The 72,089-nt window shown below is 40.3% G+C and overlaps 2 protein-coding genes and 1 pseudogene across 3 annotated transcripts; 1 reads left to right on the forward strand and 2 right to left on the reverse strand.

Moving 5' to 3' along the window:
- Nucleotides 1-4,148: 4,148 nt before the first annotated feature.
- On the reverse strand, nucleotides 4,149-30,292 carry ZNF182 (zinc finger protein 182). Of its 2 annotated transcripts, none has more exons than XM_068532892.1 (5): nucleotides 29,951-30,292; nucleotides 29,004-29,062; nucleotides 11,486-11,612; nucleotides 11,079-11,171; nucleotides 4,149-7,021 (listed from the first exon to the last, which is right to left on the reverse strand). In XM_068532892.1, the coding sequence occupies exons 2-5, from the start codon at nucleotides 29,016-29,018 to the stop codon at nucleotides 5,394-5,396; spliced, it is 1,863 nt and encodes a 620-aa protein (XP_068388993.1). In that variant the 5' UTR covers nucleotides 29,019-29,062; nucleotides 29,951-30,292; the 3' UTR covers nucleotides 4,149-5,393. The 2 variants fall into 2 exon arrangements, with proteins under 2 accessions (XP_068388993.1, XP_068388992.1); XM_068532891.1 differs by having other exon boundaries at nucleotides 4,149-7,024; nucleotides 11,079-11,174; nucleotides 29,951-30,289.
- A 5,030-nt stretch (nucleotides 30,293-35,322) lies between these two features.
- On the forward strand, nucleotides 35,323-38,836 carry LOC137756303 (sperm acrosome-associated protein 5-like). Its single transcript, XM_068532611.1, has 4 exons — nucleotides 35,323-35,467; nucleotides 35,892-36,050; nucleotides 38,554-38,632; nucleotides 38,737-38,836. Exons 1-4 carry the CDS (start codon nucleotides 35,323-35,325, stop codon nucleotides 38,834-38,836), a joined length of 483 nt encoding a protein of 160 aa, XP_068388712.1.
- Nucleotides 38,837-41,148: 2,312 nt separating this feature from the next.
- On the reverse strand, nucleotides 41,149-43,182 carry LOC137756304 (zinc finger protein 182-like; annotated as a pseudogene).
- Between the last annotated feature and the right edge of the window lie 28,907 nt (nucleotides 43,183-72,089).

Genomic DNA, 72,089 nt, shown 5'->3' on the forward strand with positions numbered 1-72,089 from the left:
ACTGTTGGTCACATAGTAAGTATATGCTTTATAAGAAACTGTTGAACTGTTTTCCAAGGTAGTTATACCATTTCACGCTTCCACCAGGAATTTATGGGAGTTCCAATTGCTCCACATCTTCACCAGCACTAGGTAGACCAATATGTATTGTGGTAGTCTGCTTCACAATATGTATTGTGGTAGTCTGCTTCTACCCCAACGATAGCCCCAACGATAGCCACTTTCTATTCACTCCCTTGTGTAATTCCTTCCCCCTGAGTGAGGCTAGATGTATTGATTCACTTCTAATGAGAATACAGCAAAAGTGATGGGATATCACTTCCAATACGAAAAGACTGTGGCTTCTATGTTGGGCACTCTATCTTGGATAACTTACACTGGCAATAAAAAAAATTCCATGTTTTGAGCAGCCCTTATTGAGAGGCCCACGTGGTGTGGCAGACTGAGGTCCATAGTCCATCAGCCCACAAGGAACTGAGGCCCTCAGTCCAGCAGCCATGTGAATTAGCTTAAAAGTGGATCCTTCAGATGACTGTATCCCAAGGTGACATCCTGACTGCACCCTCTTGAGAGATCTTGAGTCAGAAGCACCCAGCTGTGCCACTCCCAGATTCATGGCCCACAGAAACTGTGATATAATAACTATTTGCTGTTTTAAGCCACTAAATTGTGAATAATTTGTTACTCAGCTATAGATAACTCAAACATATTTAAACCACATCGAGTTACTATCCTTTACCTATGACAATGGCAAAAAAAAAAAAGGTTGATGAGGGAGTGGGGACACAGTCACTCTCATACCGTGATGTTATAAGTGCAAAATAAAAATAGTACACATCTGAGGAGGGGCAATATAGGGGTAGGGGATTAAGAGGTACAAACTATTAGGTATAAAATAAGCTACAAGGATATATTGTACAACACAGGGAATATAGCCAATATTTAATAATAATTATAAATGGAGCATAACCTTTAAAAATGTGAATCACTATATTTTAAAAGAAATTTTTTTTTTTTTTTTACAGGCTTGGGGACAAGGACGTTTTACTTTTTTTTTTTTTTTTAAAGGTTTCACATTATTTATTTATTTATTTATTTATGGCTGTGTTGGGTCTTCGTTTCTGTGCGAGGGCTTTCTCTAGTTGTGGCAAGCGGGGGCCACTCTTCATCGCGGAAAATAAATTTTTTTAAAGATAGCATTGTTTCCAGAATATTTTCTCCCAGTCCATAGGTTGTCTTTTCATTTTGTTTATGGTTTCCTTTGATGTGCAAAATCTTATAAGTTTGATTAGGTCCCATTTGTTTATTTTTGCTTTGATTTCTTTTGCCTTGGGAGACTAACCTAAGAAAATATTGCTATGATTTATGTCAGAGAATGTTTCGCCTATTTTCTCTTCTAGGAGTTTTATGGTGTCATGTCTTATATTTAAGTGTTTAAGCCATTTTGAGTTTATTTTTGTATATGGCGTGAGGGAGCGTTCTGACTTCACTGACTTATATGCAGCTGCCCAGCTTTCCCAACACTACTTGCTGAAGAGACTGTTTTTTCTCCACTGTATATTCTTGTCTCCTTTGTCGAAGATTGACTGTAGGTGTGTGGGTTTATTTCTGGGTTCTCTATTATGTTCCATTGATCCATATGTCCTAGCCACAGCAATGAGGCTGTCTTACATATACACAACTTACCAAAAAGCATATTATATAGGTGCAGCCCCAGTTCTTTTGACTTAGATCTACTCAATAGTCTCTATTACTAAAATTGTCAATGCTTGGCATGGGACCACTCTTGTGAAATGCTGCAAAACATTACAATACCTTTTGACAACCCCATAGGGGTTATCTTGACCAAAGACAGATCAGTTGGTGGCCCCTGATGGAACTGTATTGGATTTGTGACATAAATGCTTATTGACTATTAACTGCAATTTGCACAGCATCTGTTATCTTGGTAAATTAATGCCTGCCTTCAGAAGAGCCCCTAATATCACCCAGGATTTCTTTTGCTTCAATAAGTTTCCTTTTCAGAGAAAGAAGTCTTGAGATAATTTGATTCCAGAAGGAGAGAGACTGGACCTTGATTTGAGTCCAAAGACTTTACTCAAGAGGAATTTTGGACTGCCTTTTTCTGTCACCAAGTCTCTTCTTTCCACACTTGGTAAGAGGCCAGAAAAGTGGGTGAAATTCTACATACTATTGTTCAGAGAACAGCAGGAAAACTAGACAAGGTCACTAAGGCTATAGAACTCCTTGCAGGAGAGGTTCATGAAATCAAGACAAGCAGTGGTTGAGCATACAGCCACTCTAGATATAATACTGGCCTCTCAAGGTGGAAGAATGTTGTACCTATATTCCAATAGGTTCTCTGGGATCTTTAACATTACTAAAAATATCAGAGAAACAAACAAGCAAATCAATGTATCTGATATTTTTGCTAGTGCACCAATATCTGCTTCTGCATATTCTTCAGATTAGGAATGGGATCTGCTCTTTTCCTTTACTTGGGTAAACTTGGCTCTTGACTTAGGAGTGTACTACACATTCTTAGTATAATCATTCCCCTAGTATCTGTGTTACAGTGTTTAAATGTGGGACCTCCAGAGTCCTAAATGCTACTGTGCAGCCACTGTCCTTTCTGATGATGCAACACTAAGGTGCTTTTGAAGGAATGTGAAGAATGGACATTTGTCCAACTACAGATTATGTTCTCCAAACCATCTTTAGATCAATGTAACCCAGACAATGGTGAAGATGTGAATTTTCCAGAATAATATTCTATAGCTGACCTCACCTGCCCTTGGTCAAAAGGGGTAGTGAAGAGTAAAAACTTCTCTGGGACAGAAAGAGTGAAAAATCAGCTCAGAGTGAGAAAGAAAAAGGCAGCATTGCATAACAGGTACAGATAAAGACAATTGCTAGTTAACAGGAAATACTATTTCTCCTAAATTCATACAGCAGCTGTAAAATGCCACAAAGACACATTTTTTCTCTACTACTTTCTTATCAGTGATGACCCCCAGATCCACTTTGCTATTCCCATCTATTGCCGGAGATTTCCACCCCTTCCCCTCTGGGTCCCTGCCTCACTCACCTCTGCTTACACACATGGCCCATCACATCAGACTGCCATCTGGGCCCCAGGAAGCAGGAGTCCAAGATCAACCTGAAATGGCAGATCTGACCGCCCATCCCCATCCCACTTAAGGGTGATCTTTGATGGGCCTGAAACCCCAGGAATATTCTCTATCAGCAGGAGGACGAAATGTTTCTTTTGTTTTTTAATTTTATTAAAGTATAGTTGATGTACAATGTCGTGTTAATTTCTGCTATACAGCAAAGTGATTCAGTTATACATATATACATTCTTTTTCATATTCTTTTCCATTATGGTGTATCACAGGATATTGAATATAGTTCCCTGTGCTATACATTAAGACCTTGTTGTTTATCCATTCTCAATGTAATAGTTTGCATCTACTAAGCTTGATTCCACCACAGAGATGGCCTCAGTGAAAAACCACAATAGGGTGAGGGCCACAAATATGGTCATTCATACAGTGGGACCTCTCCTTCTGGAGCAAAAGTGCTATTAGATGGACTTTGGCTGTGTCCATTAAGATCATGGCTTTCAATCTGTCTCTCACCTTGGAAAATGTTGTCACCAGCAGAGGTGTGATTTGGGGGGCAAGTTATTCAACCTCTCTGTGGATTTATGCTTTATATCTCTTGTAAAAAGAATACACACACATGCATGAATGAAGTAATTTAAATCGTTTTAAGATACAGAAAGGCATTGGCAGGCTTTAGTACAGGAAATTTTCACAGATGCCTCTGTGCATACTAAATAAGAAATGTGTTCCAGTCTCAATTATTGTAGATTTACATAATGTAGTCCCAGCTGACCTTAGAATCACTTTATTTGGCAACCTCAAGAAAGCAATGCTTGTGTGCCTTTGGAACTGGCTGGATATCTGTTTTGTTTGTTTGACTGATAATTCAATTTACTCACTCTAAAAAAATTAAACTCCACATTGAGCATATCTATACTAAATGTTATGAAAGCCTACATCTAGAATCTGACTTCATTAGAACAGTAATAGAAAATATGCTTTTTAAAAAGTTTTATTTTTTGAAAAGGTAGTACATCCACATAGTACAATTTTCAAAAGTTCTGAAAGGATATACAGTTGTCTCCCTCCCAATTCCTTCCCTCCAGCCACCCACTTCCCCTTCCCTTTCCCAGAGGTAATCAGGGTTCCCAGCTTCTCGTGTATCTTTCCAGAGATAGTTTATGCATATATACTCAATTATGTATTCACCATTTGTTCTCCTTTTTACTTACAAATGGTAGCATATTATCCTCAGTATCCTGCACCTTGCTTTTCTAATAATGTATATTGGAGGTCATCCCACATCACTACACAAATGGTGTCCAAGTTCTCTTTATCCATTTTTTTTTTTTTTTGTCTACCTAAAAGGTTGCTGTGCGAACATTCCAGGATTTCAGGAGCCATGTGGAAAGCTTCCAATCTTTTGTTTTCACAAACAGTGCATCACTGAATACCTCTGTGTGTTCATCATTTTGTACATGCATGAGTATATACATTCCTAGAAGTGGAACTGCTGGCTCAAAAGCCATGTACATTTATGGGTTTGATTGCCTTGGAATCACTCCTCATTGAGTAAGAGTTTTTCCTGGACTTGTTGTTTGTTGGAAGTTCATGTAAGGGAAGAAATGGGGCCACATTCTAGGCAGATCAGAGTTTTTCTAACTGGAATTACTTTTGCATTTGGTAGGTTTTTCAGATTTGACTTTCCAGAGTCAGTAAATAGGGGCAGCTGTTGGGTTCTTCACAAGAACACTCCCTTCTCTTTCCCCAGCCCCTGCCAACTGCTCCGCTCATGAGTATAGACTACTTTCTGCAAATATGGCTTGTCTGAGCAATTCCTTGTTGAGGCCCCTGCCTGTCTCTCCTGAGACTCCAAATGGGTCTAGGAAACGTCCCACCCGCCCACGCTCTCTGTTACCATTGTTATGTATCTATTTGGTCTTGCACTCCGCCTAAAACTCGGCAAAGAGTCCTTACCAGTGCTATCTCACATCTGCAGCCTTGACCACTCCTCTCTAGCCTTTGAAATCTCCTTGCACTGGTGCTTGATTTCCTCTGCCTCTGGCAGCCCTCTCATCAGGGCTTCAGCGATCTCCTAATTTTGTCAGATACAGAGATTACACGTCCACTTCTTTTTCTCCTAGTAGCTTTTGGGTGAAGACTGAGGTGGAAAGGATAAAAGGCTGACTTTACTCCCCATATTTAAACCAGAAGTCAGAACATACTTTTAAAATGTTTAAACTGACAAAACTTTCCTTCAGTGAAGATAACTGCACTGTTGACTCTCTAATGTGAAATGAGCTTAGACTTCCGGGTATGGCCTTTCCCATGGGCTTTCTTTCCTGTATGTGTTCTCTGATGTACAATAAGATTTGACTTTTGAGTAAAGGCTTTCCCACATTCTGTACACTTATAGGGTTTCTCTCCAGTATGAGTTCTCTGATGTACAGTGAATGTTGATTTTTCTCTGAAGGCTTTGCCACACTCAGTGCACGCATAGGGTTTCTCTCCTGTGTGTGTTCGCTGATGTATTATGAGCTGTGACTTCTGGCTGAAAGCCTTCCAACATACAGGACATTCATAGGGCTTCTCTCCTGTATGGATTCTCTGATGTATAATGAGCTTCGACTTTTCTCTGAAGGCTTTGCCACATTCATTACATTTATAGGGTTTTTCTTCTGTATGCGTTCTTTGATGTATAATGAGATATGATTTCTGGGAAAATGCTTTTTCACATTCATTGCATTCATAGGGCTTCTCTCCTGTATGACCTCTCTGGTGTAGCATGAGATAGGATTTCTGAGAGAATGCTTTCTCACATTCATTACATTCAAAGGGTTTCTCTCCTGAATGAGTTCTTTGATGTACACCAAGGTTTGACTTTTGGGTGAAGGTTTTCCCACACACATCACATTCATAGGGTTTCTCTCCTGTATGAGTTCGCTGATGCACAATGAGGGTTGACTTCTCGTTGAAAGACTTCCCACATTCCGTACATTTATGAGGTTTCTCTCCCGTATGAGTTCTTTGATGTATAATGAGAGTTGACTTATCACTGAAAGTTTTCTTACACTCATTACATTCATGGGGTTTCTTTCCTGTATGAGTACTATGATGTATAATTAGATCAAGCTTCTGTATGAAAGATTCCCCACATTTGGTGCATTCGTAAGTTTTTTCTCCTGTGTGGGTTTTCTGATGGACAATGAGGTTTGACTTCTGAGTGAAGGCTTTACCACATTCGTTACATTCATAAGGTTTCTCTCCCGTATGAGTCCTGTAATGTATAATGACAGTTGACTTTTCTCTGAAGGCTTTTCCACATTCTGGACACTCAAAGGGTCGCTCTCCTGTATGAGTTCTCAGGTGTATAATGAGCTGAGATTTTTGGCTAAAGGCTTTTCCACATTCTGTACATCCAAAGGGTTTCTCTCCTGTATGAGTTCTCCAATGTACAATGAGGTGTGACTTCTTGCTGAAGGTTTTCCTACATGCAGTACATTCAAAGGGTTTCTCTCCATTTTTAATTCTCTGATGTAGACTAAGACCTTTCTTTTGCCTGAGGGTCTTCCCACACTCTTTATATCCATAGGGTTTTACTCCAGGAGTTGTTTTCTCATACTCAGTATGGAAGAATAATTTTGCACATTCATTATCATGTTTCTTTCCTGCAGAGCTTCTACTAAATAAGTCTAAATTATCTACCATATTATATCCAAATGACTCATATTTATGGGGCCTTTGTATTGAAGCAACAAGGTTTGTACTCAGATGAAGTATATTTCCAAATTCATTATAGTCGAGGCCACTCTTGGTGGTAATTGTTTTCCTGTCAGGGAATCCAACTTGCATCAGATATTTATCTTGGTCATCCTGATGCTGTCTCTCAAACTGTTCATCAACCTGGCAGGCTTCTTCTAGAAAGAAGTACAATAAACCATCTTTATACTTTCACATTATGGAATGGACCTTCTTTAGAAATGCCCTGCCATATGAAAGCTGATACTGATATTTCATTTTATGAGTTCCTGGAGAGAGAATCACAGCCATCAAATCCTGTTCTTTTACTAAACTCCCACCTGCTAGCCTTTTTGTTACCAAAAACAATCTTACCCTAACATCTCAGTCTTTCTTACCTCTACTTTTACATCACTCTGGGGATCTTATCACCCTTTATTTATCATATGAACTCTTAACTGTTCCTGACTTACACTATTTCCACCTAGACAGAAATACAACACTGTGACTCGTGGACTCAAATCTTACAACAATCCTGAAACCCACATTCTCAGTAAATGAGAGAAATATCTAGAATAATTAGCCTTACAAAAACAAAGAAACCTAAATATCTTTGCCCAATTTGGATTCACCTTTGTATTCATCCAAGTTTGCATTCACAGTTCTTCAACACCACCTTCTGCTTCTGTCTACACTAATTCCACTAAAATCTCCATCTATTATTAACTCCAAACCCTTCCTCATGTTCCATCACCCACATAGCCCAGTCCTCCATATTTTGCTATATTCAGAATCCAGATAACTTTCAAGAAGCAGTTCAGTCTTTTCAAAAAAGCTTAATCTGATCTTCCTCAATGACTTTAACTTTCATTAACTTCTAAAGTAGTCAGTTATCTGTACCACTCATTTAGACAGTTAAAATTGCAAGGCCTTGCCTTTAATATACCATACTTCATCAATTATAAGATGCATATTATTCCACATTTTAAAACCTCTGAATCCAGATTCACCTTACAATCAATGACATGTCATAAATTAATTGGTGGCAAATTTTATTTCTCAGTGGTGTGTCTTAAAACCAATGGTATCCTGGACAGTAAATACTTTTTGCACATACACTGAATTATTATTTTTTGTAGTTTAGTTTCCTTCTCACCTTTTCCTAAAATTTTATATGAAAAATTTCAAACATACAGAAAAGTTGAAAGAAGAGTACAATAACTACTCATATTACCACTTAGACTTAATAACAACATTTGAGAGTAATACTGAATTTTAAAAGGGATCATGCAGCTGTGGCTTCTCTTCCTATGACTTCCTTTCTTTCCATAGTAAAGCACTAGTTCTTAACTGAGAGTGAATATCATAATCATAAGAAAAGCTTTTACAAAGTACATTTGATGGGACCCAAGCTCCACCAAGGATCTACTGAATCTGGACCTCCTTAGGTGGTTAAGAAGCAACATAGCACATGTGGCTAGGGTCGTAAGTTCTCTAGGCCAGGATCAAATCCTGGATCAGACTTTTACATGTTCTGTGACCTTAGGCATATTAGCTAATCTATTTGCATCTTACTTTCACACCTGGAAAACAGGAATTATAACAGTGCCCACTGAAATGTAATGTTTATGTACAGCACTTCAAATGTTTACTAGAACAACAACTACCACTAATGCAATACAGCTACTACTATTATGATTGAGTCACTACATTACTATAAAAAGAAGTAAGGACTATCTCAGTATATTTAACATGTTCTTGAATTAACTGAAAAAAGAAGGTGTATAAAAATAAGCACAGTAGGCTACCATTTTTCTAAGGAGGAAACAAATATATAAGTATATATTTAAAATAATATAGGCTCATACTATAAAAAACAATGGAAGGATAAATCTTTAAATTTTAATAAATGGTTACCTATGGGGGAAGGAAGAGAGAGAATAGGATGGAGAGGGAAAGAGGCTGGACTTCTTTGAATATACCTTGTTTTCTAGATTTGATTTTATTTTCTAGGTTTGATTTTGGAACCAAGTTAATATTTTGCAAATATTTTATATACTCATAAAGCAAAATTGAAAATAAAAGGATTCCCTAATAGTAATAAATATCCCCTCATCTGTATTTCCTAACAACCATGCTAAAAAGTCTTGATTCTCAATGGCACCAACATGATTACCTCAATTGATTCAACCCACTATACATATTCAGCAGTCTCAGAATAATACTAACAATATTACCATCAGATGTAAGATTAATAAATTAAAAACCTTTAAGTCCAGAATTTGACTTGGAAATATACATTTGAATACGTGATATATCTTTCTCTTAAAAATCTTTTTTTACATAGTTCCTAGCTATGTCAATGAAAAGGCCTAGAAACAATTCCCTAACATCCAAATTGTGGTCACAAAACATTATTTACCACTAAAAAGAACCAAGGCTCCTTGGAGAAATGGCTGATTCCAGGGCAGAGAAAGGAACTATATAATATAAGCCTGGAACATCTTGTAACAACAGAAAGCAAGGAAGCTACCAAAGACTAGGGACCCAACTTGAAGGGGTTTCCACTGGCCAGAGATAGAGCAGTTTGATTTATAATAAGGATAAGGCAATGGATCAAAACATAAAAGTGTTTAAATCTATAAGTCCATAAATGATACTCCAAAAAGACATACTAGGCTTTGAATGATGCTACAAAACCAACTCATTTTGAAAACTGATAAATAAATGGAAAAATACATGTAACTCATATATAACCAAATACAGTTGACCCTTGAACAATGCAGGGGTTAGGGGCACTGACCCTCTGCACAGTTGAAAATCCAACTGTAACTTATAGTTGGCCCTCCATATAGGTAGTTTCTCCTCCTAGTCTGCGGTCCCACATCCGTGGATTTAACCAACTGCAGATCATCTAGCACTGTACCATTACCATTGAAAAATGCATATAAGTGACTTGCACAGTTCAAACCTGTGTTGTTCAAGGGTCAACTGTAATAGATGGAGGGCAATCCCTCTTTATTGAAGTATTCCAACTAATCAACAAAGAAGGAAAGTTCTTTACAGAAAAATGCCAACTTACGAATGTAGAAGGAATGATAGAAAGTGCACCATTTTTCCAACCATCTTAGTAATAACTGATTCAGGCAAGAATCATCAGTGAACGTTAAAACCACCGGGTAAAAATTTTGGAGGAACAGGATATACACACAGTTTGGCAGTTCCACAAAACGTTAACACAAACAGCTATCACATGGTCTAACAACTCCACTCCTATGTATGTTCTCAAAAGAAACGAAAATGTACATTTCAAAACTTCTACATGAATGTTCATAGCAGCATTATCTATAATACCCAAAAAGTGGAAATAACCTAAATGTCCATCAACAAATGAATGGATAAACAAAATGTGGAATATCCATACAATGAAATATCATTCCACCATAAAAAGGGATGACACATGCTACAATATGGACAAACCTTGAAAACATGCCAAGTGAAAGAAACCAGACATAAAATTCCACATTTTATATGGTTCCATTTATATGAAATGTCAAGAATAGGCAGAACTATAGAGATAGAAAGTAGATTAGTGCTGGCCGGGGGATGGGTGTTGGGGAATGGAGAGTGACTGATAAGGGATAGGAGTTTCTTTGGAGGGTGATGATAATGTTCTAGAATTAGATAGTGGTGATGGTTAGATAGTATATTCTGTGAATATACTAAACATACTGAGTTTTTGAGTTTCACTTCAAAAGAGTGAATTTTATTGTATGTTAATTATATCTTAATAAAGCTATTGTTAAAGAGAGAATCAAGATGCTTTAGGAGAACAAATCTGATAGGAATGTCTAAACTGGATGGAATCAGGTAACCCAATCTGGAATTAGAGCATTAGTGCCTAGGTCTGTGACTCATGTGGGCCTGGCTTCAGATGAGCAGTGGGAGGTAAGAACGATAGAAGTGGCAGGGCGTGGGGCCGGGGGATTGGCATTTACAAGACAACTTTATACAGGGAAATGGAGCTGTGCAGAAACTTATCGGTCAGCACCAACTTAAGGAGAGTGGTCTGGTGGGTGTAGGATAGGGGAGCGGGTGTCAGTCTTAGGTGTTCATGTCCCTGTCCTCCAACAACCATTCCTGAGATATTCCTCAAAGTCCTTTCACAGGTCCTCACCCCTGACTGACAAGCTGGGACCTCCTGTCCCCACAGCCTGAGTCAATCCCACTTACCTGGAAAGCTCCAAATTGGGATTTTTCCTTCTGGCAGGCATGGCTCTTCTACCTCCAATTTGAGGATGAGATCTGGTTTGGTAACCTGCTGCCCTGCTAATGAGAAATGACAGCGATACCTCCTTGGTCTTCAGAGCCTCTGAGAAAAAGGAAGGTGGAGTTTGGGGCAGTACAAGCGATATATCACTTGACACAATGGTCGTCAAACCAATTCATCTGAGTTTTGAGTTCACAAACACCTTGTCAGGAAAGCAAAGGGGGAAAAGGAACTCTGATCCATGGAATTTAATGACAGACTCTTCAATCAGTTCAGAGGCCTTGCAAGTTTCCATACTTGAGAAAGGAAAGGCGTTCTATCGGACAGAATAATCATAAACAGCAAAATTACCTGAGGAAGCCATTCTTACCCACAGAGACCAGGTTGCTGTAGGTCTCCAGCATCACATCTCTGTACAGGTTCCTCTGTGGAGGGTTCAGGTACTGCCACTCCTCCTGGGTGAAATCCACAGCCACATCCTCAAATGTCATGAGTCCCTATAATTGCACATTCTTTTATTCTAATATGCTTACAACTGGGTGATAAGGATGGAATGAATGTAGGGGAACTTCTGACTGGGTTCCCAGTTCATGATGATAACTTAATACAGGATGCCTATCAAGTTAGTGACCTACTGTGTGGGAAAAAAAATCACAAGTCATGGTAGAGAAACTATTACATTAAATAACAGAATATTTAAGACAATGTGGTATTAGCACAAGGATAGACGGATAGACATATAGTCCAGTAGAACTAAAAAGATAATCCAAATATGTACGGACACCTGAGTTATGATAAAGTTGAAACTGCAAAACAGTGGGGACAGGATGATATTTTCAAGTAAATGTGGATGGGTTACCAGATATCTATATGGGGACAAAAATGACATCTAACCCCCTAACTCTCTCTATATACAAAAATCTGCTACAGGTAACTTGTAAATCTAATGTGAAAGGTAACACAATGAAGTGTCTGGAAAATAATATACGAAAATGTTTTCATAAGCTTGGGGTAGGGAAAACATTCAAAAACAAGACATGAAAAGCACTACTCATAAAGGAAAAGACATACATGTTACAAGATTAAAAATACAGCAGCAAAGGCAAGCTATAGATGGGGAGATTATCGGCAGCTTTCATAAGTGATAAAGGGTTCTGATCTGGAACATATAAAATAACCCCTACAAATCAAAAGAAACATACCAACAACGCAGAAAAATAGACAAGAGATGTGAATAGATACTTCATTAAAAAGAAAAAATAAACATATGGACATATGTTCTATGAACATAAGAAAATATACCCAACCCTGTTAGCACTCAGGTAAATGAAAATTTAAGCCACATTGAGACACCACTTGGCACCCACCAGAAACATTATAATTATATGACTAAAATGCCATAAGATTGTGTTGAAATGGGAACTCGCACACGCTGTTAGTAGGAATGTTAAAAACTGGTATAACTGCTTGGGAAAACAGTTTGGCATTATTTACTAAAGTTAATGATTTGCAAACACTATGACCCAGAAATTCTACTCTTAGGTGCACACTTTAGAGAAAATCATGCACATGTGCTCTAGAAAACAAGTACAAGGATGTTCACAGAAGCACTATTTCTAATACTAAGTTGTGGGAAAAATCCAAATGTCCCTCAACAATACAGTAGGTAAATTGTGGCACAATCTTTCAAAGGAATACTATGTGGTAATGAAAAGGAATGAACTACAGCTGCATATCCAACAGAGATGAATGTCACAATTGTACTAATGAGCAAAAGAATCCAGCCCCAAAAGAGCACATACTGCATGATTCTATTTATATACAGTAAGAGAACAGGCAAGCCTAATCCATGATGTCAGAAGTTAGGAGAGTGATTACCTTTGAGGCTGGTATTGATTGAAAGAAGGCATGAAGGGGGATTTAGGTCGTGATTTATGTTATAATCTTCACCTTGACCTGGGGGTGTCTCCACAGTGTGTTCACTTCGTGATAATTCATCAAGCTGTACACTTATAAACTGTACTTCATGTATGTTATAATTAAAGGTACTTTATATCTTTACACTTAAAATTATTTTTGACAAATGCAAAGGCACTTGATGGAAAATGGGAGTTCCCATTTCAACAAATGGTGTTGGAACAATTGGATATCCATATGCCAAAAAATAAAAATAAAAAAAGAACTTCAATCCATACCTCCAACATATATAAAAATTAACTCAAAATGGATCACAAACCTAAATGTAAAATCTAAACCTATAAAATTTTTAGAAGAAAATATAAGAGAAAATCTTTTTAACCTTAGGTTTGCCAAGTATTTCTTTGATGCGATACCAAAACTCAAAAGATACTGTTAAAAGAATAAAAAGCCATGGAATGGGAGAAAATATTTACAAATCATATACCTGACAAAGAAGTTGTGTTGAGAATACATAAGAACTAGAACTCTCAAAATTGAAAAAAAAAAAAAAAGGCAAAAGAGACATACTTTACCAAAGATATATAAATGGGAAATAAGCACATACAAAGATGCTCAACATCATTAGCCATGAGGAAACTACAAATCAAAACCACAATGAGCTACCACTACATACGTATTAGAATGGGAAAAGAAACTGACAATGCCAAGTGTCGGTGATGTGGAACAACTGGAAGTCTCATTTATCATAGATAGGGATGCAAATGGAACAGCCACTTTGGAACAGTTTTCTAGTTTCTTATGAAGTTAAGCATATACTCCCATAGGACCTGCAATCCCACTCACAGGTATATTTACCCAAGTGGAAAGAAAACTTATGTAAACCCAAAAACCTGTACATGAACATTTATATAGCAGGTATATTCGTAATCACCAAAATATGGAAACAACCCAAATGTTTTTCAACCAGTGAGTGAAAAACAAACTGTAATCTATACAATGTAATACTAAACAATAAAACTGAAAGAACTAATGATACATGCAACAACATGGGTGAATCTCAAATGTATTATGCTAAGTGAAAGAAGCCAGACTCAACAAGCTACATACTGTATTATTCCATTTATATAACATGGGAAAGGCAAAACTGTAGAGACCAAAAATATATCAGTGATTACGAGGGGCCAGGGTGCGGCAAGGGGTTGACTACAAAGGGTAAATACAGTTGACCCTTGACAACACAGATTGACAATCTGACAACACAGATTTGAACTACATGGGTCCACTTATATGCAGATTTCTTTCAATAAATATATTGGAAAAATTTTTGGAGATTTGCAACAATTTGAAAAAACTCACAGATGAGTTGCATAGCCTAGAAATATTGAAAATATTAAGAAAAATTTAGGAATGTCATGAAAGCATAAAATATACGTAGATACTATTCTATCCTTACATAGGCATATGGTGATATTTATATAAAATTAATAATGTGTTAGTTTTCCTACTATTTTATAACTTTGCTTTCAAAGAATTTTATTACCGTACAGTATGCCGTTCTCTCTCATAATTGGAGAAACTGCTTATCAGCCTATCATCACAGGTAACTGGGTTTTTAAAAAATGTAACAATGTTCCCAATACTGTATTATGAATATGACTGTAATATTGTATGCCATAAAATTATATAACGATTCATTCATTAGTGTATAGGCTAAGCTACCATGAAGCAATCATATCGACTACACTATGCTACCATAAAGCAATCATATTGCTGCTTCTTCGTTATCAATGTATGAATCATTATAACTGTAAATAAATATGAATTTCTTTTTCACATTATCTTTTCATTGTTGATGTCCTGTTAATCTGTATAACATCTACAGTATTTTGTATCATATAAAACAATATTAATGTAGGTACTGACAGACGTGATTCATCTTGTAAACAGACGACACAAACTTAAGTATCGACAAATACAGTGCAGTACTGAACATGTATTTTCTCTTCCTTATGATTTTCTTAATGACATTTCCTTTTCTCTAGCTTACTTCATTGTAAGAATACAGTATTTAATACATATAACATACAAAATATGTGTTAATAGACTGTTTATGTTATTGGTAAAGCTTTTGGTCAACACTAGGCTATTAGCAGTTAAATTTTGGCGGAGTCCAAAGTTATATGTAAATTTTCAACTGTGCAGGGAGCTGGAACCACTAACCCCCGAGTTGTCCAAGCGTCAACTGTATTGGGAGGTGATAGAACTGTTCTACATCTTCATTGTGGCAGTGTCAAAACTTGCAGCGTTTGCCAAAAGATGCAGAACTGTACACTGAAGGCCTATTTTACTGTATACAGATTATACCTTAATTTTTTATTAAAAAAATTAAGGATCCTCCAGGTAATTTAGAATAACTTCACCTGTTAAAGGTGAAGTAGTTAAATCCAAATCTCTTCACATATCCTCCAAAAAACTATACAGATCAATATGAAGAACAAATAAAACTATACATAACCTATACCTTCAGTATAACTTATAATAGAAAATAGAGAGTACTATACACATTTCTAATTACCTATAATTGAAAAACAAATACCAAATTCTAGCTCAGCTGGCTTCCAAATTACTGCCACAAACCTTTCTGGAGTGTGAGAAGGGTATGAAGAAAACAGTCAAGAGAACAGAGAGGGGAGCAGAGAACCTAAGAATGAGCTGAAATCAAAGCTTAGAAAGAGAAAATCTACCATAAGTATAAAAACACTGAAAAATGGGCTAGATCAATCACAGCACCAGCTATAAGAAAGGTATATGGGACCCAAGGTGGCAGTCACAAAAAAGCATCGCCTCCAAGGGAGCAGATGATAAAAAGGAATGAGGAAGAACCATGTGGAGATTGGGTTGTAAAGGGGAAAAGCTAGAGGGGGAAATTGAAGGTCATGTGAGACAAAAAATGACCTAAACAAACTAAAACAAGTCAGAGCACACACAAGTGGCCCCTCCACAGTGCCAAAAGAAAAGTCTCCATTAAGGGAACTGCAGTTTGCCTCACTGACAAAAGAGGAGGCTCTTGAGCCAAGAATCGTGCAAGTCACCACAACCTCCAACACTGTCCTTAAATAGATGAAAACAGTGTGCATCCATTCAAAGCTTCTTTGAGAACAATAGAAAATGAGAAAATATTTCAGGTGATAAGAAATTCACCCCACAATGGCATTAGCAAAATGACAGAGTAGGCAGCTCCCAGCCCTTAGCTTCTCTCCCACTACCACCCCAAAAATAAAAATTAAAAAACAAGCAGAAAAGTGTCACAACCAACTTTGTCAAAACTCTGGAAAACAAAGGTTTGCAGTAACCACATGGAATCAAGAAAAAGGCAACTTAAAAGACATCAGGAAAACTTCATGGCATCTTTACTTGCCCCTCTCCTAAGGGACAGCAGTCTTGAAGCAGCAGCAGCCAATGTTCCCCATGTGGGACCCCCAACCCCTAATTCTGAAGGAAGCAGAGCAGACCTTATTCACAATTAGTGTGTGTCTGTTCTAACCTGTCTGGGGCTACCAGAAAGACTGATGCAAGGTGCTCCTCTCTGTTTCACCTAACTCTGAACTCAGGCCAGAAAGCAGTAGGCGTTGCTCTTAAAGGCTGCAAGGCAAACTAACAACCCAGAAATGCCTGGGGCAAAAGATTACAGTCCAGATAGACAACAGACTGCCTAAGGCCTGAAAGGAAATACTGGGGGGGATTCTTTGGGAAATTAGGACATTCAAAAGCACCCATGTACAAGGGAATGTAGAAAGCCACACATATGCCCAGGATAAGACTCATGCTCACAAGAGACCTTAGAAGACTCTAACTGCTCTAATTCTTCCTAAGCATAGAAAAATGAAAAGCTTCCAAATTTGTACAAGATCTGAGTATAAATTTGACACATAAACTCATTTAAGGTTGTACAAAATAGGAAAATGCAGACTAATCTCACTTATGAACAACAGTGCAAAAAATCCTAAATAAAATACAGTTAACCCTTGAACAACATGGGGGTTAATCTATGTATAACTTATAGTCAGCCCTCCATATCAGTGGTTTTCCACATCTGTGGATTCACCAAACATGGACTGTGTAGTACTGCAGTATTTACTATTGAAAAACATCCACATATAAGTGGACCCAAACAGTTCAAACCCATGTTGTCCAAGGGTCAACTGTATAAGCAAAAAGAATAGATCCACATTAAGACAATAATACATCATGACCAATTAAAATTTATTCCAGGCATACAATGATAGTTCAATATTAGAAGGTTCATTAACATAAATCACCATTAAACAGACCTAAAGAGAAAACTTACATGATTAAGATAATTAATATAAGAAATGCTGATACAAAAATATTGAAACAGAATTCAATACCCAATCCCGATTTAAAAAAAAAAAACAGTAAAGATTAGAATAAATGGTAATTTCCTTAAAATGACCAGATAGGAAGGAAGGAAGGGAGGGAAGGAGGGAGGGAGGGAGGGAGGGAGGGAGGGAGGAAGGGAGGAAGGAAGGAAGGAAGGAAGGAAGGAAGGAAGGAAGGAAGGAAGGAAGGAAGGAAGAGCAGAAGTATGTTTTGCACAGGGGCTTTGAGTCACCATGAATAGCGTAACGATGTAATTTTAGGTGGGGACTGGCCACACCAGAAAGATCGACCACATGATTTAGGGTGGGGGCTTTGGGTCACTCCCAGAGGGGCTGGAGACAGACAGCAGCCACATGGACAATCATGCTTATAAAATGAAGCCCTAATTAAAAACTCTGGGGGACTTCCCAGATGGTCCAATGGCTAAGACTCCGTGCTCCCAAAGCAGGGGACCCAGGTTCGATCCCTGGTCTGGGAACTAGATCCCACATGCCACAACTAAAGATCCTGCAGGCTGCAACTAAAAGATCCTGCATGCGGCAGTGAAGATCCCAAGTGCCACAACTAAGACCCGGCTCGGCCAAAATAAATAAATATTTACAAAAAAAGAAAAAAAAAAAAAACTCTGAACACCGAGGCTCACAAGAGCTTCCCTGGTTGACAGAACTCCATGTGTACTATCACACATCAATGCCAACCACACAAAGTCATGCACCCTGACTCCATGGGGAGAGAAAAATGGAAGCTCCATGTTTGGTACTTTCTAGGGCTCTGCTCTATGTACTTCTTCCCTTGGCAGGTTCCAATCTGTATCCTTTCCCTGTAACAAGCCATAACCATGAGTATAACAGCTTTCAGTGAGTTCTGTGAGTCCCTCCAGTGAATTGTCAAACCTAAGGGTGACCTTGGGGACCCCCAAACTTGTAATTGGTGTCAGAAGTGAGGGTGGTCTCTTATCGGGACAGTTCCCTCTAACTTCAGAGTTGTCCAACTCTTCATAGATAGAATGATAGAAAGTCACAAACATGTAGTTATCCCTAAGTTAATTTATAAATTTAATCTGATCCTAATTTAAAAAACAAGCTTTTTAATGGTACTAAACAAGGTAGTACTAAAGATCATATCAAAAAATAAATGTGCAACAATCGCTAGAAAAAGTCTGGAAAAGAGAAACTGTGAGGAAGGGAGTAGCCCTACCAGATACCAGAACATACTCTGATACAGGCATTCTCTCAAAGCACAGGGTGAAAGACCCACTTTTTAATAAATGGTGCTGGGTCAACTGGAGAGCAATTTGGGAAAGGCTAAATTGGATCCATACCTCATTACATACACAAGTATAAACATCAAATGGATCGGGAGCTAAATGTAAAAAACTGAAACCAAACAAAGTACTAGAAGAAGGCATGGGTGAATGTCCATATAACCTGAATGGAGGGAAAGACTTTCTAACTATGAATAAAAATTCAGATGTAATAAAAGATTAATAAATACAACCACAAAAATATAAAAACACTTTGGCAAGTCCAAACACATAAGTCCAAAGACAAATGACAAACCAGGGGGGAAATCTGTTGCAACATATATCACAAGTAAAGATTGCTGTAACATATATCACAGATAAAGATTAATATCCTTAATATATAAAGAACTCTTAAAAATCAAAGGGAAACGAAGAACAAATACATGATAGAAAATTAGACAAAAAACATAAGACAATTAACAAGAGATATAAAAATGGCTCTTATAGATATTTTATTTATTTTTTGGCTGCACTGCGAGCTTGCAGGATCTTAGTTCCCCAACTAGGAGCTGAACCTGGGGCCATGGCAGTGAAAGCGCCGAGTCCTAACCACTGGATCGCCAGGGAACTCCCATAAATGGCTCTTAAATATATGAAATTACATTCAACTTTACTCATAATAATAGTAATGCTAATTAAAACTATACAGAGATATCATTTCTTCCCTAGCAGATTGGAAAAACTTAAAAGCCAGACAATATTCTGTTGGTACAGCCATAGAGAAACAGGTACTATCATACATTGTTGGTGGGAATGTTAAACAGTACAACCCTTATGGAAGGGAATTTAGCAATATCTAATAAATTGTGTTTACCCTTTGACCCATCAATGCCACTTGTAGGAATTTACATAGAAGATATACTTGCACAAAAAGGAAACAACTTATGCACAGTATATTTCATTTCAGCATTATTCTTAATTGCAAAATACTGAAACAACCAAAATTCACATGTATATAGGAGAATGGTTGAACAAACTGGTACATCCACTAATAGAATACTATGCAGCTATAAAAATGAACAAGTCACAGAAACAGAACAATCCAAAGTTCGTATGAAATCACAAAAGACCCTGAATAGACAAAGCAATCTTGAGAAAGGACAACAAAGCTGGCGGCATCACATGCCCTAATTTCAAACTATATTACAAAGCTGTAGTAATCAAAATAGTATGGTACTTGCATAAAAACAGAACATAGATCAATGGAACAGAACAGAAGGCCCAGAAATAATCCCATGCATAAATGGTCAATTAATTTATGACAAAGGAGCCAAGACTATACAATAGGGAAAAGACAGCCTCTTTAATAAATTCTAAAATAAACTGTGTTGGGAAAACTGGACAGCCACATGCAAAAGAATGAAACTGGAGCACTATCTTATACTACGTGCAAAAATTAACTCAAAATGGATTAAAGACTTGAACATAAGACCCAAAACCATAAAATTCCTAGAATAAAACATAGGTAGTAAGCTCCTTGACACTGGTCTCGGTAATGATTTTTTTGGATATGACACCAAAAGCAAGGCAACGAAAGCAAAACTCAACAAATAGGACTACATAAAAAATAAAGAGCTTCAGTACAGCAAAGGAATCCATCAACAAAATGAAAAGGCAACCTACCAGACAGGAGAAAACATCTGCAAATCATATAACTGAAAAGGGGTTAATATCCAAAATATATAAAGAACTCACACAACTCAGTATCAAAAAAACAAACAACCCAATTAAAAAATAAGCAGAGGAACTGAGTAGACATTTTTCCAAAGAATACATACAGATGGCCAACAGGCACATTAAAAGATGCACTAATCATCAGAGAAATGCAAATCAAAACTACAATGAGCTATCATCTCACACCTGTCAGAATGGCCATTATAAGAGACAAGCAATAGCAAGTGTCAGCAAGGATGTGGAGAAAAGGGAATCCTTGTGCACTGTTAGTGAGAACGTAAATTGGTGCAGCCATTAGGGAAAACAGTATAGAGGTTCTTCAAAAAATTAAAAATAGAATTACCATATGATCCAGCAATTCCACTTCTGGGTATTTATTCAAAAGGAAACAAAAACACTGACTGGAAAAGATATATGCACCTCCATGTTCACTGCAGCATTATTTACAATAGCCAAGACATGGACTCAACCTAAGTGTCCATGGATGGATCAATGTATTAAGAAAATGTGATACATACAAACACACATACACACACACACACACACACACACACACACACAATGGAATATTATTCAGTCATAAAAAAGAAGGAAATCTTTACATTTGTGACAACATGGATGGATCTTTAGGGCATTATGCTAAGTGAAATAAGTCAGAGAAAGATAAACACCATATGATCTCACTTATATGTGGAATCTAAAAACAAACAAACAAACAAACAAAAGAACCTTCATAGATACAAAGAACAGATTGGTGGTTGCCAGAGCCAGGTGGTGGGGAGGGGGGTAGACAAAATAGGTAAAGGGGGTCAAAAGGTACAAACTTCCAGTTATAAAATAAATAAGTCCTGGGGATGTAATGCACAGCATGGTGACTACAGTTAATAATACTGTATCGTATATATAAAAGTTGCTAACAGAATAAATCTTAAAAGTTCTCATCATAAGAAAAAAACGTGTAACTGTGTGATGATGGATGTTAACTAGACTTATTGTGGTGATCATTTTGCAATATACACAAATATCAAATCATTGTGTTGTACACCTGAAGCTAATATAATGTCATATGTCAATTATATCTCAATTAAAATAAAATGAATGAGGACAATATTTGTAAACATACATGGAGCAATTTCTAGGTTATATTGCTAAGGGAAAAAAGCAAAGTGCAAAAGACTATAAATAAAGTATACTACCTCTTTGAGTAAGAAGGAAGGGGAAATTTTTAAAATATACCTTTATCTGCTTCTTTTAAAAAGAAACACTATAAGCATAAATCAGAAGCTAACAAGATTGGTTATCTCCAAGGTAGAGTGAGAATAGGGTAGAAGGTACAGGGGAGAGGTGACAACTATGTGTATATATTTCTGTATAGTTTTGTCTCTTCAAATCATATTAACATTTTACATATAAAGAATAAAATTAAATCAACAAAAATGGAAAGAAAGAAAATCTAAAATGGAATACCAACAGAAAAAAATGAACCTAACTGTATACCAAATAAATAACATAAGCACACTAGTTAGGAAAAAAAAAAAAACCAAAAGGAAAAATTAATTCAAGTAACTTCTAAACAGAGTACTTTGATTACATATCCTCAGTACAAAAGGCATGCAAACAAATCATGTAATGTACTCAATAGGTTGATTTTTCACAGATGTGGGTGCAGGAATTCTGATTCTACTTTCTGTATATTGTAAGACTGAGCAAATGAGTCAATATATTGATGCTAGGATCCAGTGCTCTCACTGTTGGTGAAGGCAGATGCAAATATGGAATGAGAGAAGTCTAAGAAGATTCCTGGGATATTGTATGAATTCAAGGTATGTGTGTGTGTATATACAGACACACACATACATACACAGACATATAAATAGAGACACACACACAGAGTTCACTGAAAGGGCCTAGAAGTAATGACGCCCAGCAGCAATGAGCACACCCAGCACCCAGATTTTGATTTCTATAAATAATTATTTACTAACAGGAACCAGTGCTCCTTGAAGAAATGGCTGATTCTAGGCCTGGGGTAGGGAAAGTAAAAGATGGAGGCTGGAACATCTTATTATGTCGAAACTAAGGAAGTGCTCAGAAAATTATCAGGATGTGACAAAAGGACACAAAAGCCAGCTTAAAGGGGCTCCCACTGGATAACTCAGGGACAAGTGAGCAGCAAAATAAACAGTGACAGTAATGGATTATAAACCACTGAAAAAAATTAAAATCCATAAAAATAAAAATTCTGTATTACTGATATAAATAAATAAATAAGAAGAGGAAGCCCCACCTGCTAACACCATCACTTACCTTGGGCATTAGGATACCAACATGTGAATTTTGGGGGCACACAAACATCCAGACCATAGCAAAGGTCAACAAACAAAAATCAATCATATTTCTATATACTGGCAATGAATACTCGCAATTGAAATTTTAATAACAAAACCATTTACAATGGCTTAAAAAATGAAACATGCCATGTTGTTATGGAGTGAATTGTGTCCCCCCCTAAAATTCTTAAGTTGATGCCCAAACCCCCAATGTGACTGTATTTGGAGATGGGGCCTTTAAGAAGGTAATTAAGGTTAAATGAAGCCATAAGAGTGGGGCCTAATCCAACAGGACTAGTGTCCTTCTAAAAATAGGAAGAAACACCAGAGCTCCCTCTCACTCTGCAGATGCACAAAGGAAAGACTGTGTGAGGACAGTGAGAAGGCAGCCGTCTACAAGGAAGAAAGTTCTCACCAGAAACCAACCCTGATCTGGGACTTCCAGCCTCCAGAACTGTGAGAAAATAAATTTCTGTTGTTTAAGCTAGTCAGTCTGTGGCGTTTTATGGCAGCCTGAGCAGACTAATACACAATGTATATGCTCTGTATGTTGAAAATTACAAAATGTTGATGAAATCAATAAAAGATCTAAATAAATGGAGAGACATACTGTGTTCATGGACTGGAAGACACAACATAATAAAGATGTCAATTCTCCCCAAACTGATCTATAGGTTTAACTCAATTCCTATCAAAGTCCTAGCAAGGGGACTTCCCTGATGGCGCAGAGGTTAAGAATCCGCCTGCCAATGCAGGGGACACGGGTTCAAGCCCTAGTCCAGGAAGATCTCACATGCCGCGGAGCAACTAAGCCTGTGTGCCACAACTACTGAGCCCACGTGCCACAACTACTGAAGCCAGCACACCCTAGAGCCCATGCACTGCAACTACTGAGCCCACGTGCTGCAACTACTGAAGCCCACACGCCTAGAGCCTGTGCTCCACAACAAGAGAAGCCACCGCAATGAGAAGCCCGCACACCACAACAGAGAGTAGCCCCTGCTCGCCACAACTAGAGAAAGCCCGTGCAACGAAGACCCAACGCAGCCAAAAAAAAGTAATTAAATTATTCTAAAATTGATATATAATGACAAAGGCAAAGAAACAAGAATAGCCAAAAATTTTTGAAAAAGTAGAATAAAGTTGGAGAAGTCATACTACCTGATTTCAAGACTTACCATAAAGCTGCAGTAATGAAGACAGTGTGGTAATGGCAGAGGGTTAGATACACAGATCAACAGAACAGAAGAGAGTCGAGAAATAGACCCCACAAATATGGCCAACTGATTTTTGACAAACCATAAAATCAATTCAATGGAGAAAAGATGGTCCTTTCAACAAATGGGGTTAGAACAAATAGAAATCCATTTGCAAAATTATGAACCACGACCTAATCCTTACACCTTACATAAAAATTAATGGAAAATGGATCTTAGGTCTAAATGTAAACCTAAAACTGTAAAACTTATAGAATAGGAGAAAATCTTCATGACCTAGGGTGATATTGTGATTTATAATAAGAAATATATTTTTGGTCTTAGCTCCCAATTTCTGGCAGAAAGAGCTCCTGAAACCCTTGGAGTTTCTTAAGTGAGGAAAGCAATAAAGGTGTCTTTTGTTATGTTAATGAGATGACTTTGGGACCCCCCCACCTAAGGAGGGGGAGCTGGTTGACAGGAGAACCAACCACGTGATTAGAAGGTTGGAACTTTTAGTCCCGCCCCCCAACCTCGGGGAAGGGGAGAGGGGCCGGAAGTTGAATCAAAAGCCAATTGCCAAATAAATAAATAAATAACAACAACGCCAATGAGTTAATCATGCCTATGTAATGAAGTCTCCATAAAAACCCAAAAGGACTGGGTTCAGAGAGCTTCTGAATTGGTAGACACATGGAGGTGCTAGGAGAGTGACACACCTGGACCTAGAGAGGGTATGGAAGCTCCACACTTCTTCCCATTTACTTTGCCCTTACACATCTCTTCCATCTGCATGTTCATCTGTCTCCTTTACCATATCCTTTAATAAACTGGGGAATGTGTTTCCCTGAGTTCTGTGAGACACTCTAGCAAATTAGTCGAACTCAAAGAGGGGGTCGTTGGAAGCTCCAATCAACAGCTGGTTGGTCAGAAGCACAAGTGATAAGCACTGGGTTTCTGAGTGGCATCTTAAGTTGGGAGGTGGGGGCAGTCTTGTGGAACTGAGCTCTTAACCTGTGGGATCTGACACAATCTCCAGGTAGATAGTATCAGAATTAAGTTGTAGAACACCCAGCTGGTGTCACAGAGAATTGCTTGTTCTGGGGGGAAACCTCCACACATTTGGTGACCAGAAGTATCAGAAGTGAAGCGTTCTGTGTGAGAGTAAAGAAAGATTCACAGGAGTGACACAGTATGAAAGAACTGGGTTTTTCTCTACATAGGAGGTAGAAGACTAGAGGTTTTCCATTTCACCTAGTGTTAGGCAAAGAGTTCTTAGACCTGACACCAAAAGCACAACCCATAAAGGAAATGGTTTATAAATTGGACATTTTCAAAGTTAAAAATTCTTGCTCTGTGAACAACACTATTAAATGAAAAGACAAGCTACACACTTGGAGAAAATATTTACAAACCATGGATCTGACACAGGACTTGTACACAGAATATATAAAGAACTCTCAAAACTCAGTAGTGATTGGGCTTCCCTGGTGGCGCAGAGGTTAAGAATCCACCTGCCAGGGGGCTTCCCTGGTGGCGCAGTGGTTGAGAATCTGCCTGCCAATGCAGGGGACACGGGTTCGAGCCCTGGTCTGGGAAGATCCCACATGCCGCGGAGCGACTAGGCCCGTGAGCCACAACTACTGAGCCTGCGTGTCTGGAGCCTGTGCTCCGCAACAAGAAAGGCCGCGATAGTGAGAGGCCCGTGCACCACGATGAAGAGTGGCCCCCACTTGCCGCAACTAGAGAAAGCCCTTGCACAGAAACGAAGACCCAACACAGCCAAAAATTAAATAATTAATTAATTTAAAAAAAAAAAGAATCCGCCTGCCAATGCAGGGGACACGGGTTCGAGCCCTGGTCCGGGAAGATCCCACATGCCTCAGAGCAACTAAGCCCGTGTGCCACAACTACTGAGCCTGTGCTCTAGAGCCCTCGAGCCACAACTACTGAGCCCACGTGCCACAACTACTAAAGCCCGCGCACCTAGAGCCTGTGCTCTGCAACAAGAGAACCACTGCAATGAGAAGCCCGCACACTGCAACAAAGAGTAGCCCCCGCTCACCACAACTAGAGAAAGCCTGCCCACAGCAACGAAGACCCAACACAGCCAAAAATAAATAAATTAAATAATTTTAAAAAAACCTCAATAGTGATAAAACAAACAATCCAATTTAAAAATGGGCAGAAGACCTGATTGGACACTTCACCAAAGAGGATATGTAAAAAGTAAATAAGCATATATAAAGATATTCAACATCATTAATCATTAGAGAAATGCAAATCAAAACTACAATGAGGTATCATCTCACACCGGTCAGAATGGCCATCATCAAAAAATCTAGAAACAATAAATGCTGGAGAGGGTGTGGAGAAAAGGGAACACTCTTGCACTGTTGGTGGGAATGTAAATTCATACAGCCACTATGGAGAACAGTATGGAGGTTCCTTAAAAAACTAAAAATAGAACTACCATATGACCCAGCAATCCCACTACTGGGCATATACCCTGAGAAAACCATAACTCAAAAAGAGTCATGTACCAAAATGTTCATTGCAGCTCTATTTACAATAGCCAGGACATGGAAGCAACCCAAGTGTCCATCATCGGATGACTGGATAAAGAAGATGTGGCACATATATACAATGGAATATTACTCAGCCATAAAAAGAAATGAAATGGAGGTATTTGTAATGAGGTGGATGGAGTTAGAGTCTGTCATACAGAGTGAAGTAAGTCAGAAAGAGAAAAACAAATACAGTATGCTAACACATATATATGGAATCCAAGGAAAAAAAAAAAGGTCATGAAGAACCTAGTGGCAAGACGGGAATAAAGACACAGACCTACTAGAGAACGGACTTGAGGATATGGGGAGGGGGAGGGGTGAGATGTGACAGGGTGAGAGAGTGTCATGGACATATATACACTACCAAATGTAAAATAGATAGCTAGTGGGAAGCAGCCGCATAGCACAGGGAGATCAGCTCAGTGCTTTGTGACCACCTAGAGGGGTGGGATGGGGAGGGTGGGAGGGAGGGAGATGCAAGAGGGAAGAGATATGGGAACATATGTATATGTATAACTGATTCACTTTGTTATCAAGCAGAAACTAACACACCATTGTAAAGCAATTATACTCCAATAAAGATGTTTAAAAAAAAAAAGATATTCAACATCATTGGCCATTAGGGCAATGCAAATTAAAGCCATCATGAGATAACACTACACACTAGAATGACTAAAATTAAAAACGCAGTTGACCCTTGGACAACATGGGTTTGAGCTGCATGGGTCCACTTATACGTGGATTTTTTTCAATAAATGCATACTACAGTACTACACGATCTGCAAGTTAGTTGGAAACACACATACAGAAGGCCGATTGTAGGTAGATTTTCAACTACTGGGGGAGTCAGTGCCCCTAACCCCAGCGTTGTTCAAGTGTCAACTGTACTGACAATACCAAGTGCTGGCAGAAATGTGAAGCAATTGGAATTCTTATACATTACTGGTGGAAATGAAAAATAATTCAACCATCCTAGAAAACAATTTGGCAGATTCCCAAAAAGTTAAGCCATACACTTACCATATGACCCAGCAATCCAATATTTACTCTAGAGAAATGAAAACATATGTTCACACAAAAACCTGTGCATGAATGTTTAAAGTAGCTCTACTCACAACTGCCAAAAACTGAAAATAATTCAAATGTCTTTCAACAGGAGAATGGATAAATAAGCTGTGGTACATCTACATCATGGAATGCCACTCAGCAATAAAAAGGAAAGAACTATGGACACACACAACTTGGCTGAATCTCCAGGGAATCATACTGAGTGAAAAAAAAATCCAATCTCAAAAGGTTACAGACTATGTGATTTGAATTATATCACATTCTTGAAATGACAAAATTCTAGAAATGGAGAACAGATCAGTAATTGCTAGAAGTCTAGGCATAGGGTGAGGGGGGGAAATGGATGGATGTGGCTATAAAAGGGTAACATAAGGGATCCTTGTGGTGATGGAACTGTGTCTTAACCATATCAATGTGAATATCCTGGTTGTGACATTGTGCTATAACTTTGCAAGATGCTACCATTGATGCAAACTGGGCAACGGATACATGAGATCTCTCCGTATTATTTTTACAACTGCATGTCAATCAACTGTTGCAAAAGAAAGTTTAATTTGAAAAAAGGAAAGCTATATACTGTATGATACCATTTATATGACATTCTTGAAGAGATAAAACTCTAGTGACACAGAACAGGTCTGTGGTTGCCTGAGGTTACAGGGAGGGGAGGATATGACTGAAAGGGGTTGCATGAGGCAGTTTTTTGGCGGGATGAAACTATTCTCTATCCCATAGATTAGTTATAAGAATCTACATAGGTGTTAACATTTATCGACCTGGACAACAAAATCAATTTTACTGTACACTAATTTTAAAAATAAAAAAAATTTAAGTGAAAGAAAAAAGATGGTGGGCTGTGGGTGCCTACAGGACTTTGTCTCTGGCCAAATGAGAATCAGAAGTCCAACTGAGAAAATTACTTCAGCAAAATCATTTGGAAGACAAACAAATTCCCTAAGATATTTCATTCCCAAATTACATCTAGATATTATGTCTCCAGCTCACTGAAGAATGCTATAAGGAATATCTGCAGGAAACCAGAGGCTGCATTTATCATTAGGCTGTGACTGAAGACAATTCCACCATCCACACGAAGATTCAGCAAAGAAATGCCTTGAAAGGCAATTGCAGGAAACCTTTACTTCCCTGAGGGCTTGATGTGTTCTCTCCTTGATGAGTAAAGAGAGCCAGATTACCTCTGGCTGCCAGAGGCTCAAAGAGAAATTTGCAACTCAACTAATATTGTACTGCGTAACTGTCTGTTGCCCTAAGTCATTTGTCTACATTCTAATCTGGCCTTGCTGCTGTCTCATTTTCCCTGATTCTAATGCTTATTTATAAATAATTTTCTCTTTTATGTCTGAGATTCCTACATCGCTCATCACATTCATGGTAAAATAAAAGAAGGAACAGACAATATACTTACCTGGGGTTTGGCCATTTCCTGCTCTTCTTGGGAAAAGACAGAGATGTGTGAAGCCTGAGCTAAAAGAGTGGAGAAGTGGAGAGCATATGAGAGACCCCATCAGGCTTCCAGTGCCCAGAATTATCTGCCTAGAAATCCCCTCACATGAAGCTGCTCTGTGGAAGTTTGGGTGACCATGTGGTTTTAACAACCACTTGTGTATTCTTGAGTCTTTTCCTCATGTGAACATCTAACACAAAAGGTTTTCTTCTATATATACTTGTGTACTGACTCAGAAATTGTATTTCTAGGTATTTTCCTTAATGAAATAATGTATCATAATTTCTCTGTAAGTACCTTCAACTCAGCATTGACTTTAACAATGCCAAACTTAAACAATCCTCTATGACCCATGATATGGGATTAATAAGGAAATAAAGGGGATTAAATTCTATGTAGCTACTGAAAATAATGTTGTATGGTACTGTACACTTATTATCTGTGTATTTTCTGTACATATATCTAAATTACAAGTTTTTTTAATGTTACAGAATAAATCTTTAAGCTGAATGGCAGTAACTTCTAAATGAAAGAAAAGGCAGGTTATCAAACTTCAGGAACGCATTTTAAAACCATACGTTAAATGTTTAAAAATGCATATCCCTTATACACACTAAAAAGTGTCTAAAGAATGAACATTTAAACAGAGGGGGCTAAAATTAGTTCTTTTTTATTTTCTTCTCTATTTTCTAATCAATCTATAATGCAAATGTGTTACGTGTTAAATGCCAAAAAAAAAAAACCCACTGAACTTTAACACTATTATTCCCAGGCGTTTTAAGCCCGACCCCCCCGCCCCGCCAGACCCCACAACACCAGACCCTGCCCACGCCTCCCAAGCCCCAGGCTCTGCGCGAGGCCCCTAATCAGGTGAGTTCTCTCAGGTGCCTCTTCTTGCTTCTCCTCACCTCACTGGGGACGTCTTGCCCAGGAGCCAGAAGGAAGCCTTCGGGTGCAGATTCACTTCAGCTGGAGCATTCACACAAGGCCCCTACCTCGGGGCTCGGGCAAGGGGAGAGGAACAGAGGGAGAGGCGGGGGCGCCTAAGGAGGAGCTTGAGGGGTGCGTATGAACCCTTAGCGCAGGTCACTGTGCTGGAAAATGTGTAAAAGTCAACGTTTAATATGCCCCATTCAACCCCAACTAGCCCCATAACTTTGTCTACCACTGAGCCCACAAACCCTCATTCGCTGACCTCTCGGTCCACCCCACAACCTCCCACATCAGTGACGCCCCAAAACCCGCTTCATTCGTCCCCCAGAACTCCCCATCACTCAGCCCATCACCCCTACCACTCGCCCCCTCAACCTCTCTCTCGACACAGATTTTGTGCTCGCTGCAGAGGAGACCGTTACGAAAACCGGCCCCGAGAAGCACTTCCGCTTTGGGACCAACTCCGGCTCCGCAGCCCAGAGGGCTGTAGCGGCCGGGTGTGCGCACGCTCAGTGGGGGCTTTGAGCCCGCGTACACCAATAGTCAACACGGGGCCCCCTCCCGCCTGCCGGACGCGAATGCGACGGGGCTGCGGCGCAGGCGCAGAGGGGAGATGGCCGCTCCGGTGACGTCACTGCTCTGAAACGATGGCCGCGCCCACTGCGTCTTTTCCCTTCGAGGGTGGCAGTGTAGAACAGGTGCTTACGTTGATCTGCGGAGGCCGTCATTCCTAAGACTCCAAAGATCGGTTTCCTTATGGAGGGAGGGGAAGGGCCCAATTAAGGAGAATGCTAGCAGGCGGGAATTTCATGTCTTGAGCCTGGAGGGCAGTATCGGGTTTGCAGGTGTAATTGAATAGGAAGTCGGGATGCGTGGCAGAATTGCTCAGCATGCACAAAGGCTAGGAGGTAGGGAGAGGTCACTGGCTCCATCCAGTGGCTAAGGCTGGGAGTGTACAGTCTAGCGTTTGAAGGACGGTGTGCAGACAAACAAGAAGCTGAAGAATAAATAAATGGCCACCTAGTACACACACGCACCGGGATGAAGGGGATGTGTTAAGTAGTGGCTGACAATGTTGTTGTCTCAGGATGGGCAGGGACGATCTCCTTTTGTCGGGGGTGACAGTTAACGCTGATCAAAAGGAGCCGGCCACACAAATATTTGAAGCAAAGAGCTTCGTGGTGGAGGGCGCGGCTGTTACAAAGGCCCTGAAGTAGGACCTGGTTTGGCACGTTGGAGGAACAGAAACAGTGTCAGTGTGTTGGGAATATAGAAGGTGTGGGCAAGGGAGAAGTGAGTGGGTGCCAGATGCTGTAGGGCCTCCTCTGCCAGGGACAGAGCTCATGTCTCATTCTGACATAATGGGATGCCATTAAGGGGGATCAGATTTTTAAAACACCAGTCTGAAGCAATCTAGCATTATATATTAACTTTAAAAATACACGTATACTAGACTCTTGTTTATTGCCTGTCTTGAACCGCTAGGACATGAGCTCCACAGGAATTTGCTTAAGCACCTCCCGTATGCCAGGTAGTGTTCTAGATATTGGGAATACAGCAGGAGAGAAAACAGAACCAACCAAACAAACAAACATGATGGAGACAGCCTGGTTGCAAACTCCCACCTACCAGCCGTGTAATCTAGGTCAGGACTCAACTCCTCTGTGCTAAATTTCCTCATCTATAAAATGGGGGATAATGACAGCACCTACCTCATTAGGGCTGTGGTGACAAATGAGCTGATAATTGTAAATGGTTTAGAACAATGCCTGGAACACAGCAAGTGCTGTGTAAGTGATGATGATGATTAAAATAAAATTAGATGTGTGTATGTATAAAACTTTTTTTAATAAGAAGAAAAAAAATAAAAAGATGACCTGCAGGCTGCTTTGTGAATGACAGATTGCAGAGGGCAAGGGCGAAAACAGGAAGAACAATAAGGAGGATCCTGCCAACAGGCCCAGCAAGTGATAATGGAGGCTGAGACCTAGCTCAGTATCTCCTGTGTGCCAGGCACTGTGTGAAGCACATGACATGACCTGCCTCAGATAGTCCCCACTTTCTGTGAACAATCCTGTGGTCCCACCCGTCTTGTTAGGTGAGGAAACTGAGTCCCAGAGAGACTAAGTAACTTGCCCAAAGTCACACAGTTTCCCAAGATCGGATCCTTAACTTCTACCCAATAATACTCTTCTTTTGTTTATTCAGTATCCCACAGAACTTCCAGAAAATATCTGAGGGTCCTCATTCCAGAACCATTAAAACTAGGCAAGGAATTTGGGGGGGGGGCCAGGAATATAGATGGAGCTTCCTAGCAGACAAAGCAAAGAGAGAAAGCAGGGAAGTAACTCAGGTCTCTTGCTCTCTTAAGGATCTCTGCCTTCTGGGTACAAAACTTGTCAACTCTCTTAATGCATTAGGAGGTGGAAAATAGGAGGGGCTGGACCTTTAGGGCCCCTGTCAGTCTGGCTTCTTCCATCCTGTAAACATAACTTCTCTGCCACCTTGTACACACATATATATACACACACCCCTGTGTGTAGGGGGAAATCCTATAGGGTTGGTGGGTGTTGGGGTACAGTGATTTCCAGCTCCAAAAATATTCTGAGCCAGTGATACAGCCCTGCAGAAACTGTCCCAGGGTTCACAGTGCATATCCACAAGCTATGTGAAACCAGATTTTCTGCTATGGAGCTAGGATGCCCACTCTCTGTCCTGGGCATCCTCTACCATCAGTCCCTACAGGTACAAACTCATTCAGTGGCCTAAGCAGCAGGTAGCTAGGTGAAGGGGTGTGGAAAGCTGACAGGTAGCTGGTCCCACCACAGAATCTGCACGATGTGACACTCCAACCCAAAGGCCACCCCCACCTCGCTGGTGAGTCATTACAACTGCTCTTAAGATACATTTTCTCAAAACTGTGGAAGTGTTGCCAATTGTAAGCAATCATTTTGGACCATAGGTAGCAGGTGAGTTTGGCAGAGCTACAGCATAGGAGCAGCCAGCTCTCTGGTGAGCTTGGAGCTGCCACTCTAGCCCTGCCTCCAAGAGAGGAATCCCCTTCCATCCTCTTGAAGCCATTGGTATTTAGGGTGGTATTGGTATGTGCAGCCAAACTGAATCCTGAACAATACATCAGACTTTTCTGTCTTGGCAGATGTGTCACTAAACAGAGACACGTGGGACCAGTGAGGGCAGGGGGGGTGAATAATGGTGAATGAAGGACAAATTGGGAATGAATGGGGGCAAGGAGAGACAAAGGGGGATGGCAGGGAGGTGAATGAGCAGTGGAGTGGAGTGAATGTGGGTAGTGTGGGGCAGAGTGAGGGAATGACTACGCATTCAATTTTGAATCAATTTAAGATTATGGATGAGATTGAGTAAGTGATGGGAAAATGAGGCACCGTCTAAGTGGCAAAAAGTGAAAGAGGGAGTGGACTGTGAGTGAATGGGACGCTGTGAAAGGTGGTGAATGTGAATGGGGTTGATAAAGCATGAGAGTGCAAGTCGATATGAGTACTAAGGATTGAAGTGTAAATGAATGATGGTTTATGGGGCACAGTATGAGTAAGGAGAGGTGAATTTAGGGAGAAAGTAGCAGTGAATGGAAGTCATGTGAGGCACAGAGGGAAGAATGGGGGGCACAAGGGGCAGAATAAGAGGAAACAGAAATGAATACATGGTAGAATGTGAATAAGTGAATCGGGTCAAGTTTGTTTGAGTGGGGATACTACGAGGGAGGAGAACGACCAGAGGTGAATGAGAGGCAGACTGGGATTAGATGGGGCAGGTAATGCGGGGCAGCGTTCCAGTAATGTGCAGAGATCCCAGTGGGAATCAGCCCAGGTGAATGAGCCAAAGCATGTGCATGGATGGAGGTAATGTTGGGCAGAGTGAGAGGGGATGGAAGTAAAGAGCAGAAGAAGGTGAGGAATTGGGTATTGTGAGGCAAAGGGAGAGGGGATGAAGGTCACATGGCCCAAGGTGAGTAAAGTGGGGGAAATGGAGCCCGATGTGAGCAAAAAGTGGTAAATCCGAGGCAGAGTGTGACTGAACGAGGGTACCGCGAGGCAGAGTGGGAGCAACTCAACATGAATCGGGAGCAGAACAAGATTGATGAGTGGAAACAGGGGTTACATCGGGAGTGACTTTAAATGAATGAGATAATGGGAGGCAGTGAAGATTGAGAAAGAATGGAGGTGACCAAGTGTAGAGTGAGTATGTGTGGATAACTTGGGCTAGTGTTTGGGAGTAATACAATTTCAGGAAATGCAGGTAATATGGGAGGAGCGCTTGAGAGAATAGAAGTGAAGAAGGGGCAGAAATAGAGTGAATGAGGGAGGGAATGAGGCCCAGAGTCAATGAACAAAGGTGAAGGATGGGCCACGTGAGAGCGTATGGGAGTCATTTGATGCGGTGTCAGGCAGTGAAGGTGAAAGTAGGAAAAGAGAGTCTGGGAGTGAATGGAGGTGAAGAAGGAATAGGATGTGAGAGAGCTTGGGTAAGAGTAAGTAGAGGGTTAGGGAATTGCAGTAACACGAGGCCCAGTGTGAGTGAATATAGGTGGATAAGAGGCAGTGTAAGTGGACGAGGGAATAAAATGTAGAATGAGAACGGGGGTGTAAAAGCAGTAGAGTGAACATGTATATGTAATATGTAATGTGTAATATGTAATGTGGGGCAGAGTCTGATTAAATGGGTGTAACATGGGGCAGATTCCAGTAAATGAGGGTGGAACAGAGCACACTAAGTGAAGAGAGGTGAAGGAGGTGCTGAGAATGAGTAAATAGAAGTAATGTGGAGCAAAGGGGAGAGCACAGTGGTCATATTTTATAAAGCATGAGGAATCCGAGGTGGTAGTAGGCATGGTGTAGTGACCAGAGCTGACTACTCAGCAGAGTGGGGGAAATGGAGGTGATGAGGGGCAGAATGAGTGGAAATGGAGGTAACCAAGTGGTAGAGCATGATTAATGGGAGTAGAGTGGGACAGTGTTAAGGAACGTAGGGGAATGTGGGCTGAGTGTGAAGTCTACTACCTGGGTCCTGTCTGTCCTTTTTGTGTCCCCAGCCCCTCTCTCCCTGCATCCCTTTCTGATATCTCTGGGTTTCTCCCTGTCCTTGTCTCCTTCCACCTCTGTGTATACATCAGTATCTTTCTTTTTCTTTGTGTCTTTAACAGAGCTAGCACAGGGGAAGATGGTGAGATGCCCAACCCTTTGGCTTCTCTGTTCCAGAATCTGTCACTTAGATCTTCACAGAGCCCAAAATTCCAGCATATCCTTAGTTCTGAGCACTGGAGGGTGAGTCTGAAGCAATGGGTCAGTTAGGAGGGCTTGTGGGTGTCATAATGCAGGCCTGGGACACTATGGTGGTGACCCTGGCCATACTGATGCCTGCCACTGTGGATGCCAAGATCTTCGAACGCTGCGACCTGGCAATGAAGCTGGAGGAGGCGGGCCTCAACGGCTTCAAGGGCTACACCATTGGAGACTGTGAGACTCGTCACCCCAAGTCCCACCCATGCCACGGGCCGCCCACCACACTCAGACCCAGGCCCTTCCCCTTTGCCATTTGTTACCTCCCAGGCTAGGGAATGATCCTCTCAGTCACTCTCTGACTATGATGAGTATTTTAACTAACTCTAGTTTCATCATCATTGCCTTCACAACCATTTACCCTCATCTCTACTAACACCGCCATCACTACCATCAATGTCATCACTGCTGTTATCACCACGAATACCATCACCACCACCATTACTGGTATCTCACCAGAATCACCAACATCAACCCCAAACCAAGATATTCACCCCCAACAACTAAGATTAAAACCATCCCTGCCCCACTCTCTCATCCTACCCTCTCCCCTATTCCCAAGACCCATGCCCATCTGCTACCTCCCCCCTCCCTGCCCCAGGGCTGTGCATGGCGCACTATGAAAGTGGCTTTGACACCTCCTTCGTGGACCACAATCCTGATGGCAGCAGTTCATATGGCATTTTCCAGCTGAACTCCGCCTGGTGGTGTGACAATGGTGTTACACCTACCCAGAACCTCTGTCACATGGAGTGTCATGGTAAGGCAGCATTGAGGACACCTTGAAGCCCTGCCTGGCCCCACTCCCCAACACGCAGAGGGCAAGACTGTCTAAGCCATAGCCTTGAGTAACAAGCAGAAAAATGATAGGGAAAGGAGCAGAGTTGCCTGGGCTGTTACAGACACCAGCCTGTATCCTTACCCAGATTGCACTGAGATGTTGTCTAGGTCAGGAGGACTCAGAGCTCCCAAACCTCACCTAGAATGGAGGCTGCCATTTTCTAGGACTCAGGAAACAATACACTTAGCTCCAAGTGGAATGGAGGGGGAAACTGTCCTGATTTGGGGTTGGGGTTGTCCAGGCCCTGAAGGAAGAAGCAGATATCTGTCTGTAGGAACAGAAACAAGGTACCTCTGTGCAGAAAGGAAAGAATTTTCCAGACAAGAGTGTGGTATTGTTGAGGACAAAATTGAATAGCAGTAGAAGTTGTTCAGGGTTGGCCAAAATGGTGTTTAAGGTTGTCCAAGATAGGCCAAAATGGAGACTGTGGTTATTTGGGACCAGCCCAAGTGGAGGTTGAAGTTGTCCAAGTCCTGCCACAGTGACAGAATAGATCACCCAGGACTTGGCAGCTTGAAGGCTGAGGCTATCCAGGACTAGTCAACATAGTGGTTGAGATCATTAGTCAGAATGGCAGTTAAGGTCATCCTCGTCTAGCCACCATAGCAGTTGATGTCATCTAGGACCAGGCACCATGGTAGCTGAAGTTGAACAGGACTAGCCAACATAGAGACTGAGGTCTCTTGTAACTAGTAAAAATGGGTGTTGACTCTATGACATACATCACAGCAAGATTCTTTTTGACCCAGCTCCCAGAGAAATGGAAATAAGAACACAAATAAACAAATGGGACCTAATGAAACTTAAAAGCTTTTGCACAGCAAAGGAAACCATAAACAAGACCAAAAGACAACCCTCAGAATGGGAGAAAATATTTGCAAATGAAGCAACAGACAAAGGATTCATCTCCAAAATTTACAAGCAGCTCATGCAGCTCAATAACAAAAAAACAAACAACCCAATCCAAAAATGGGCAGAAGACCTAAATAGACATTTCTCCAAAGAAGATATACAGATGGCCTACAGACACATGAAAGAATGCTCAACATCATTAATCATTAGAGAAATGCAAATCAAAACTACAATGAGATATCATCTCACACCGGTCAGAATGGCCATCATCAAAAAATCTAGAAACAATAAATGCTGGAGAGGGTGTGGAGGAAAGGGAACACTCTTGCACTGTTGGTGGGAATGTAAATTGATACAGCCACTATGGAGAACAGTATGGAGGTTCCTTAAAAAACTACAAATAGAGCTACCATACGGCCCAGCAATCCCAATACTGGGCATATACCCTGAGAAAACCATAGGTCAAAAAGAGTCATGTACCAAAATGTTCATTGCAGCTCTATTTACAATAGCCAGGACATGGAAGCAACCTAAATGTCCATCGACAGATGAATGGATAAAGAAGATGTGGCACATATATACAATGGAATGTTGCTCAGCCATAAAAAGAAATGAAATGGAGGTATTTGTAATGAGGTGGATGGAGTTAGAGTCTGTCATACAGAGTGAAGTAAGTCAGAAAGAGAAAAACAAATACAGTATGCTAACACATATATACGGAATCTAAGGGGAAAAAAAAAAAAAGGCCATGAAGAACCTAGTGGCAAGACGGGAATAAAGACACAGACCTACTAGAGAATGGACTTGAGGATATGGGGAGGGGGTGGGGTGAGATGTGACAGGTTAAGAGAGTGTCATGGACATATATACACTACCAAATGTAAAATAGATAGCTGGTGGGAAGCGGCCGCATAGCACAGGGAGATCAGCTCGGTGCTTTGTGACCACCTAGAGGGGTGGGATGGGGAGGGTGGGAGGGAGGGAGATGCAAGAGGGAAGAGAAATGGGAACATATTGTATATGTATAACTGATTCACTTTGTTATAAAGCAGAAGCTAACACACCATTGTAAGGCAATTATACTTCAATAAAGATGTTAAAAAAAAAAATGGGTGTTGATGTTATCCAGGACCTGACAACATAGTGTTTGAAGTTCCCAGGACTGACCAACCTTGCAGTTGAGTGGCTTCCCAGCCAGCCAACAGCCATTGCAGTTGAGATCATTCATAACCATACAAAATGACAGTTGAAGTCATCTGGAACTGGCCAACATGGAGTCTGAGGTTGTCCAGGACCAGCCAACATGGTGGTTGAGGTCACTCATAACTAGCAAACGTGACAGTCAAGATCACTCAGGATCAGTCAATGAGTTAAGGTTGTACAGAACCAGTCAACATGGCAGTTGATGTAATTCATAGCCAGCTAATAAGTGAATCAAGGTCATCTAGAATCAGGCAATATAGTGGTTGAAGTTATTCAGGCCCCAAGAAACCCAGAACCCCTTGTCCCTTCATACACTGTCACCCTGTCTCCAATACACCAGATTACTATATCCCTCTCTTCCTCCTAGAACTGTTCAACCGCCATATTCTGGATGACATCATGTGTGCCAAGCAGATAGTGTCCTCACAAAATGGTATGAATACCTGGTAAGTTTCATGGGGATGGCTTGGACTCTGGGCAGCCGGGATAGTGGCACTGCCACCCCATCAGCCTGTCCACTTCATCCTCCCTCTCTCCCTTCATTTCCCAGGGATTCTTGGAACCAGCACTGTTCTGGCCATGATTTATCTGAATGGCTCAAGGGGTGTCATATGTATGCAAAACCATACACAACAGAAATTCATTCATGACTCAGCTTCCCAGAGATAGAGATTTCATTTTCCTTTCTGTTCTTTCTTTTGTGGATTTAACAAAGGATGATATCTATAAACAATGCAAGAGACCCCTGATGTCTGACTCTCTTCATTTTTCCAATGCCTGAAGGTACCCCTATTCAATCTCTCCCTCCATATATTCAAAGCTCTAATCAGGGGACACGAGATCACTCAGGGTGGGGGTGGAGGATAATGTAGTGATTAAGAGCATAGGTTCTCCTGGGTTCATAAACAATCTCTACCACTTACTGTCCCCAAGTTGCCTTGGGTGAGGCACTTAATTTCTTTGTGCCTCAGTTTCCTCATCTGCAAAATGAGGATGATAGTGGTAGTAACTATCTCATGGGTTTCTGAGAGAATTAAATGAATTAATGTTTGTAAAGCACTTAAAGTGTTTAGTACACAAGACAATTCTAGGTCTGGAAATAGAAGGGTGGTGTGGGGAGGTATGAAAATTGGCTTCCCTTAAAAAGTATCACTCTCTGCTGAAGTAACTACAGGGTCTTTAATTAAGGTAGATACAGTCTCTTCAGGGGAAAATGGAATTGGTTTCAGCTTACAGAGAAAGCTCAGTGGGAATTAGGATTTTAAAGTATTCACATTCTCCCACATCCTCCCACATTATTACCATTCTAACTCTCAGCCCCCAACTCCTTCTTTCATGATCTGTAACCAAAGTTTCAAATGACAAACTGGAAATTTAGGCCAGGAATTCAATGGTTGCACAAGGTAATAATTATTTTTACAGAATCCCCGGGTTTCAGTCTATGTCTTGAGCAGAGAATTTAGGAATTTGAACTTGCCATTCTTTCTCTTTGTGCCGACCAGCCCCATTGGAAGCAGCCACCCCCGTGAGGAAGCAGTCCCTCACGTCCTTTGTACTCTTTGGTTGGGGTGGATATTCAACTACCCAAAGCCTTGTTTTCAGTGTTGACTTCATCCAGATAAGCACAGATGATCATTAAAGCAGTTATCTGCCACTGCATGCCAAGGAATGCCAGAGCCCCCTTCTTTAATGCCACCTGGATTTCCCCTGCCTTCAGCCCCAACCAGCCTAGATAACCAAATCTCACATTTCCCTGGGGTCCATAAAAGGTACCATCACTCTGGATACCAATTTCTGAATGAGATAGTTATTTATCAAAAGCAGCATAAATAAACTCTGGTGAACTTAAGTAAAAAGCAGATCTCCTAAAAGCCTATCAGGTAGCTCATAGTATTTCTGGGAAGACTGCATGATCTAGCTCAGACAGGGGGAAGGTCCACACAAAGAAGAAGCCAGGAGGCTTCCCTGGTGGCGCAGTGGTTGAGAGTCTGCCTGCTAATGCAGGGGACACGGGTTCGAGCCCTGGTCTGGGAAGATCCCACATGCCCGGAGCAACTGGGCCCGTGAGCCACAATTACTGAGCCTGCGCGTCTGGAGCCTGTGCTCCGCAACAAGAGAGGCCGCGATAATGAGAGGCCCGCGCACCGCGATGAAGGGTGGCCCCCGCTTGCCACAACTGGAGAAAGCCCTCGCACAGAAACGAAGACCCAACACAGCCATAAATAAATAAATAAATAACAAAAGTGATTGTTTAAAAAAAAAAAAAGAAGAAGGAGAAGCCAAAATCTTGAACGTAGAATAGGTTGGGGCAAGAATATTGGCATTATCAACTGTTGCTACTTCTGAAAACTGGATTTGATGCCCTAGTGTTTCCTTTACATTGTTCCGATTATGCATCCTTTCTAATAATTTACAATATTTATAGTGTATTTATCATTGTTATTCCTTTAGTGGTTATCTTTAAATCTCTAATTTTATATCATTTGATAAACTCTTTTTTCCGTAGGTAGCACTTATTCCCCATTATGAGAGATGTCAAAGCAGCTGTTCTTCATAATAGACTGTATTAGGTTTTTTCTATGAGAGTTTGATATTAAATCTGGACTATTTCCCTTAATATCATTGCCATGGGACTATGTTTATTGAAATCAATTAAATTGGGTTTCTCTTGATACCTGTGCCCAGATTTACCATGAGGTTTGGCTCTCATATATTCAAGGCTTCAAAGGACTGCAGCCTTGAACAACCTCTCTGATGTATAATGGTCATTCACTATACACCCATGATAACAACTACAGAGGCCAAGTATTTTGCACCAGGATCTTGGCTCTTGCTATTCCTTATGCCTGGAATGTTCTTACCCCCAGTATGGCTGGCTCCTTATTTTTAGAAAGACCTTCCCTGACCACCTTAGCTAAGGCATGATCCTTTCACCTCACCTTTTTCTTTTCCTTTCACATTTTTATGAAGGATTTTCCATTTTCAGTTCTTTTGCAAAGTTTCTCTTTTCTCTGAGTTCTTTAATCCATGATGAACTTTAACTTCTGGAAGGTTTTTCTTATATTCAGGAAAGCTATAGGGTTTCTCACCTATGTGGGTTCTTCGATGTAGAGTGAGTTTTGACTTCTCTCTGAAGGCTCTACTACACTTATCACATTTATAGGTTTTTCTCTCATGTGTGAGTTCTTTGATGTATAACAAGATATGATTTCAGGGAGAAAGCTTTCTCACATACATTACACTCATAGGGTTTCTCCCCTGTGTGAACTCTCAGATGAATAATGAGATATGACTACTGGAAGAAAACTTTGTCATATTCTTTGCATTCATAGGATTTCTCAAATTTTTCTCCTGTATGAGCTCTCCGATGTAACATAAGATAGTACTTCAGGGAGAAGACTTCCCCACATACAGTACATCCATAGGTTTTTTTCTACTGTATGAATTCTTTGATGAGCACTGAGATTCAGCTTAAGGGTGAAGGCTCCTCCACAGTCTGAACACACAAAAGGTTTATCTCCTGTATGAGTTCTTTGATGTCTACGTGATTTTGATTTCTCTCTGAAGGATTTGCCACATTCATTACATTCATAGGGTTTCTCTCCTGTGTGTGTTCTCTGATATGTACCTTTTGATTGAAGGTTCTCCCACATTCATTACATTCACAGGATTTCTCTTCTGTGTGAGTTCTCTGACGTATAATGAGCTTTGTCTTTTCTTGGAAGGCTTTACCACATTCGTTGCATGTATATGGTTTTTCACCTGTGTGCGTTCTCTGATGTATATGCAGTGCTGATTTCTCTCTGAAGGATTTGCCACATTCATTACATTCAAAGGGTTTCTCTCTTTTGTGCGTTGTACTTCTGATGTACACTGAAGCGTGCCTTCTTGTTGAAGGCTCTTCTGTATTCTGTGCATCCGTAGGGTTTTTCTCCTACATGAGTGATCTGATGAGCAATAGGAGTGAATTCTTGCTGAAAGTTTTTCTACACTCAGGAAATTAACAGATTTTCTCTCCAGCTTGAGTTATATTATGCTGAACAAAGAATGGGTTATGCTTATGACCTTTCCCACCCACATTATGGTCATGGGATTTCATTCCATTATTTTTCTTAAGCCTGCCATGAATTAATAATTTTCCATATACATTACATTCATAACATTCTGAGCTGCAAAGCCTCTATTATGACTGAGTAAACCCGAATTATCTTGAAAACTTTTCTGAGTCATATATACAGGGAGTGTGTAATGAAGAAACCACCCCTGTGCTCTGAGGAAGTGGGTTTACAAATCCATTATATTCATGACCTCTCTCCTTAGTCAAATTTTTCTCATTAATGGCTATAGCTTGCCTCAGGTGTCTGTTTTGGTTTTTCTGGTACCTCTCCAGCTGGTCAACTTTCCAGACTTCTAGAAAGAAGAATAATAAACCATACCGTGTGAATACACCTTTTGTCAGAAGCAGACCTTTGTAGGGTTGACTTTTATTTTCTTTTGACTAGATACCAGTCAGAAAGTAATTCGAAGCACATGTCTCTCCTATATGCTGAGCTTAAGGGGAAAGAAGCTCAAATTGCTCTAATAGATATTGGAACAGGAGAGTAACAGTAAATATAAGTGACTTTGATTGTTTAAGAAAAGTACCTTAAAATTGAGGAGAGAAAGTGAAAATGGGTTTAGGTAGCCACTGAGTAGGAAAAAATGATTTTTTGAAATGGTATCGGATCTAGGATTTGGAGGGAGGGGACTCAAAATAGGATGGAAAGAGCCTTTCAGGAAGGCTGAAAACAACTGAGGTGACCAAGAGAAGAAGCAGAAGGACAAGGCTAGATTATAGTCTAGTTCCTCTCCATCTCATTCCAAGATTACCATGAGACAGTAACTCACAAAACTAACAATTTGGAGTTAGAAAAAAAAGTTCATATGCTTTAGGAAGATATTTCTGAGCTTTAAGAGATGTCTGGCACTCACTGACACACTGGAGTCTTACCCTCATCGTCTCCCACCTATTCATTTCTTATTTACCTGTACAACTCGAACTTGGGATTTCTCTCTCTATGATCCAAAGTCCTCTCTTCTCCAAAGAGGTAATCATATCTAGTTCAGTAACAGGATACCCTGTAATGGGAAATGATACAAGACTTGGGCACATCTGTGTGGGCTTCAGGGCCTCAAAGTAATTAGGAAGGTACATTTTAATAAGCATAACTTTCACATGAGAGGTGAAAGTACAAACACCTTGTTCAGTCTAAGAGCGATTAAGAATCTTTAGTTCCTCAGAAATAGACTCACAGACATAGAAAACAAACTTATGGTTACCAAAGGGGAAAGAGAGGGGGAGGAGGGATAAATTAGGAGTATGGGATTAATAGATACAAACTACCATACATAAAATAGATAAGCAACAAGGACTTACTGTATAACACAGGGAACTATATTCAATATCTTATAATAACCTATAATGGAAAACAATCTCAAAAAGATATATGTATATATATAACTGAATCACTTTGCTATACACCTGAAACAAATACAATATTGTAAATCAACTATACTTCAATTAAAAAAATTTTTTTTAAGAATCTTATGGTTACCCACATTGATTGATTTGTGAATGTTGAACCATCCTTGTGACCCTGGAATGAATCCCACTTGATCATGGTGTCTGATCTTTTTAATGTATTTTTGGATTTGTTTTGTTAATATTTTGTTGAGGATTTTTGCATCTATATTCATCAAAGAGATATTGGCCTATAATTTTCTTTTTTTATACTGTCTTTGTCTGGTTTTGGTATCAGGGTAATGGTGGCCTCATAGAATAAAGCGTTATTTGAGGTATTGTAAGAAAAAAAAAAAAAAAAAAAAGAATCTTATGGTTACCAAAGGGGAAAGGGAGTGGGGGAGGGATAAATTAGGAGTTTGGGATTAGCAGATACAAATTACTATATATAAAATAGATAAACAACAAGGACCTACTGTATAGCACAAGGAACTATATTCAATATACTGTAATAAATCATAATGGAGGGACTTCCCTGGTGGTCCAATGTTTAAGACTCCACGCTTCCACTGCAGGGGATGCAGGTTCAATCCCTGGTCAGGGAACTAAGATCCCATATGCCGCGCGGCACGGCCAAAAAATTTAAGAAAAAAAAAATGATGGGAAAGAATATGAAAAAGAATATATATATATATATATATATATATATATATATATATATATATATATATAACTTAATCACTTTGCTGTACACCAGAAACTAACACAACATTGTAAATCAACTATATGTCAATAAAAAAAATAAAAATAAAAATAAGAATCTTTAGTTCCTGGAACTTGAGGTCAAAGTATTACTACACTTCAGAGATGGAAAGTTGTTCTATTGGGTACACTATGAATTACTCAAGGAAGCTGTACTCACCCACAGAGACCAAATGGCTATAGTTCTCTAGCATCACATCTTTGTACAAGGTTCTCTGAGTAGGGTCCAGATGATTCCACTCCTCCTGGGTGAAGTCCACAGACACATCTTCGAATGACACCAATCCCTGTAATTACATACTTCTATTCAATCAGTTTGATAAAAATTAAAATAATATATTTATTTATTTATGTATTTATGTATTTATTTATTTATTTATGCTGCACCAGGTCTTAGTTGCAGCACGCGGGATCTTCGTTGCAGCCTGTGGACTTCTTCATTGCAGCATGCTGACTTCTTAGTTGCAGCATGAGGACTTCTTAGTTGTGGCATGAGGGCTCTTAATTAAGGCATACAGGATCTAGTTCCCCGACCAGGGATTGAACCCGGGCCCCCTGCATTGGGAGCATGGAGTTTTACCCACTGGCCCACCGGGGAAGTCCCAAAATTAAAATAATATTTTTTAAGAAGGGAATATTCTTAAGAGAAAAGCTACTGTTTAATCATTTCAAAGATGCCTTCTCTGAGATATTTGCAATACCTGTATCTAACAAAGGACTTTTATACTATAGAAACTATAAAGAACACCTACAAATCAGTAAGATAAATATATATATATTTTTTATAAATTCATTTATTTTACTTATTTAGTTTTGGCTGCATTGGGTCTTCGTTGCTCCATGCGGGCTTTCTCTAGTTGAGGCGAGTGGGGGCTGCTCTTCGTTGTGGTGCGCAGGCTTCTCATTGCGGTGGCTTCTCTTGTTGGGGAGCACGGGTTCTAGGAGTGCGGGCTTCAGTAGTTGTGGCACGTGGGCTCAGTAGTTGTGGCTCGAGGGCTCTAGAGGGCAGGCTCAGTAGTTGTGGCGCACGGGCTTAGTTGCTCCACAGCATGTGGGATTTTCCTGGACCAGGGCTCAAACCCGTGTTCCCTGCATTGGCAGGCAGATTCTTAACCACTGTGCCACCAGAGAAGCCCCCAGTAAGATAAATATAAACAATCCTATAGAAAAAGATTTGAACAGACACTTCACAAAAGATGATATATAAATGGCCAATTAACATATTTAAAGGTGCTCAAAATTATTAGTTATCAGGGACATACAAATTTAAACCACAATGAGATACCACTATATACCAACAGAATGGCTAAAATTAAGACCAAAAACCCAATGTTGGTGAGGATGTGAAACAACTGGAACTCTCGTATATGGTGAGAGTACAATGGTACAGCCTCTTTGGAAAACATTGTAACTCAATCTACTATTGAGGAGCATACCCCTAACCTAGGACCCAGCAATCCCACTCCTAGGTAAATATCCAACAGAAATGAACACATATGTTCACCAAGATATAAACAAGAATATTCATGGAAGTATTATTTGTAATAGCCAAAATGGAAACATCCAGCAGCAGTAGAATGGATAAACAATTGTGATATATTTATACAATAGAATCACAGTAATGGAAAGAAAACAAACTACTGATATATAAAATAACAAGAATGAGTCTCAAAAACATCATGATGAATGAAAAAAAGCCAAACCCAAAGAATAATAACGTATGATTCCATTTACATGACGTTCAAGAAGAAGCAAAAATGATCTATGATGGTGAAAATCAGATAGTGGTTACCCATGAGTCAGGGGATAGCAATTGAAAGGGGAATGAAGGAGGGGTTATTTACAAGTGCGTGACTTATTTTCAAACATCTGAGGATTTTCTAGTTATCTGTTATAGGCATGTAGTTTAATTCCACTGTGGTCAGAGAATATACACTGTAGAACTTCATCCTTTGAAATTTGTTGAGACTTTCTTTATGGACCAACATGGGTTCTTTATTTTTAATAAATTTATTTATTTATTTATTTATTTATTTATTTATTTATTTATTTATTTATTTATTTATTTATTTATGGCTGTGTTCGGTCTTCATTGCTGCACACAGGTTTCTCTGGTTGCGGCGAGTGGGGGCTACTCTTCGTTGCGGTGCGCAGGCTTCTCATTGCGGTGGTTTCTCTTGTTGCGGAGCATGGGCTGTAGGTGTGCAAGCTTCAGTAGTTGTGTGGCTCGCGGGCTCTAGAGCACAGGCTCAGTAGTTGTGGCGCACGGGCTTAGTTGCTCCGCGGCATGTGGGATCTTTGCAGACCAGGGCTCGAACCTGTGTCCCCTGCACTGGCAGGCAGATTCTTAACCACTGTGCCACCAGGGAAGTCCCCAACATGGGTTCTATTTGGATAAATGCTCCTTGTGCACCTGAAAAGACTGAATTCTTCAGTTGTTGGGTGTAGTAATTATATGAAGTTGTGCCAATTATATGAAGTTGGTTAATTGTGATGTTCAACTCTTCTATAACATGTCTGACTTTTTTTCTGTTTATTCTATTACTGAGAGAGGTGTTAAAATCTCTATGTTGTGGATTTGTCTATTTCATCTTGTAATTCTATCAGCTTTCACTTTATATATTTTGAACCTATGTTATTAGGTGATGTAGTATGCAGAATAATGGACCCCCAAAGATGTCCTGTCCTAATCCCCAGAAACTAAATATGATGAGTTGCCATGCACATGAATGTTTCGTTACATGACAAAAGGGACTTTACAGATGTAATTAAGATTATTAATCAGTTGATCCTAATTTAGAGAGATTACCCCAGATTACCCATATGGGCCCAGCGTAATTACATGAGCCCTTAAAAGCAGATACCCAGGGGCAGGAGTGGAAGAGAAAGGCAGAAGGGAAAGTCAGAGATTCAAAGCACAGAAAGAAGTTGCCATGCTATTGTCAGCTTAAAGATGGAGGGGACCATGTGAAAAAGAAGTGAATTATGACAACAAACTGAATGACTTTGGAAGTAGATTCTTCCCTAGAGCCTCCAGAAAGGTACACAGCACTGCCAACACCATAATTTCAACCTTATGAAACCCTAAGAAGAGAACCCAGCTGAACCGCACTTTGCCTGGACTTCTGCCCCATGGAAACTGTGAAGTAATAAATGGGTGTTGCTTTAAGCAGCTAAGTTTGTGGTAATTTGTTACAGCAGCAACAAAAACTAATAATGCAGGTAGATTAAAATTTTAGAATTGTTCTATCTTCTCTTGAATTGACCCTTTTATCATTATGAAATTTCCCTCTTTATCTTTAGCATTACTTCTACCTTACAGCCTACTTTCTTTGTTATTATTATAGCTACAACAGCTTTCTATTAGTGTTTGCATTGCATATATTTTTTCATTTTTTTATGTTCAACCTTTCTGTGCTTCTTCACTCCTTTCTATGTTTCTTGCTTCCATTTGGGATCAGATTAAATAACTTTAATATTTAGTATTTCTAGTAGTATAAGTCTACTGATGATGAATTCTCTTAGCTTTGTAGTAAGCTTTGTAATAAATATTTGTATTTATTTCACTTGCCTTTTTGGACTACTGGTATAGAATTGGGTATAGAATTCTCAGTTGGCAGATTTTTGTTTCCTTTCAGTACTTCAATGATATCATTCCATTTTCTTCTGGTTACCAGAATATCTCTTGAAAAAACCAGCCATTCATCTTATTGTTTTTCCTTTGTCCTTTTTTCTAAGGACAGCTTCTAAGGTTTTCTTTATAACTTTGGGTTTCATCAGTTTGAGTATGATGAGTTTAGATGTAGTTTTATTTGTGTTTAGTACTTAGGGTTTGGTGTGCTTCCTGAAACTGTGGGCTGATGACTACCATTAGTGTTGGAAAATACTCAATATTTCTACAAATATTACTTCTGTCCCCATTCTCTCTATCCTCTTGTCAAGCAAAAGGCAAGGCCAGGCCAAGGCCTGACATATTCAGCCTGTAAAGAAACAATGAGCCCCTTCTAGATTCAGACTGTTTATTACTTACTTAGACAGCAAACAAAAGGATCAACTAAAGATTACAGCTCCCTAAGACCCTGTTCAGGGCAACACCAAAACAAAGGGGCCTGATGACTGCAACAGGAAAGATAGGACACTCTGTTACTGAGACACCTATAGCCATGCTGCAGCTAAGAAGTTTTATAGCCTGCAGCTCTACCTTAAGGGAGTGAGGCAGAAAACTTCATACCTCAATAGAACCTGTGGCGAGAGAGAAGTGCCCTCCCAGAGGAGATAGGGAGGCAAGTGGGAAATGACCCTATAGGAGCTCCTCACAAGCCTCTCATGCTCTCATTTTCCAGGAACAATACAGTCATTCTGCCAAGACATAGATTCAGCTCTAGTTCCAGCCTTGTCTGTGTGGCCTATGTGGATACATACAAGGTCACCAGGGCACTGTGGAGGAGCTGTTCCACCATAGCTCTCTTTTATTTATGTCTTTTATACTGTTATACTTTATTCTTTTTTCTCTTTGTGCTACTTTTGTATATTTTCTATTGTCCTGTCTTCTAGTTCATTATTCCTGTTTTCTACTGTGTTCAATCTAAAGTTAAGCCCTTCCAATGAGTTCTTAATCACTGATATTAGAATTTTGGGTTCTAGCATGTCCATTTGATCCTTTCCTTAGTGATTGTAGTTCTCTGTTAAATTTTTCCATCTTTCCATCTATTTGTCCATCTTTCCCTCCATATTCTTGAACATATTAATCATAGTTTTCCTCTGGCTGCAGATAGAATCTGGTGAAATCACATCGATCCCGTTGAGACTTGATTTTAGGCTTTGTTGAGGCTGGTCTATTCCACTTATACCTCACTCATAGGGTGTAACCCTTACTACTAAATTGTAGCTCTTAGTCCAAGGGCGTGGCTCTTCTGGGTCTCAACTGAAAGCCTAGAGTGCATGCCAGGGCCTCTCTACCTTGGTGGGGCTTGAACTCCATCCTTTGCTTCTCTAGTACCAAATAGCTACCAAAATCTCCACTCATCTCTTCACTCTCCAAGCTACAGTTTTCTATTGGGTTTCTTGGAATCTTGCCCTGCACACATAGAGCTTAGAGTCAGACAAAGAGGTATTTGTACACAGATATTTTGGCTCTCTCTCTGCAGTTCCTTCCTCTCTGAGATTTTTTGCTTCTTAATCCCAACTGTTTTGGCAAGCTAGTCTCTTTCTGAATGGTCTCTATTCCCTCTTATTGTCTTGCACTGCCATTTGGAAAATACCAAAGTTAAAGTAGAACTCCCTGTGCTTCCCTTCTCTCAAGAATTGTAGCTCCTCAAGTCCTGCATGCATTGGTGGGCTTCCAGTACCTTCAGACAAGTTTTGTATGTATTTATCCAGCATTTATAGTTGTTTTAGCAAGAGAGTTAGTCCAGTACAAGCAACTACATTATGGCCAAAATTAAAAGATGCCCCACACTTTAACCTCTACTTTTAGATCTTGGTTTTCATATCTCTAAATTCTATTGAATGAGAAAAATTTTACAGTGATCAGCCTGACAAACAAAGCCTAACACAGTCAAGATTCACCCATGCATCTAAACTTGCATTACACAAGTTCTCCAAAAATGTCATGTTTCATTCTATTAAGGACACACATTTTTATTCACACTGTAACATCTGTAAAATCAGGTTGTTTTAGTATTAATGGCAAGAAATGGCTCCATTAGCAGAGGGATTTTTCTTCCTTAGAGGTACATAAAATAATGTTGCATCTTACAATTGATGGTAGCTTAAATTAGATGAAATAAAGTAGCTTCTGTTCCACTGTGTTCTAATTAGTTCTCCAATACAAATAATGCCTTATTCTTATCTAATCACAACCCTTTGCTTATATACATATGCTCCCTCACTTTATTCTTCATCTTTTTTTCCCTGTTTGTAACTTCCTGACATTATTTGGGTAGTAGCTACTAAGCAAAACTTTCAAAAGTGACTATTAACTTAATTAAGGTTTCTATTAACTTTTCCACCATTAAGGTCCTTCTGATTTCACCTTGAACCAGGGCTACTGTTATGTTTTCCATATCAATATATCACTGGTAGAGATCTTGAATCCTGGGACTTTCCTAAATGTTCTACCATCAAGGCTCCTCTGGTCTGAACTTTAACTTCAGCCTTTTTAAATTATTCCACTGTCGGTGATCATTTGGTTGAAATTCAGCCTAGGTGTATGTTAACTCTTCCACAATCATTGCCCCTGTGATCTTGAAATCAAACCCAAGTCCTATCAATTATTGTATTACCAATGTGTTTCTGGACCATCAATGGACCCTGGCTTGTCCTTGTCCTCTGATAACAATTCCACCATTAAAACTCCTCTGATATGAGATTTCAGTTATATATTGCTGTGTAACAAATGACCACAAAACTTAGTGACTTAAAACAACAATGTATTATTTTTAAGGATTCTGAGGATTGACTGGGTGATTCCTCTGCTGTTCTCACATGGGCTCACATATGCAGCAGCAGGCAGCCGGAAGGTCCAGGAAGACCTCTCTCTCATGTCTGGGGCCTCACCTGGGATGGCTGTAATGGCTAGAATGGCTGGGCCTCTCTTCTCCACTTGGATTTCCATCCTGGGGTTCTTTACATAATGGAGGAAGAGTTCTATGAGAGTGAAGTCAGAAACTGCAAATCTGAAACTCTTGAGATTTGGGCTATAACAAGCATGACATCACTTCTGCAACATTCTACTAGTCAAAGTATGTAACAAGGTCAGCCCAATGTAAGAATGGGAGAAGCAGCAAAGGATTATGGCCATTTTTAACTTACCACATGTGACAAAGAAACAATGCCCCTGCTAACTTTTCCAATATCAATGCCCATCTGATCTAGATCTTAAATCAAGTTAGCTATCAATTCTTCCACCATCAATGCTTCTCTGTTTTTTAGACTCATGAATCTGAGTCTAAGGTTTAGACCTTAGGGATAAGGTCTAAACTGTATCTTTGGTATTGTTAATATTCCCCCTAAAACAACCCCTCTAAAGTATGCAAAGAGTCCAGGTTTCTCTCAACACTTCTACTAGCAATGCTCCTCTTGCCTGAGCATCAAACGTAGATCTTATGCAACCATTTCACAATCAATGACTCTCTGCTATGGATCATAAAACTGTGATTTTGTTAATTCTTTTGTAATCAAAGTATGGGTCTCAAATTATGAGTCTACTTTTCCATCATCAGTATTGATCAAGTGTATTCTTGAATCTGAATATTGAATCTGTTCTGACTTCTGTTAATTCTATCTGAGACTTTGGGATTCCAGGGGCAGAAAGATTGTAAGTGATAGGCAAAGACTGGCCTTGGAAGATCTCAGAGGGGCCAATGGGAGGCTGGAGGATATTAACACTGTGAGTTATAGGCAGAGGTGAACTGTACCCATTTGAGGGGCCAGTGGAAAACTTGGCCAGTGACAATACTAGGCTGAAAGTGACAGGCAAGGATAGACACTGGGAAGACAATGGAAGCCCTGAGGGACAGTTATGCTTGGGCTATAAGTGACAAGCAGGATTTGACTCTGCCCCACTGAAGTGCCAATGGGAGGCTCAGAAGGCAGTGAGAATGTGACACTAGCACTCTGAATGACAGCCTGGGATGGGCTCTGTCACACTGAAAAGCCAGTGGGAGGCCTGGAAAGTGGTCACACTGGTGCTGACAGACTGGGGGGTCCTGCCAAAATGAAAGTGTCAACGGGAGTCCTGGAGGGTGCTGACCCTGGGGCTGCAAGTGACAAGTGAGGGTTGGCTTTATTAGCATTGAAGAATCAATGGTAGACCTGAAGGATGGCAGTGCTGGGGTTTGACGGTCAGGTGAGGTGGGCCCTGCCATCACTGAAGGACCAATGGAAATTCTGGAGGAGGTGGACACAAGGGCTGTGACTGACAGGCAGAGGCAGGCCTTATCCTATTGAAGGCCCAATGGGAGGTTGGGGGGGAGGTGACACTGGGTCTAAGTACCAATAAGAGACATGGAGGGTGGTAATGCTGGGCCTGTGAGTGACAGGCCAGGTCAGGTTCTGCTGGCATTGAAGACTCAATGGAAATTGTAATGCTAGGGCTATGAGTGACAGACTGAGGGCATACCCTGACACCATTAAAGGACCAATGGAAAGCCTAGACAGCAGTGACTCCTGGGTTGTGAGTGATGGGCAGGAACAGGCCTTGCCAATATGAAGCCCCAATGTGAGGCAGTGACCCTGGGGCTAGGAGAAGTGGTACCAGCACTGAAGCCAATAGGAGGGCTGCAGGTGGTAATGTTCGGACCAAGAGTGACAGGTAGGGGTAGGCTCTGCCACATTGAAGAGCCACCATCTAAATCCCTTTGCTTTCACCATGAATCTGGACTTCTACAAACTATTCTACCATCACCTGTTTCGTATTCCTAACCATAAATCTGAGACTGTCTTATCTATTTCACCACTAATGGATCTGACATCCCAACTGTACTTCAGTTAACACTTTCACCATCAACACCTTTCTGGTCTAACCTTAAACCCAGGTCTCTGTTAAATATTGTGCCATTAATAGCTTTCTGGTCTCATGTCAATTCCAGCCCTATTCCATCATAAAAGCTCTTTTGGTGTAAATCTTGAATCCAGACTTCTATTAACAATACCACCATCAATACCCCTCTGCTTCTAACCTTGTATCTGGCCCTGTGTTAACTATCCCAACATCAATTTCATTTTGGTCTGGATACCAAATCCCAAGCATCAAACAACTCTTCTATCGTCACTGTCCCCCTAAACTGACCTCCAATTTGGGTGTCTGTTAACTCAATTACCATCAATTTCCTTCTTTTTTAGAATTTGTCCTTGGTTCTATTATCTTGTCCTTGATCAATTCCCCTCTGTATTGTAATGAGAATTAATGCCTCATTAAGTCTTCCAGTATCTCTGATATTCTAGACTGACCTCAAAGTCAGCCTCTCTAAACTACTCCACCTAGAACTTGAAACTATCCTAATTAACCCTTTAATAATTAGTGCAATACAAAGCAATAAATACCCTTGGGTCTAGGCTTCAAATCCTGGGCCTCCGTTAATTCCCTCATCAATGACTCTCCACTTTGAAATTGAGAAAGACCTCTGTCAACTTCTCCACTGTGAATATCCATCTGCTGTGACCTTGAAGCCAGGTCACTTTAAACTACCACCATTAATACCCCTTGAACTTCTGGGGACTTCCCTGGTGGTGCAGTGGTTAAGAATCCACCTGCCAATGCAGGGGACATGGGTTCGAGCCCTGGTCCGGGAAGATCCCACATGCCACGGAGCAACTAAGCCCGTGTGCCACAACTACTGAGCCCGTGTGCCACAACTACTGAAGCCCACCGCATCTAGAGCCTGTGCTCCGCAACAAGAGAAGCCACTGCACTGAGAAGCTCATGCACCGCAACGAAGAGCAGCCCCCCACTCACTGCAACTAGAGAAAGCCTGCGCAACAATGAAGACCCAGTGCAGCCAAAAATTAATTAATTAATTAATTTTAAAAAATACCCCTTGAACTTCTGTTAACTATGCCTCCATCAGTGTCCCTCAGCTATGACTTCAAACCCAGAGCCTCTGTTACCTCTTCCAACATGAATGCCCCTCTGGACAGACCTCAAACTCAAGTATTTTTTAACTATTGTACCATCAATGTCTCTGTAGACTGACCTTAATCCCAGGCCCCTGTTAACTCCTCCACCACAAATTACCTTCTGGTCTAGATCTCAAATTCCAGGCCTCTGATTTATCTACCTCTATCAGTTTTCTTCTGGTCTGACTTCAAACTTTGGTCTGTGAATGCTTTCAACATCAGTGCCCATTTGGTATAGATCTAAAATCATGAACCTCTGTTACAAATTCTATTATCAATGCTCTTCTCAACTCAGGGCCTAGAATTAATGCTTTTACCTTCAAATTCTCTCCGGACTGATACCGAACCTGGATACCTGTTATCTGTTCCACCATCAATGCTCTTCCTCTGACCCACGTGTAACTCATGCGTCTGTTAACTATTCTTCCATTAGTGCCCTTCTAGTCTAACCTTGAATCTGGGTCATTGTTAAATATTTTAATATCCAGCTTTTCAGGTCTGAACTTGAACTCAAGCCTCTCAGTTTTTTCCCCAGCTTTATTGAGGTATAATTGAGAAATAGAAAGTATATATATTTAAGGAATGCACGTGATGAGACATATATATATGTGTGTGTGTGTGTGTGTGTGTGTGTGTGTGAATGAGCACCACAATTAAGTTAATTAACGCATCCATCACCTCACATAGTTACTTTTTTTTGTTTGGTGTGGTAAGAACAGTTAAGATCCACTTTCTTAGCAAATTTCAAGTATACAATGTAGTATTATTAACTATAGTTACTATGCTGTAAATTAGATCCCCAGAACATATTCATCTTATAACTGAAAGTTTGAACCCTTTGACCTACATCTCCCCATTTCCCCTACCCCCAGCCCCTGGCAACCACCATTCTACTCTCTGTTTCTATAAGTTCGATTATTTTATATTCCACATATAAGTGATACCATACAGTATTTGTCTTTCTCTGTCTGGTTTATTTCCCTAAGCATAATGCCCTTCAGGTTCATCCATGTTGTTGCAAGTGGCAGGATTTCCTTCTTTTTATTGCTATATAGTATTCCTCTGTGTGTGTGTGCATTTTCTTTATCCATTCATCTGTCAACAGGCACTTAGGTTGTTTCTATACCTTGGCTATTGTGAATAATGCTGCAATGAACATGGGAGTACAGATACTTCTTCGAGGCCCTGATTTCATTGCCTTTGGATATATACCCAGAAGTGAGAATACTGGATCAATTTTTGAGGAATCTCCATGCTTTTCCCCATAGTGGCTATACCAATTCCCATTCCCACAAACAGTGTATAAATGTTTCCCTTTCTCCACACTCTCACCAACACTTGTTATCTCTTGTCATTTTGATATTAAGCCTCTTTTTAGTATTGTACCATCTATGCTGCTCTGAAATGACCTTTAGCTTGGGCATCTTCAAATTATTCCATCAGTAACTCTCTATTCTAGACCTTGAAACTGTGCTTCCATTCACTTTTATACAATCAGTGTCCCTTGATTCTGAACTAGAACCTATGTCTCTGTTAACTATGCCAACATCAAACCAACAGCCTTTCTGGCCTGATCCTAAACTTGGGCCCCTGTTCATTCTTCCTCTATCAATGACGCTGTGATGGTTAATTTTATATATCAATTTGACTGGGCCATGACTGGTTAAACACTATTCTGGGAGTGTCTGAGAGTGTTTCTGGATGAGATTAACATGTGAATTGTGGACAAGTAAAGTAGATTGCCCTCCATAAAGTGGGTGGGCCCTATCCAATCTATTGAAGGTCTGAATAGAAGAAAAGACTCAGTAAGGGAGAATTCACTCTCTCAGCCTGTCTTTGAGCTGGACATCAGTCTTGTGCACTGGGACTGGAACTTAGACCGTTGGCTCTCCTGGGTTTCCAGCTTTCTGACTGCAGATCTTGGGCCTTGTCAGCATCCATAACTGTGTGAGCCAATTACTTTATAACAAATCTTTTTATGTATGCATGCACGCACACACACACACACACACACACACACACACGGTCAGTTCTGTTTCTCTGAAGAACCCAGATTAATAAAACACCTTTGTTCTGCTTTGGCACCTGGGCGCCTGTTAACTATTTTATCATTAATACCTCCCTGGTTTGACCTAAAATTCAGGCTTCTGTTAAGTATCCCATCATTACTAACCCTCCACTATAACCTCAACCTGGGCCTCTGTTAATATTTCCACCATCGAAGACTTCAATCCCAGCATTCTTCAACTATTCCACCATCATTGCTACTCTGACCCAGGCCTCTGTTATTCATCCACTGACAATTTTCCTTTGTGAACTCAAACACTTGTCTCTGTTAACCCTTCCACCATCTGTTGTTGACTTGAACTTGGGCTTATTTTTTTTTTCTTAAACATCTTTATTGAAGTATAATTGCCTTACAATGGTGTGTTAGCTTCTGCTTTATAACAAAGTGAATCAGTGATACATATACAATATGTTCCCATTTCTCTTCCCTCTTGCATCTCCCTCCCTCCTACCCTCCCCATCCCACCCCTCTAGGTGGTCACAAAGCACCGAGCTGATCTCCCTGTGCTATGCGGCTGCTTCCCACTAGTTATCTATTTTACATTTGGTAGTGTATATATGTCCATGACACTCTCTTACCCTGTCACATCTCACCCCACCCCTCCCCATATCCTCAAGTCCATTCTCTAGTAGGTCTGTGTCTTTATTCCCGTCTTGCCACTAGGTTCTTCATGGCCTTTTTTTTTTTTTCCCCTTAGATTCCGTATATATGTGTTAGCATACTGTTTTTGTTTTTCTCTTTCTGACTTACTTCACTCTGTATGACAGACTCTAACTCCATCCACCTCATTACAAATACCTCCATTTCATTTCTTTTTATGGCTGAGTAATATTCCATTGTATATATGTGCCACATCTTCTTTATCCATTCATCTGTCGATGGACAGTTAGGTTGCTTCCATGTCCTGCCTATTGTAAATAGAGCTGCAATGAACATTTTGGTACATGACTCTTTTTGACCTATGGTTTTCTCAGGGTATATGCCCAGTATTGGGATTGCTGGGCCGTATGGTAGCTCTATTTGTAGTTTTTTAAGGAACCTCCATACTGTTCTCCATAGTGGCTGTATCAATTTACATTCCCACCAACAGTGCAAGAGTGTTCCCTTTCCTCCACACCCTCTCCAGCATTTATTGTTCCTAGATTTTTTGATGATGGCCATTCTGACCGGTGTGAGATGATATCTCATTGTAGTTTTGATTTGCATTTCTCTAATGATTAATGATGTTGAGCATTCTTTCATGTGTCTGTAGGCCATCTGTATATCTTCTTTGGAGAAATGTCTATTTAGGTCTTCTGCCCATTTTTGGATTGGGTTTTTCGTTTTTTTGTTATTGAGCTGCATGAGCTGCTTGTAAATCTTGGAGATTAATCCTTTGTCAGTTGCTTCATTTGCAAATATTTTCTCCCATTCTGATGGTTGTCTTTTGGTCTTGTTTATGGTTTCCTTTGCTGTGCAAAAGCTTTTAAGTTTCATTAGGTCCCATTTGTTTATTTGTGTTCTTATTTCCATTTCTCTGGGAGCTGGGTCAAAAAGAATCTTGCTGTGATGTATGTCATAGAGTGTTCTGCCTATGTTTTCCTCTAAGAGTTTGATAGTGTCTGCCCTTACACTTAGGTCTTTAATCCATTTTGAGTTTATTTTTGTGCATGGTGTCAGGGAGTGTTCTAATTTCATACTTTTACATGTACCTGTCCAATTTTCCCAGCACCACTTATTGAAGAGGCTGTCTTTTCTCCACTGTATATGCTTGCCTCCTTTATCAAAGATAAGGTAACCATATGTGTGTGGGTTTATCTCTGGGCTTTCTATCCTGTTCCATTGATCTATATTTCTGTTTTTGTGCCAGTACCAAACTGTCTTGATTACTGAAGCTTTGTAATATAGTCTGAAGTCAGGAAGCCTGATTCCCCCAGCTCCATTTTTCGTTCTCAAGATTGCTTTGGCTATTCGGGGTCTTTTGTGTTTCCATACAAATTGTGAAATTTTTTGTTCTAGTTCTGTGAAAAATGCCAGTGGTAGTTTGATAGGGATTGCATTGAATCTGTAGATTGCTTTGGGTAGTAGAGTCATTTTCACAATGTTGATTCTTCCAATCCAGGAACATGGTATATCTCTCCATCTATTTGTATCATCTTTAATTTCTTTCATCAGTGTCTTATAATTTTCTGCATACAGGTCTTTTGTCTCCTTAGGTAGGTTTATTCCTAGATATTTTATTCTTTTTGTTGCAGTGGTAAATGGGAGTGTTTTCTTAATTTCACTTTCAGATTTTTCGTCATTAGTGTATAGAAATGCAAGAGATTTCTGTGCATTTATTTTGTATCCTGCTACTTTACCAAATGCATTGATTAGCTCTAGGAGTTTTCTGGTAGCATCTTTAGGATTCTCTATGTATAGTATCATGTCATCTGCAAATAGTGACAGCTTTACTTCTTCTTTTCCGATTTGGATTCCTTTTATTTCTTTGTCTTCTCTGATTGCTGTGGCTAACACTTCCAAAACTATGTTGAATAATAGTGGTGAGAGTGGGCAACCTTGTCTTGTTCCTGATCTTAGTGGAAATGGTTTCAGTTTTTCACCATTGAGGACAATGTTGGCTGTGGGTTTGTCATATATGGCCTTTATTATGTTGAGGAAAGTTCCCTCTATGCCTACTTTCTGCAGGGCTTTTATCGTAAATGGGTGTTGAATTTTGTCGAAAGCTTTCTCTGCATCTATTGAGATGATCGTGTGGTTTTTCTCCTTCAATTTGTTAATATGGTGTATCACATTGATTGATTTGCGTATATTGAAGAATCCTTGCATTCCTGGGATAAACCCCACTTGATCATGGTGTATGATCCTTTTAATGTGCTGTTGGATTCTGTTTGCTAGTATTTTGTTGAGGATTTTTGCATCTATGTTCATCAGTGATATTGGCCTGTAGTTTTCTTTCTTTGTGACATCTTTGTCTGGTTTTGGTATCAGGGTGATGGTAGCCTCGTAGAATGAGTTTGGGAGTGTTCCTCCCTCTGCAATATTTTGGAAGAGTTTGAGAAGGATAGGTGTTAGCTCGTCTCTAAATGTTTGATAGAATTCACCTGTGAAGCCACCTGGTCCTGGGCTTTTGTTTGTTGGAAGGTTTTTAATCACAGTTTCAATTTCAGTGCTTGTGATTGGTCTGTTCATATTTTCTATTTCTTCCTGGTTCAGTCTCGGCAGTTTGTGCATTTCTAAGAATCTGTCCATTTCTTCCAGGTTGTCCATTTTATTGGCATAGAGTTGCTTGTAGTAATCCCTCATGATCTTTTGTATTTCTGCAGTGTCAGTGGTTACTTCTCCTTTTTCATTTCTAATTCTATTGATCTGAGTCTTCTCCCTTTTTCTCTTGATGAGTCTGGCTAATGGTTTATCAATTTTGTTTATCTTCTCAAAGAACCAGCTTTTAGTTTCATTGATTTTTGCTATTGTTTCCTTCATTTCTTTTTCATTTATTTCTGACCTGATCTTTATAATTTCTTTCCTTCTGCTGGCTTTGGGGTTTTTTTGTTCTTCTTTCTCTAATTGCTTCAGGTGCAAGGTTAGGTTGTTTATTCGAGATGTTTCCTGTTTCTTGAGGTAGGCTTGTATTGCTATAAACTTCCCTCTTAGCACTGCTTTTGCTGCGTCCCATAGGTTTTGGGTCGTCGTATCTCCATTGTCATTTGTTTCTAGGTATTTTTTGATTTCCCCTTTGATTTCTTCAGTAATCACTTCGTTATTAAGTAAGGTATTGTGTAGCCTCCATGTGTTTGTATTTTTTACAGATCTTTTCCTGTAATTGATATCTAGTCTCATAGCGTTGTGGTCGGAAAAGATACTTGATACGATTTCAATTTTCTTAAATTTACCAAGGCTTGATTTGTGACCCAAGATATGATCTATCCTGGAGAATGTTCCATGAGCACTTGAGAAAAATGTGTATTCTGTTGTTTTTGGGTGGAATGTCCTATAAATATCAATTAAGTCCATCTTGTTTAATGTATCATTTAAAGCTTGTGTTTCCTTATTTATTTTCATTTTGGATGATCTGTCCATTGGTGAAAGTGGGGTGTTAAAGTCCCCTACTATGATTGTGTTGCTGTCGATTTCCCCTTTTATGGCTGTTAGTATTTGCCTTATGTATTGAGGTGCTCCTATGTTGGGTGCATAAATATTTACAATTGTTATAGCTTCCTCTTGGATCGATCCCTTGATCATTATATAGTGTCCTTCTTTGTCTCTTGTAATAGTCTTTATTTTAAAGTCTATTTTGTCTGATATGAGAATTGCTACTCCAGCTTTCTTTTGATTTCCATTTGCATGGAATATCTTTTTCCATCCCCTCACTTTCAGTCTGTATGTGTCTCTAGGTCTGAAGTGGGTCTCTTGTAGACAGCATATATATGGGTCTTGTTTTTGTATCCATTAAGCCAGCCTGTGTCTTTTGGTGGGAGCATTTAATCCATTTACATTCAAGGTAATTATCGATATGTATGTTCCTATTCCCATTTTCTTAAATGTTTTGGGTTTGTTATTGTAGGTGTTTTCCTTCTCTTGTGTTTCTTGCCTAGAGAAGTTCCTTTAGCATTTGTTGTAAAGCTGGTTTGGTGGTGCTGAACTCTCTCAGCTTTTGCTTGTCTGTAAAGGTTTTAATTTCTCCATCGAATCTGAATGAGATCCTTGCTGGGTAGAGTAATCTTGGTTGTAGGTTTTTCTCCTTCATCACTTTAAGTATATCCTGCCACTCCCTTCTGGCGTGCAGAGTTTCTGCTGAAAGATCAGATGTTAACCTTATGGGGATTCCCTTCTGTGTTATCTGTTTTTTTTCCCTTGCTGCCTTTAATACGTTTTCCTTATATTTAATTTTTGACAGTTTGATTAATATGTGTCTTGGCGTGTTTCTCCTTGGGTTTATCCTGTATGGGACTCTCTGTGCTTCCAGGACTTGATTAACTATTTCCTTTCCCATATTAGGGAAGTTTTCAACTATAATCTCTTCAAATATTTTCTCGGTCCCTTTCTTTTTCTCTTCTTCTTCTGGGACCCCTATAATTCGAATGTTGGTGCATTTAATGTTGTCCCAGAGGTCTCTGAGACTGTCCTCAGTTCTTTTCATTCTTTTTTCTTTATCCTGCTCTGTAGTAGTTATTTCCACCATTTTATCTTCCAGGTCACTTATCCTTTCTTCTGCCTCAGTTACTCTGCTATTGATCCCATCTAGAGTATTTTTAATTTCATTTATTGTGTTTTTCATCATTGCTTGGTTCCTCTTTAGTTCTTCTACGTCCTTGTTAAATGTTTCTTGCATTTTGTCTATTCTATTGCCAAGATTTTGGATCATCCTTACTATCATTATTCTGAATTCTTTTTCAGGTAGACTACCTATTTCCTCTTCATTTGTTAAGTCTGGTGTGCTTTGACCCTGCTCCTTCATCTGCTGTGTGTTTTTCTGTCGTCTCATTTTGCTTATCTTACTGTGTTTGGGGTCTCCTTTTCACAGACTGCAAGTTTGTAGTTCCCGTTGTTTTTGGTATCTGTCCCCAGTGGCTAAGGTTGGTCCAGTGGGTTGTGTAGGCTTCCTGGCGTAGGGAACTAGTGCCTGAGCTCTGGTGGATGAGGCTGGATCTTGTCTTTCTGGTGGGCACATCCATGTCTGGTGGTGTATTTTGGGGTGTCTGTGGCCTTATTATGATTTTAGGCAGCCTCTCTGCTAATGGATGGGGCTGTGTTCCTGTCTTGCTAGTTGTTTGGCATAGGGTGTTCAGCACTGTAGCTTGCTGGTCATTGAGTGATGCTGGGTCTTGATGTTGAGATGGAGATCTCTGAGAGATTTTTGCCATTTGGTATTACGTGGAGCTGGGAGGTCTCTTGTGGACCAGTGTCCTGAAGTTGGCTCTCCCACCTCAGAGGCACGGCCCTGATGCCTGGCTGGAGCACCAAGAGCCTTTCATCCACACGGCTCAGAGTAAAAGGGAGAAAAAATAGAAAGAAAGAAAGAAAGAGGCTATAATATAGTGAAGTAAAATAAAGCTATTGTAAAGCAAAGCTATACAGACAAAATCTCACCCAGAAGCATATACATATACACTCACAAAAAAAAGGAAAAGGGGAAAAATTAATATATCCTGCTCCCAAAGTCCACCTCCTGAATTTGGGATGATTCGTTGTCTATTCAGGTATTCAACAGATGCAGGCACATCAAGTTGTGTGTGGAGTTTTAATCCGCTGCTTCTGAGGCTGCTGGGAGAGATTTCCCCTTCTCTTCCCTGTTCGCACAGCTCCTGGGGTTCAGCTTTGGATTTGGACCCGCCTCTGCGTGTAGGTCGCCTGAGGGCGTCTATTCCCCGCCCAGACAGAACGGGGTTAAAGGAGCCACTGCTTCGGGGGCGCTGGCTCACTCAGGCCGTGGGGAGGGAGGGGTACGGAGGAGGCGGGGCGAGCCTGCGGCGTCAGAGGTCGGCGTGACGTTGCACCAGCCTGAGGCGCGCAGTGCGTTCTCCTGGGGAATTTATCCCTGGATCATGGGACCCTGGCAGTGGTGGGCTGCACCGGCTCCCGGGAGGGGCGGTGTGGAGAGTGACCTGTGCTCACACACAGGCTTTTTGGAGGCGGCAGCAGCAGCCCCAGCGTCTCACGCCCGTCTCTGGGGTCCGCGCTGATCGCCGCGGCTTGCGCCCTTCTCTGGAGTTCGTTTAGGCGGCGCTCTGAATCCCCTCTCCTCGCGCACCAGGAAACAAAGAGGGAAGAAAAAGTCTCTTGCCTCTTCGGCAGCTGCAGACTTTTTCTCGGACTCCCTCCCGGCTAGCTGTGGTGCGCTAACCCCTTCAGGCTGTGTTCACGCCGCCAGCCCCAGTCCTCTCCCTGGGATCCGACCGAAGCCCGAGCCTCAGCTCTCAGCCCCGCCCGCCCCGGCGGGGGAGCAGAGAAGCCTCTCGGGCTGGAGAGTGCTGGTCGGCACTGCTCCTCCGTGCGGGAACCTCTCCGCTTTGCCCTCCGCACCCCTGTGGCTGCGCTCTCCTCCGTGGCTCTGCCACCCACAGTCTCTGCCCGCGAAGGGGCTTCCTAGTGCGTGGAAATCTTTCCTCCTTCACAGCTCCCTCCCACTGGTGCAGGTGCCGTCCCTATTCTTTTGTCTCTGTTATTTCTTTTTTCTTTTGCCCTACCCAAGTACGGGGGGAGTTTCTTGCCTTTTTGGAGGTCGGACGTTTTCTGCCAGCGTTCAGTGGGTGTTCTGTAGGAGCAGTTCCACGTGTGGATGTATTTCTACTGTATCTGTGGGAAGGAAGGTGATCTCCGCGTCTTACTCTTCCGCCATCTTCTCTCCTCCCCTCAACTTGGGCTTATTTTTACTCTTCCACCACCATTATCCCTCTGCTCTGACTTCCTATCCTGGTCATGATTTTGCTACCAAAGCCCTCTAGTCTAGATTTTGAACCCTTCTGCTAACAGTTCTATCAGCAATGATCCCCTAATCTAGATATCAAATCCTAAGCCTCTATTAATACTTCCCCACTGCGCCCCTCTGCTTTGATTGCAAATCTAGGCCACTCTTAACTCTTCCACTATCAATGGCTCTTTGGTCTAAATCTCAAAGCCTAGGTCTCTGAGCTCTCTTCCACCATCACTGCCTCTCTGCTTTTATTGTCAATTCAGGCACTTGTTAACGGTTCTAACGTTAATGCCCCCCTGGACAGACTGAAAAGTTGGATATTTATTAAATTTTCCACCATTTATGCTGCTATGGTCCAATCTCAGTTCTGGGCCCCTTCAAGTGACTACAGAAGAGTTTGGATACCAGGAGGAGTGACTCATTGGAAGGCATGAAATACATTAATATAACAATCTGCCACAATTGTTAACAATTCCCACATCACTGACCTTCTGATTCAGGTCTCTGTTAACTTTTCCAATATTAATGGCCTGTGATTCTCAAATCTGTGACTTTGTGAATTCTTCTACCATCAATACTCCTCTGGTCTGGATCTTGTTCCTGGACATATGGGACAAATTTCACCATAAAGTTCTATTTGGTTTGACCTCAAATCAAGGCTTGTATTATATTTTCAACCATCAGTGTGTTACCAAACCAAACTTGGGTCTGCTTGCCTACTGTGCAGCACTACTGACATCAGGTTATGGTGAAGGAAAGTACAGAATTAACTGCAGATACCAAGCAAGGAGAAGGGGCAGCTCACGCTCAAAAGACCAGAACTTCCCATGGCTTTCAGGGAAAGGTTTTTAAAGCAACATTAGGGTTGGGGATTGCAGGGTGTGTGATCAGCTCATGGACTTTCTTCTGATTGGTTGGTGGTGGTATAGTAATAGGGTGATGTTTCAGGAATCTTAATCATCAAGCTTCTGGTTCCAACCAGTCTGCGGTCTAGTGCTTGTGCTCAGCATGTAATCATCCCTCACCTGAGTAGAGAGTTTTAGTTTCCACCGAACAACTCAAAGATATGTGTCAGATTGTTATGTATATCCCTTGAGGAGGAACTAGGACTCTGTTTTGTCACTGAACTATTGTTTATTGACTGCTTTTCCCTTGTTTCAGCATTCCCTCACTTCCCTAATTAGAAACTGCTTGAGTCTGCTCTTTGGAGCTCAGAGAAGGTCTAGGAGACTAAAGTCTTTTTCTACAAACAAGAAACAGGGGACAAAGAGGGGCTTTTGTAGCCAGGAAGTTCCTGCAGGGTCCTGCTCAGTTTCAATCCCCCCCCTTTTTGATATTCCTATATCCTGAGGGGAACAGGGACAGAACAAGAAGGGAATAAAATTTTAGATAGAGACGTTAATCATAAACTTGGTGGGGGAACTCTGTTTTAGGGGGACTTGGTTCAAATGCTCCTCTAATCTCATCTTGAACCTGGGTTCCTCTCAATATTTTCACCATCAAAGACCCTCTATTTTAACCTTAAATCCAAATCTCTTTTAATTATTCCAGCAAAAGAGTTCTTTGTAGACATCAAACCCAACTCTCTGTTAACTCATCCACCATTAATGTCCCTGTGAGCTGTTGTTGACCCTAGGCCTCTGTTAACTCTCTCATTATTAATGCTTCTACAAGTAGAACCCATGATCTAAACTAGGACTCTGTTAACTCATGCAAAACAAACTTCATACTTTATGGCAAGACAAGAAAAATTTAAACATAAAAATTCTTCTCTGCCCTTTGACCTCCTCCCTCCCCACCACTGTGTGTTGTGTATCTGCATTATGCATCGACCAAACCTCCCCCATTGGCAGGAGTACCTGCTCAACCATAAAGAGGAACATTCTCCTAGCATCAGCAAGACAACTCCATAAAAGATAACATTCCTTCTTGATCTTGTAAGGGGTCACATGACCCACCAGGCTGACACTTAGATCTGGATTATGTAAACTGTCAATAATATGTCATTTAATATTTATAGGACATTCCATCCAAAACAACAGAATACACATTTTTCTCAAGGGCTCATGGAACATTCTCCAAGATAGATCATATCTTGGGTCACAAATCAAGCCCTGGTAAATTTAAGAAGATTGAAATCATATCAGGTATCTTTTCCGACCACAATGCTATGAGACTAGATATCAATTACAGGAAAATATCTGTAAAAAATACAAACACATGGAGGCTAAACAATACACTACTTAATAACGAAGTGATCACTGAAGAAATCAAAGAGGAAATCAAAAAATACCTAGAAACAAATGACAATGGAGACACGACGACCCAAAACCTATGGGATGCAGTAAAAGCAGTTTTAAGAGGGAAGTTTATAGCAATACAATCCTACCTTAAGAAACAGGAAACATCTCAAATAAACAACCTAACCTTGCACCTAAAGGAATTAGAGAAAGAAGAACAAAAAAACCCCAAAGTTAGCAGAAGGAAAGAAATCATAAAGATCAGATCAGAAATAAATGAAAAAGAAATGAAGGAAATGATAGTGAAGATCAATAAAACTAAAAGCTGGTTCTTTCAGTAGATAAACAAAATTGACAAACCATTAGCCAGACTCATCAAGAAAAAAAGGGAGAAGACTCAAATCAATAGAATTAGAAATGAAAAAGGAGAAGTAACAACTGACACTGCAGAAATACAGACGATCATGAGAGATTACTACAAGCAACTCTATGCCAATAAAATGGACAACCTGGAAGAAATGGACAAATTCTTAGAAATGCACAACCTGCCGAGACTGAACCAGGAAGAAATAGAAAATATGAACAGACCAATCACAAGCACTGAAATTGAAACTGTGATTAAAAATCTTCCAACAAACAAAAGTCCAGGACCAGATGACTTCACAGGTGAATTCTATCAAACATTTAGAGAAGAGCTAACACCTATCCTTCTCAAACTCTTCCAAAATACTGCAGAGGGAGGAACACTCCCCAACTCATTCTACGAGGCCACCATCACCCTGATACCAAAACCAGACAAAGATGTCACAAAGAAAGAAAACTACAGGCCAATATCACTGATGAACATCGATGCAAAAATCCTCAACAAAATACTAGCAAACAGAATCCAACAGCACATTAAAAGGATCATACACCATGATCAAGTGGGGTTTATTCCAGGAATGCAAGGATTCTTCAATATATGCAAATCAATCAACGTGATACACCATATTAACAAATTGAAGGAGAAAAACCATATGATCATCTCAATAGATGCAGAGAAAGCTTTCGACAAAATTCAACACCCATTTATGATAAAAGCCCTGCAGAAAGTAGGCATAGAGGGAACTTTCCTCAACATAATAAAGGCCATGTATGACAAACCCACAGCCAACATCGTCCTCAGTGGTGAAAAACTGAAACCATTTCCACTAAGATCAGGAACAAGACAAGGTTGCCCACTCTCACCACTATTATTCAACATAGTTTTGGAAGTGTTAGCCACAGCAATCAGAGAAGGCAAAGAAATAAAAGGAATCCAAATCGGAAAAGAAGAAGTAAAGCTGTCACTGTTTGCAGATGACATGATACTATACATAGAGAATCCTAAAAATGCTAGCAGAAAACTACTAGAGCTAATCAATGAATTTGGTAAAGTAGCAGGATACAAAATTAATGCACAGAAATCTCTTGCATTCCTATACACTAATGATGAAAAATCTGAAAGTGAAATTAAGAAAACACTCCCATTTACCACTGCAACAAAAAGAATAAAATATCTAGGAATAAACCTACCTAAGGAGACAAAAGACCTCTATGCAGAAAATTATAAGACACTGATGAAAGAAATTAAAGACGATACAAATAGATGGAGAGATATACCATGTTCTTGGATTGGAAGAATCAACATTGTGAAAATGACTCTACTACCCAAAGCAATCTACAGATTCAATGCAATCCCTATCAAACTACCACTGGCATTTTTCACAGAACTAGAACAAAAAATTTCACAATTTGTATGGAAACACAAAAGACCCCAAATAGCCAAAGCAATCTTGAGAAAGAAAAATGGAGCTGGGGGAATCAGGCTCCCTGACTTCAGACTATACTACAAAGCTACAGTAATCAAGACAATATGGTACTGGCACAAAAACAGAAATATAGATCAATGGAACAGGATAGAAAGCCCAGAGATAAACCCATGCACATATGGTCACCTCATCTTTGATAAAGGAGGCAAGCATATACAGTGGAGAAAAGACAGTCTCTTCAATAAGTGGTGCTGGGAAAACTGGACAGGTACATGTAAAAGTATGAAATTAGAACACTCCCTAACACCATACACAAAAAAAACTCAAAATGGATTAAAGACCTAAATGTAAGGCCAGACACTATCAAACTCTTAGAGGAAAACATAGGCAGAACACTGTATGACATAAATCACAGCAAGATCCTTTTTGACCCAGCTCCTAGAGAAATGGAAATAAAAACAAAAATAAACAAATGGGACCTAACGAAACTTAAAAGCTTTTGCACAGCAAAGGAAACCATAAACAAGACCAAAAGACGACCCTCAGAATGGGAGAAAATATTTGCAAATGAAGCAACTGACAAAGGATTAATCTCCAAAATTTACAAGCAGCTCATGCAGCTCAATAACAAAAAAACAAACAACCCAATCCAAAAATGGGCAGAAGACCTAAATAGACATTTCTCCAAAGAAGATATACAGATTGCCAACAAACACATGAAAGACTGCTCAACATCATTAATCATTAGAGAAATGCAAATCAAAACTACAATGAGATATCATCTCACACTGGTCAGAATGGCCATCATCAAAAAATCTAGAAACAATAAATGCTGGAGAGGGTGTGGAGAAAAGGCAACCCTCTTGCACTGTTGGTGGGAATGTAAATTGATACAGCCACTGTGGAGAACAGTATGGAGGTTCCTTATAAAACTAAAAATAGAACTACCATATGACCCAGCAATCCCACTACTGGGCATATACCCTGAGAAAACCATAATTCAAAAAGAGTCGTGTACCAAAATGTTCATTACAGCTCTATTTACAATAACCAGGACATGGATGCAACCTAAGTGTCCATCATTGGATAAATGGATAAAGAAGATGTGGCACATATATACAATGAAATATTACTCAGCCATAAAAAGAAACGTAATTAAGTTATTTGTAGTGAGGTGGATGGAGTTAGAGTCTGTCATACAGAGTGAATTAAGTCAGAAAGAGAAAAACAAATACAGTATGCTAACACATATATATGGAGTCTAAGGGAAAAAAACAAAAAAGATCATGAAGAACCTAGTGGCAAGACGGGAATAGAGACACAGACCTACTAGAGAATGGACTTGAGGATATGAGGAGGGGGAAGGGTAAGCTGTGACAAAGTGAGAGAGTGGCATGGACATATATACACTACCAAACGTAAAATAGATAGCTAGTGGGAAGCAGCCGCATAGCACAGGGAGATCAGCTCGGTGGTTTGTGACCACCTAGAGGGGTGGGATAGAGAGGGTGGGAGGGAGGGAGATGCAAGAGGGAAGAGATATGGGAACATATGTATATGTATAACTTTGTTGTAAATCAGAAACTAACACACCATTGTAAAGCAATTATACTCCAATAAAGATGTTAAAAAAATAAAATAAAATAAAATAATATGTCATTTAATGTACAGCTCTCTGTCTCAAAAAACTTACGTAACTGTGCCTTGACTTCTAACCGGTGGAACAGTTCTCAGAGCATTCTGTGATGCTCTTCCCAGATTATAATCCTAAAATTTAGCTCACATAAAATTTTCCAATCCTTTCTTAGATCAAATGATTATTTTTCAACACTTTTCAATCGTCTATGACTCTCTTGTCTAGATGTCAAATCCTGGGCTACTGTTAACTTTTCCACCAACAGTGTTCCTCTGTATTAGATCTTAAAATTGGACCAGTGTTAACCTGCCCACCATTAATGGCCCCCTAGTCTAGGATTCAATTTTTCCTGTCTATTAACTCCTCCACCATCAGTGTTTCTTGGCTATGATCTTAAACCTGGGCCTCTTTTAACTATTTCCCCATCAATGCTCCTCTCTCTTTGATCTAGAACCTAGGCTTCTAATAAGTCATTCACCACCAATGCCCCTCTGGTCTTACCTTGAATATGGATCTTTGTTAAATATTACAACATCCATGTCTTTCAGGTCTGAACTAGAACCCAAGCACTTGTTTACTATTGTCCCGACACAGTCCTTCTGGTCTTACCTTGAACTTGGTCCTGTTGAAACCATTTCACTACCAGTTCCTCCTCTAATCTAGACCTCAATCTTGGACCCACATGTTTCATTTGCTTGCTATGTCTCAGGAGTATCTTAATCATCTTTAGTATTGCTTTTAATGATCCTCTAGCATTCCACACTTTGGAGGTATCACTTCTTTCTCCAATACCCATGGTTGGAGTTTGGGTTATTCCCAATTTCTTTGTGTTAATAACAAACCTGTGATGAAGGCTCCTAAAGTTAAATCTCTGTGAACATACATCTTTATTGCCTTAGGATGAATTTCTAGAACTATAAATAGAATTGCTGGATCAAAGGAGGGCAACAAGTAGTTCATATGAAGAGACAACATTTTTAAACCTTCCAATAGAAAGATGCTTGCCACCCAGGTCTTTCAACACTCTGTCCTTCCCCTTGGGTCCTTTTTAAACAGGAGTAGAAAATGATATAATCCCTAGTGAGATGTTTGTTTATCCTGTGCAGTAAAGACTTAATGCAGCAGGCCTGGGCTTCCCAAACCCTGCATATTCCAAACCTCTTCAGGGCTGGCTCTTAACCAGCTCCTGGGCGATAATCTCTGAGTCCCTGGAATATCTTGCCTGATAAAAGCATCTTTGTGTAACTGAGATCGTGGGCCACACCAGATAGTTTACGCTAAAACCTGAGTTATGTTGAATGTACATTTTTGTATGTCTGGGGCTTTGGGCCACACTGTATTGGTTTGACCTCTGGAGGGCTGGAGACTAAATAGTTAAGGTGAGTCACGCAGGTACTCCATGCCTATGTGACTGACCCCCAGTAAAAATCCTGGATACCAAGGCACCAGTAAACTTCCCTGGTTGGCAATACTTTATACATATTGTTACACATCATTGCTGGAACAATTAAGTGCTGACCATGCAACACCACTGGGAGAGGATAACTGGAAACTAAGGTCTGGTTTCTTCTGAGCTCTGCCCTGTGCACTTTTTTTCCTTTGCTGATTTTAATCTGTGTTCTTTCACTGTAATAAACCATAATCGTGAGTACAACCACTTTCCTGAGTTCTGAGTCCTTCTAGTGAATCATCAAACTGAGAGTACTCCTGGAGACCCCATATTTGGCATCAGAAGTGCCATTCACTAGAATGACCCTGACTCACTGAAACATGGCAAAAGTATTGTTTGGGAAAAGGAAGGATGAGTGGATACGAATTGATGAACCTTTGTTGCCTGGATAGCCTCCAAGTCACCCTTGGTATAAAATAGCAGCTGTGAATTTACTAGAGGTAAAAGTTACCAATGGAATTTAGAAATGACAGACCTAACTCCTGAGGAGTTGCCTCACTGGATGTATTAGAGTTCTCCAGAGAAACAGAACCAAAATGAACCAAATACACACACACACACACACACACACACACACACACACACATGATTTATTATAAGGAATTGGCTCATGAAATTATAGATGCAGAGAAGTCCCACAATATGCTGTCTGTAAGTGAGAGATCCAGGAGAGTTGGTGGTATAAATCCCAGTCCTAGTCTGAAGGACTGAGAACGAGGAGCACCAATGGTATTAACCCCAGTCCAAAGGCAGGAGTAGACCAATGTCTCAGCTCAGTCAGTGAAAGAGAGCAAATTCTCCCATCTTTCACGTTTTTGCTCTTATCAGGCCCTCAACTGATTGGATGGGTCCACCCACACTGGGGAGGGCGCTCTGATTTACTCAGTCTGCTGATCCAAATACTAATCTCATCTGGAAATACCCTCACAAGTACACCCAGAAATAATGTTTAGCCCAATATCTGGGCACCAAATGATTAAGTCAAGTTGTCACATAAAATTACCCATCACACTTGAAATATAAGGATATGCAAAATAACAAGAAACAAGCTAAGTATACAATCTCTTGGTTATTATTATCTGTAACAGCTAAAATGAAAGCAGAGTGTTGAGGTAGATTCTGACACTGTGCCAACCTCAGATTTCAGCTGGTCTGAGCTATAGCTGCTAGCCTCAGAGCCACTACTAAAGGAGAAAAAAATATGCCAGAATACTGGATAGTATCCCTACAACCTCTGGTCACCAAGAAGGTAGTGCAGGTGGCAGGGAAGCAAAAGCAAGAAACTACTGACACCAGGGGTTATAGAGTGAAGGAGCGTTGAGAGTTTAGCTAAGCTACTCCATGGTTTTGCTGCCTCAACATCCATTTTGTTTGGCCAAGCAGCCTGCAGGGGCCTTAAAGTGACACTAGCCCACTCACGCAAGCACGTGCACTAGATAACAGCCC

The sequence above is a fragment of the Eschrichtius robustus genome, chromosome X (assembly GCF_028021215.1).
Source record: "Eschrichtius robustus isolate mEscRob2 chromosome X, mEscRob2.pri, whole genome shotgun sequence".
Lineage (NCBI taxonomy): Eukaryota > Metazoa > Chordata > Mammalia > Artiodactyla > Eschrichtiidae > Eschrichtius > Eschrichtius robustus.

Excerpts from the sequence above, each read along its gene's own strand:
- ZNF182 (XM_068532891.1), bottom strand. Across the intron at positions 11,175-11,485 it reads CAGCAACCTGGTCTCTGTGG|CAGGGCAGCAGGTTACCAAA; the intron begins GTAAGAATGGCT and ends ATTTCTCATTAG. Across the intron at positions 7,025-11,078 it reads CCCAATTTGGAGCTTTCCAG|AAGAAGCCTGCCAGGTTGAT; the intron begins GTAAGTGGGATT and ends ACTTCTTTCTAG.
- LOC137756303 (XM_068532611.1), top strand. The coding sequence starts at position 35,323 with ATGCAGGCCTGGGACACTATGGTGGTGACCCTGGCCATACTGATGCCT. Across the intron at positions 36,051-38,553 it reads CTGTCACATGGAGTGTCATG|AACTGTTCAACCGCCATATT; the intron begins GTAAGGCAGCAT and ends TCTTCCTCCTAG. Across the intron at positions 38,633-38,736 it reads CAAAATGGTATGAATACCTG|GGATTCTTGGAACCAGCACT; the intron begins GTAAGTTTCATG and ends TTCATTTCCCAG.